This window comes from Bubalus kerabau, chromosome 9, assembly GCF_029407905.1.
Source record: "Bubalus kerabau isolate K-KA32 ecotype Philippines breed swamp buffalo chromosome 9, PCC_UOA_SB_1v2, whole genome shotgun sequence".
NCBI classification, from domain to species: Eukaryota; Metazoa; Chordata; class Mammalia; order Artiodactyla; family Bovidae; genus Bubalus; species Bubalus kerabau.
This window is the reverse complement of record NC_073632.1, coordinates 93,363,722-93,435,810: the sequence shown is the minus strand read 5'-3', so window position 1 is coordinate 93,435,810 and position 72,089 is coordinate 93,363,722. Positions and strand designations below refer to the sequence as shown.

The 72,089-nt window shown below is 40.2% G+C and overlaps 1 long non-coding RNA gene across 1 annotated transcript; it reads right to left on the bottom strand.

Moving 5' to 3' along the window:
- Window positions 1-22,549: 22,549 nt before the first annotated feature.
- LOC129620125 (uncharacterized) lies at window positions 22,550-60,212 on the bottom strand. Its single transcript, XR_008698396.1, has 3 exons — window positions 60,123-60,212; window positions 42,918-43,019; window positions 22,550-22,733 (listed from the first exon to the last, which is right to left on the bottom strand). It is a non-coding gene; the product is annotated as an uncharacterized LOC129620125 (long non-coding RNA).
- Between the last annotated feature and the right edge of the window lie 11,877 nt (window positions 60,213-72,089).

Genomic DNA, 72,089 nt, shown 5'->3' with positions numbered 1-72,089 from the left:
GACATCAATCTGCCCTCAGGTACAGAATATGTGCAGGCACTGAACAGGTAGAAATTTCACCTGTGTATCTGTGATATCTATGGCCACTAGCTATTGCTGACTACTATTGTCTTTCCTTCTTTCCACTCCTCCCTTGTTTCTTTTTCTATCCTTCCTCTTCTACTCCGCTTACTTCCCTCCTCTCTTTTCTCCCTCCCCTCCTTCCTTCTTTTCTTTCACAAGAGAAAATCCTCATCACCAGAAAAGATATTATATTAGAAAATAGAAAAAGGGCAAGGAACTAACAATGCACTTTACCAAAAAAGGAGTCCTTTGTGGTCACAAAATGACTCTGGGGAGAAAACCATCCTTTTTCTACAATGAAGAACTTCAAGAGTTTGTAAAGAAACAGTCAAAAGAAGCTAGTTCAAACCCCTCAAATGGAGAAAACTGAGAACCAGGGAGACGAAACTGGCTTGCTGAGGTCACACTACTAGACTAATGAAGACAACTTCTTGATCAACTTAGAGTTCCTTAAAGGTCTGCAAGAACATTTATTCAACTACAGAAAGACAGTTTCAAGAAAGATTCCATGTGCAATATTTGCAATAATCATCGTCATCATCGAGTTACACTTGAGTGCCTGGAATGAAAAGGAACTGTAACAAAATATAGATGGAGTGTTTCCCGTGGCTTCATGTGAAAAGACCAAAGGAATTGCCTTCGTATTTTGCATTAAAACACCAATAAGAACAAAAGAAAGCTTAATACTTCTCAGTGTGTTGAAAGGAGTGTGAGCTGTGGTGAGTAATTTTTCCCTTTCTCTCAAGAACAGGCCAGTGCAGTGCACACAACTTGGATTAAGAACTCGGAAAGATTCTGCTGAAAGACTGCAAACCTTGGAACACAGAACTGCCAAGGGAAGCTGTGAGATTTCTTTTTCTTGCAACTTTAAGGTGATGCCTTTCAGGGTTGGTTTACATGTAATATGACTGTGACCTTGCATTACCTTTCAAAGCTTCTGAGAGGATACAATGATAGAGTTTAGGGTCTAACATTAAAGCTTGCACACTTACAATGACGGTCTATTAAATTCCAGCAATTTGGAAAGAATTAAGCATTATCTAAGTATTAGATACAATGACACAAATTTGAATTGATAAACCAGGCTCAAGATTGTTTTGCTTTACATTCAGCGTCTCCAGGTGGAAGAAAGTTTCTGCTTGCTTTTCCCATTTGGAGAGGAGGAAAGATAGAGAGAAGCAGGATGGTTAGTTTAAAAAAAAGGTAAAGGTGTGTGCTCAGTCATGTCCTACTCTTTGCGGCCCCATGGACTGTAACCCACCAGGCTCCTCTGTCTATGGAATTTTCCAGGCAAGAATACTGGAGTGGGTTGCTATTTCATACTCCACAGGATCTTCCTGACACAAGGATCGAACATGCACATTTCCTACATTCTTATCTCTTGCATCTCTTGCATTTGCAGTTGGATTCTTTACCACTGTGCCACCCAGGAAGCCCTTACTTAGTAAGATCACCTCTAAATCCCAGATGGGGTGGTGTTCAAGGAGCCCTGGTCCCTCAACATACATACGTAGTACATCTGCATTTCTTCTTAAGACATAAGGACTGAAATCACACTCCTTTATTACAAAAATAAATTATGCAGGAAAACTAGATTCCCATTTACATACTCTATAAAACTGAATTTTATTCCTTAAGTTTTATCTTTTTAAAAATATAGTGTATTTAATAGTGTTTTGTTCCTAGGGATCACCAAAATCAGAATTTCTTGGGATGCTTCTTAAAAGGTAGATTCCTAGGCTCCACTCAAGGTGTAAGGATTAGAATCATGGGGGATACCACGCCCTAAATCTGCATTTTAAACAAATCCCCCAAGTAATTCTTATGCATTGCTCTAACTCTTCAGCATTACTTAAATCAATTCTGTAACCTTGGCCTGAAAATAACTACTTAATTGCTTCCAAAGGACAAGAACAGCAAAAAATGTATAGGCTGTAATTCTACAATAAAAACATATCATTATACAAATGACACAGTAAGAGGACCTTAAAAATATGTAGAAGCATTTTGTCTAAATTCCCATTCCCAGTGTATAAATTCTCTCTATGCTTCATTTTCACAGGTCACATTTATATTTATGATTCTGTATGCAATTTCACACCAAATTAAGAGTAATTATCTGCCTCCTTTCTCTGACTCAGTTCTTATGGGATTGACTTTGTATAGATTCAGTATTCTTCATACTCTTAGGCTCAAATCCACAAGGAAAGTCAACATAAAAGTAAGACCTTCATTGTAACCAAATGAACAACATGAACAACCAGAAAAAATCCAGAGTCTGAGAAAAGTAAGGCTTTGATAAGTGAAAGTGAAAGTCCTCAGTCGTGTCCGGCTCTCTCTAGGCCAGAATACTGGAGTGGGTAGCCTTTCCCTTCTCCAGGGAATCTTCCCAATGCAGGGATCGAACCCAGGTCTTGCACACTGCAGGCGGATTCTTTACCAGCTGAGCCACAAGTGAAGCCCAAGCTATGCAGGAATCGAACCAGGGTCCCCTGAGGTGCAGGCGGATTCTTTACCAACTGAGCTATCAGGGAAAGCTTTGATAAGGTCAGCAATAATTCAAACCCAACCCCATGTCCAAATTCCCCAAATTTCACTCAGAAAGGGGGCTTTCAAGCAATTGTCACTGCCTGGTAATTTCCAAATGTTAACTTAAATCGGATCCTCTCTTTAGCATTCAAACCTTTGCTTCTCTCTGCAATAGAACTTACAACCTGAACAGCCTTGATGACAGAAGTTTGCAAACAGAGGTGTTATGAATAGGCTTCAATTCCCAGCTGATGAACCTGACACGTGCAATTGACAGATGTTAGCTTGTGAAGGAGTTACGTGTGCTTAAAATACCGTTTCATTCATGGTGAGAAAGAAATAGCCATTTCAAATATGTACTAGCTGGTATGCGCCCTCTGGCCAAAAGCTCTTTATATAGAAATGCCATTTTGCACAGCACAGTGTCAAAAGCAGGCACAGTACGGCAGGAGGATTTAACCAGGGACCGTGAGCGATCCAATGAACAAATATCCTGTGTCCTATTAAGTGAAAACAAATTTAAAACCATGCTGGGAAGCCAGTCGCCTGTTTATAAGATCAGTCTTTCAATGTTATCTGCTAGAAATCGTATCATTGGATTCCCATGTGATCAAAGCCAAGTAGAATTAGTGTCAAAAAAGCCATATCCCTTACTAATTCACGTTAGTTACAGGGGACTCGAGAGGAGTCACCACCAGTGGGTCTGTGAAAAAGCAGAACAACTCAAGGAGATAGCAATAGGAAAATCATTTGTTCATTTGTTGCAGTAATACTATGTAGTTCTAATTAATTATAAAAATGCCACAGGCGACTAGTCACCATTGGGGTTTCGTCAAAGCAAAAATAAGTCAATAACTTAAGAAAGTGCATTAACACTACACTATTCAATTTATGCAAGTAAATGAAAGGGGAGGGAAGCCTATATATTATGTAAGATCTTTAAGTAAGCATAATGCGGAGAGTACTGTAATATATCTGTTATAGACTAGAGAAGGAGCCAGATACAAAGTCTGGTGCAATAATTTTTACTAGTAATCAGAGGAAGATCTCTGAGTATATCGTTTTAAAAAGCCAACCTCCATCATTGCACTTCCTTGGGGCACTGGTGGAAGGTAAATTGGCACAAGCCCTCAGGAAGACAGTGGAGCAGGATATATAAAGCCTTATAAATATGCATGCCCTCTGACCTCACAACTTAACTTCTGGGAATTTATTCTATGCAAATGATCAAAGATATTAAGTAAAGATGAACTATAGGGAAATTCACGGTGGCTCAGTTTGTAAGAGTAAAGGCTTAGAAGCAACGTGAGTGTGCTAGAAATGAAACACTGGTCAAACTATGGCACAACCATTTACTGGGTAATACACATTTTTAAAGACAATATCACATGGAAACTTTTATGATATATTATTTAATTATCATTTCTATCACTTAATGTTCTGGAGATATTGTTTAACAAAAGAGGAGTCTAACTAAATATTATAGTTGGTAGAATTCAAGTGTCTATGTGTCACTAAATTTTGTTGAATTTCTCAGCCTTAGGATTTGTCTTAAGAATGCACCTGTAATGAATGCTGGGTCTGAGTGTTTCAGGGAGCAAAAGTTGTACATGGACAGAGTCTTTACGTGTCCCCAAAGAATTGTGCACAAACTCTACTACGCTTGTGTTTGTGCTCAGTTGTGTCTGACTCTTGGTGACCCTATGGACTGGAGCCCACCAGGTTCCTCTGCCTACGGGATTTTCCAGGCAAGAATACAGGAGTGCATTGCCATTTCCTCCTCCAGGGGATTTTCCCGACCCAGGGATTGCAGCATCTCTGGAGTCTCCTGCATCTTAAGTGGACTTTTTACCATTGAGCCACCTGGGAAGTCCCACACACTCTACTATACAGGGGCATTAAATCCCACCCCCTTTCCCTCTGCAAGCACCCCCATTACAGGAAACACTAGAGCAGTGTCAGAAGTGAGACATGGCCCTGCTATTGCTACTATTATTTCTTTATATTTCTTCCTTGGTGACAAGGGCATATTAGATTAAATCAGTGATTTTCTAGCTTTCCATTTTAAATGCAATAATATGTGAAATTTATCAAGCTGTTTAAAATATTTCAGGGGACTTCTAGGAGTCTTGAGCAGTATAGTGGACCAAATACCTTCACTGACCCTTTTGCTGAAAACAACTAAAATTTTCTGAATAAAATACTAAAAGGTGTTAATGACGGAAAGGCCAAAACTCAGTGAAACCAGGAACCTAAAGAGGTGTGTCATATACTGAAGACAAGATTGTCTTTGAGGGCATTTACCAGCAAAATAAACTTGAACATCAGCTCATGATCTTATGAAACATACAGGGCAGGAAACAAAGAAAGCCAGAATCCCCCTAAAGTCTCTAATATGAGATCTCGCATAAAAGGAGGTATCTGAATGGCCTTTATCTTCAGTGTATGGAAGAACCAGAAATTACCTTCCTCTCATGAAACTGAAAGAAAATAAAACCACAAAATGGAGAGCACCAAGAGCATAGAGCTCAGAAAGGACAGTCATATTAGACCTGCAAAGCTTTTGGTCTCATAATTGTCATGTACAGAATAAAAATACTTATGTTTAGTACGTATACAAAGGACTTCCCTGATAGCTTTGAGAATGAAGAATCTTCCTGTAATGCAGGAGACTCACGTTCAATCTCTGCATTGGGAAGATTCCCTGGAGAAGGGAATGACTACCCACTCCAGTATTCTTCCCTGGAGAATTCCATGGACAGAGGAGCTAAAAGCCAGCAGGTTTGAAAACATGAGTAAAATGAAAACAAGACCAAAAAACACCGAACATTTGAAAAATAATGAAAACAGAACTTCCAGAAAATATATGAAGTGCTTTTGACATGAAAAACTCAGTTGTTAAAAGTTTTTATTTGTAGCTGAGAGAGAATTACTAATTTGAAACTAGATCTAAAAAATTATACAGAACACAGAGAGACAAAGAGATGGCAAGTATGAAAGACAAAAGAAGTAGTATAAAGTAACAGAGTGAGAAGTTCAAAATCATATCTTACTGGAAATCCAGTGGGAGAAAAGGAAATGGGACAGAAGCAACATTTGAAGAATTAACGGCTAAGAATTGTCTCAGTTTTATGCTATTTACAGTATGCTGCTGCTGCTGCTAAGTTGATTCAGTTGTGTCCAACTCTGTGCGACCCCATAGATGGCAGCCCACCAGGCTCCTCTTTCCCTGGTGTTCTCCAGGCAATACTGGAGTGGGTTGCCATTTCCTTCTCCAATGCATGCATGCATGCTAAGTCGCTTCAGTTGTGTCTAACTCTGTGCAACTCTATGGACAGCAGCCCTCCAGGCTCCTCTGTCCACAGGATTCTCCAGGCAAGAATACTGGAGTGGGTTGCCATTTCCGTCTCCCATTTACAGTATAATTACTGCTTTATTCTGTTTATTGGAGAAGGTGATGGCATCCCACTCCAGTACTCTTGCTGGGAAAATCCCATGGACGGAGGAGCCTGGTGGGCTGCAGTCCATGGGGTCGCGAAGGGTCGGATACGACTGAGCGACTTCCCTCTCACTTTACACTTTCATGCATTGGAAAAGGAAATAGCAACCCACTCCAGTGTTCTTGCCTGGAGAATCCCAGGGATGGGGGAACCTGGTGGGCTGCTGTCTATGGGGTCACATAGAGTCGGACACGACTGAAGTGACTTAGCAACAACGATACTATTTATAATGAACAGAACAGACAAACACAACTCATGGTAGCAAACTGTACAACAACAAAGAAAAAAGTAACATCTTAAAAGCAAAAGAGGTGGAGGAAATAACCTAGTAAAATTAATAATTTGAGCTTACTTCTCAAAATTAACAGCATAAAAGTCGACCTAGGTTGATATGTATTTTTCTACATATTGAAGATGTTTCATTGTTACTTTTATGTTTTATTTTTATTAAATATTAATTTATTTTTTATTAAGTGCTACTTTTATTTTTGCCTTTGGTGTTGTACAGTTTGCTACCATGAGTTGTGTTTATCTGTTCTGTTCAATATAAATAGTATAAAGCAGTAGTTATACTGTAAATAGCATAAAACTGAGACAATTCTTAACCATTAATTCTTCAAATGAGGCTAACAAAGTAATGCTCAAAATTCTCCAAGCCAGGCTTCAACAGAATGTGAACCATAAATTTCCAGAGGTTCAAGCTGGATTTAGAAAAGGCAGAGGAACCAGAGATCAAATTGCCAACATCCACTGGATCATAGAAAAAGCAAGAGAGTTCCAGAAAAACATCTATTTCTGCTTTATTGACTATGCCAAAGCCTTTGACTGTGTGGATCACAACCAACTGTGGAAAATTCTGAAAGAGATGGGAATGCCAGACCACCTGACCTGCCTCCTGAGAAATCTGTATGCAGGTCAAGAAGCAGCAGTTAGAACTGGACATGGAACAGCAGACTTGTTCCAAATCTGGAAAAGAGTACATGAAGGCTGTATATTGTCACCTTGCTTATTTAACTTATACACAGAGTACATCATGGGAAATGCCAGGCTGGATGAAGCACAAGCTGGAATCAAGATTTCCAGGAGAAATATCAATAACCTCAGATGTGCAGATTACATCATCCTTATGGCAGAAAGTGAAGAACTAAAGAGCCTCTTGATGAAAGTGAAAGAAGAGAGTGAAAAAGTTGGCTTAAAACTCAATATTCAGAAAACTAAGATCATGGTATCTGGTCCCATCACTTCATGGCAAATGGATGGGGAAACAATGGAAACAGTGAGAGATTTTATTTTTTTGGGCTCCAAGATCACTGCAGATGGTGACTGCAGCCATGAAATTAAAAGATGCTTGTTCCTTGGAAGAAAAGCTATGACCAATCTAGACAGCATATTAAAGAGCAGAGACATTACTCTGCCAACAAAGGTCCGTCTAGTCAAAGCTATGGTTTTTCCAGTGGTCATGTATGGATGTGAGAGTTGGACTATTAAGAAAGCTGAGCACTGAAGAATTGATGCTTTTGAACTGTGATGTTGGAGAAGACTCTTGAGAGTCCCTTGGACTTCAAGGAGATCCAACCAGTCAATTGTAAAGGAAATCAGTCCTGAATGTTCATTGGAAGGACTGATGCTGAAGCTTAAATTCCAATCCTTTGGCCACCTGATGCAAAGAGCTGACTCAGTGGAAAAGACCCTGATCCTGGGAAAGATTGAAGGTGGAAAGAGAAGGGGGTAACAGCAGATGAGATGGTTGCATGGCATCACTGACACAGTGGACATGAGTTTGAGTAGGCTCCAGGAGTTGGTGATGGATAGGGAAGCCTGGCATGCTGCAGTCCATGGGATCGCAAAGAATCGGACACGAATGAGCAACTGAACCAAACTGAGTGACAATATCTTTCAAAAACAAAGTAAAGATATTTTCAGATAAAACCTGGACTCAGCCACTTCTCAGCAGAGCCAACATTTCTTTTAGTGAGGTATGGAATTATATCTAAGACCAGGTGCCAGGGGTGATCACAGTAGGGAGTATCTTTGTGTCTTCTCAGTGACTAGAGGTAGAAAAACCTTCATATATAAACACACGCAGGCAAACATACACCTATGCGCACACATACATGTATTACATACATTATCCACATGTATGCATGTGGTGAGCGCTTGTGCATGCCTGCTCGCTTGTGTCCAGCCGTTTGTGACCCCATGGACTGTAGCCTGCCAGGCTCCTCTGTCCATGGAATCTCCAGGCAAGAATACTGGAGTGGGATGCCATATCCTTCTCCAGAGGATCTTCCCAACCCCACGAAAAAAACTCACATCTCATGCATTGGCAAACATATTCTTTACCATGGAAGCCATTCTTTTTCTGAGTATGTAGAATGAACATGCTTCCAAAGGTAAAACTTTTTTAAAAAAAGATATTCATAGAAATGTCACTACTTTCCAAATTTCATCCTCTCTGATTGCCACCTTGACTAATAGATTAAAAATTCTGTTGTAATGAAACATTGTTGATTTATCTTTCCTGTTTTTCTTTTTGAAATGAATAGCAGATATATGAAGTTTTTATTTCCTCTTCTTACACAACAGGCATTTTGCTTCTAAAAGTGTCAGGGGTTAAGAAAGAAATAATTACAAAAATCAGAAAATATTTAGGACAAATTTACAATAATAATACTGAATATCAGAACATATGAATGCAGATATAGTAATACTTAATGAATGCACTTCATGGGAAATAGATGGGGAAACAGTGGAAACAGTGTCAGACTTTATTTTTCTGGGCTCCAAAATCACTGCAGATGGTGACTGCAGCCATGAAATTAAAAGACGCTTACTCCTTGGAATGAAAATTATGACCAACCTAGATAGCATATTCAAAAGCAGAGACATTACTTTGCCAACAAATGTTCGTCTAGTCAAGGCTATGGTTTTTCCTGTGGTCATGTATGGATGTGAGAGTTGGACTGTGAAGAAGGCTGAGCACCGAAGAGTTGATGCTTTAGAACTGTGGTGTTGGAGAAGACTCTTGAGAGTCCCTTGGACTGCTAGGAGATCCAACCAGTCCATTCTGAAGGAGATCAGCCCTGGGATTTCTTTGGAAGGAATGATGCTAAAGCTGAAACTCCAGTGCTTTGGCCACCTCATGCAAAGAGTTGACTCATTGGAAAAGACTCTGATGCTGGGAGGGACTGGGGGCAGGAGGAGAAGGGGACGACAGAGGATGAGATAGCTGGATGGCATCACTGACTCGATGGACATTGAGTCTGGGTGAACTCTGGGAGTTGGTGATGGACAGGGAGGCCTGGCGTGCTGCGATTCATGGGGTTGCAAAGAGTCAGACACAACTGAGCAACTGAACTGAATGAATGCATTAAGCCTCCGTTTTGAGATGTCAGTGCAAGAGCATCAGAATAAAAGCAAACAAAATAGAAGGAAGAAAAGAGAACAGATGACGGGAATAAAAACCAACGACACAACAGAGAAAGCTGCGACAGACAAAAGTCACTCCTGAACAAAAACCAAAATTTATAAAACTGTTTAAGAAGCAAATAGGAAAAAAGAGAAAAAGATAATTACATTATGATTCAAAAGAAAGGATGAAATAAATTCAAATGCATCAAAAAATTAGAAATACAATGAGGTTATTTTTCAATAACTTTGTACTCATAGACACATTACTTTTAAAACTGCACCAAAAATCCACTTGAAAATAAATAGAAAGACCAAATAGTACAATTGAATATTTGGAATCACTAAATAAAAATATTTCTGGAAGAAAACACCAAGTGGTATTTATTACCTTAAGTTCTATCATTTTTTTTTCAGTTACACTGGAACTGAAGTCGCTCAGTCATGTGGGACACTTTGCGACCCCATGGACTGTAGCCTACCAGGCTCCCCAGTCCATAGAATCTTCTAGGCAAGAGTACTGAAGTGGGTTGCCATTTCCTTCTCCAGGGGATCTTCCTGGCCCAGATTATACAAAACTTATACCCAATTTACACCAAAGAGCAGAAAACCAGAACATTTACCAAACTCTCTTGTTGAACTAACATGATCTTGATGTCAATACCTGAGACAAGGACTGTGCAAAAAAGAAAATTATAATTAATTCTTTCTCATAATGGTATGTATTAGAAAATGTTAACTATCTACTTACTTTTGTTTCTTTTAGTAATGTAAATTCATATGGAACTGCATGTAACCTGGGCTCATGACTACCCAGCCTGAGAAAATATTTTTCTGCTTCCCTTACATCTATATGTAGTTGTGGAATTAACTTTGGGTGAATGAGATATGAGGAGGGCAATTTTCTGGTCATCTTTTTGAGAAATCTGTTCAGCAGCAACAGACTCACAGACAGAAAAAAAAACTTACATTTACCAAAGGCAGGGGGGTGATAAATTGGGAGTTTGGGATTAACATACTCACATTGCTATATATAAAATAAATAACAAGGACCTACTGTAGCACAGGGACCTATGTTCAATATCTTGTAGTAATCTATAATTGAAAAGAATCTGAAAAGAATATGTTATATATGTATGTATAACTGAACCACTTTGCAGTATACCTGAAACTAACATGACTTTATAAATCAACTACACCTCAATAAAAAAATAATAAATGTTTTTAAAAAAAAGACAAAAAGAAGGAATATTTTTCAGGACTCTGTCCCTCTTTTAAGTGTCTGAGAGGTGGTAGGATTTGGAAGCCAAGTACTAAGTCCACGAAGCTGTCAAGCATCTATGAACCACTTACCTATTCCAGACTATTACTAGGTGAGAAAAGTAAATGTCTATCTTATGCATGTTACTCTATTTTGGGTGTATTTGTTATAGCAGCTTAGTTTCTAGCCTAGTTAATACAAAATAGATGCAAAAATCTTAAATACATTAGCAAACTGAATCTAGCAAAGAATATAAAAGGTGGCCAAGTTTTGTTTATCTCAGGAATGCAAGGGTGGTTTAACATAAAACAATCTATTAATATATTTTATTGCTTTAGCAGCTCAATGAAGAAACTAACATACTAATCTCAGTAATTTCGTTAAAATAACTGGGTAGCATTCAAGTGCTTGACAAAATAAGGATAGAGAAGAAAAGCACATAGGGTCGCAAAGAGTCGGACATGAGTGAGCAACTAAGCACACACTCGATGGGATACATCAACATACTCCTTTTAAGTTAAGAACATCACAAATACTCCATGTTAACTTCTATTAAGGGTGGTACTAGAAGTAGAGGCAGCACAGTAGGATGAGAAAAGAAATAAAACAGAAAAGAAGGAATAAAATTATCATTATTAGCTGACAATAACATTGTACAGAAAAATACCAAAGAATTTGAGATAAAGTATTACAGCTATTAAGAACGCTTAGTGAATTTCCTGAATATTTTATGTTCCTTAAATTGTCTAGATACAAACACCAACTGCAGTTTTTTCTATACATCAGGGAATTGAATTTTAAAAGATACTATTTATAACAGTATCAAAGGTATATATTTCACCAAAATATATCCAGCTGCTTTTCTACTTTATGTAGAAGATGTTAAAATTTTACCAAAAACATTTAAAGACATTCCCTCATCCAGCTACTAAAAGATGTATCTTGTTCAGAGATAGAATGATTCAAAATCCGTATGAAGTTAATTCTTAACAAACTGATCCATCAATTCAATCAAAATTTTAATCCAATCCCTAATAAGGATTTTGTGTAATAAAGTAAACTGATTCTAAAGTGTATATGGAGGAATAAAGGGTCAAGAATAGTCAGTATTGTTCTTAAAAGAGAAAATGTGTGTGTGTGTGTATGCTTAGTCACTCAGTTGTGTCCGACTCTTTGCAACCCCATGGACTGTAGCTCACCAGGCTCCTCTGTCCAGGGGATTCTCCAGGCAAGAATACTGGAGTGGGTTGCCATGCCCTCCTCCAGGGGATCTTCCCAACTTAGAGATTGAACCCAAGTCTCCAGCATTGCAGGTGGATTGTTTACCATCTGAGCCACCAGGGAGGCCCAAAATGAGAAAATAGAGTGGGAAATTCAGTTCATATGAACTCAGAGATTATTACTAAATACATTAAGATTAGGTAGCCTGGGAACACACATCTGTAAGATCTCACTTATTTCAGACCTGGTGTTGCTGATCAGTGGGCAGAGGCAAATTTTTCAATTGAAAACAACAAGCATTTAAAAATGGAATTTGATCTTTACTCATACCATAAACACAAATTAATTTTAGCTGGACCACATACTTTAAGTGGAATGCAGAATTATAGAACTTTTAAAAGAAGACAATAGGAACTATCTTGACAACCTGGATTGGGGCAAAGGTTTTTCTTCGAGGCATAGGACATCTCTGGAGACACACAGGGAATCATTCAAAGGTTAACATTTTAGGGTTCTGTTCCTGCAATTAACTAAAAAGAAGAGACACCCCACAGAGGTCAAAAAGGATGCCCTGAATCTAATTTTGGCAAATTACAGTGTTTGGGAAGAGCATCAGTGATAAACCAGCTTCTCACACAAGATTCCTTCTTATATTCACAGTATAGTTGATCACCATGTCCTTCAATAGACAGATAGTTTTAGGAAGGCAAAGCAATGAAAAATACCACCGACATACATCAACAGAAAATGAAGTGCACTGAATTATCTTGCATAAGCAATAAAATAAATATTAAAGGTTACTACTGAGTCACAGAGGACATACCTTCCTATCAATATTAACAGATGTAGTGCATTAGCACCTGAAAGCTACACTTAACATTTTCATCTGTAAAATAGATAAAAAGAAGTAATTTCTAGAGCATATAAAAATGATATATAGCCAAAGACATCTGCCATGAACTATCTCCAAAATTATTTGGTTATAAGACAATGAATCATGGAAGCACCATTAAAAGCTGAGGCTAGAGGACATCAGAATTTTTCCTCTAGACCCATCCTCACTAGCTGGTGACCCCTACAGTCATGGTCATAAATATTTTAACTCCTGTATTCCTACCTATGAGCTGCCTGCTCATAGGAGATAGATAAAATCCAGTTATAAAGAATATTATTGGAACCATGGGCAAACTTGAATGGGGTTTGAGGATTAGAATGATGTAATGTAGCAACGTTTGGAGAAGGCAATGGCAGCCCACTCCAGTGCTTTTACCTAGAAAATCCCATGGACGGAGGAGCCTGGTAGGCTGCAGTCCATGGGGTCGCGAAGAGTCGGACACGACTGAGCGACTTCCTTTTCACTTTCATGCATTGGAGAAGGAAATGGCAAGCCACTCCAGTGTTCTTGCCTGGAGAATCCCAGGGACGGGGAAGCCTGGTGGGCTGCCGTCTATGGGGTCGCACAGAGTCGGACACGACTGAAGCGACTTTGCACAGCACAGCAATGTAGCAACATTAATTTTCTGAATTTTTTTTTTTTTTCTCTTAGAATCCCCTTGTTTGTCAGTCAGTCAGTTCAGTCACTCCATCGTGTCCGACTCTTTGAGACCCCATGGACTGCAGCACACCAGGCTTCCCTGTCCATTACCAACTCTCAGAGCTTGCTCAAGCTCATGTCCATCAAGTTGGTGATGCCATCCAACCATCTCATCCTCTGTCGTCCTCTTCTCGTGCCTTCAATCTTTCCAAGCAGAAAGGTTTTTTCCAAGGAGTTGGCTGTTCACATCAGGTGGCCAAAGTATTGGAGTTTCAGCTTCAGCATCAGTCCTTCCAATGTTTGTAGCAAACAAGTCCTTCCCTTATTTGTTGCAAATACATATTAAAATATTGGGGATGATGGCCACCTTTGCTGGCAACTTACTTATAAAATGGTTTAGGGAAAAAGCCTTTGTACATCCCAACCAGTAAAAGTATTACAATATGAAAACAAACAAACAAACAAAAAGAATCCTTTTGCTTCCCTCCTCCTCCCCTTGTCTCCCTTCCCTTTTTCATCCTTTCTTCCCCTCCCCCTCCTCTTCCTCCTTTACCTCTTCTGTCTGCTTCTTCCTTCTTATTTTGCAGAAACAAAAAATACTAACAATGGGAGACAATTGTAGAAGCCTTCTTTCCTTTATAAATAAGAGGGAGAGGAGTATAAACTTTGAATTTGGAACATATTTTAAACTGATTGTAATAAATGAAAAATATAACCCTAATGTGTTTCCAATTTCAGAGGCTTATTATATTTTCAGGAGTCTAGGACAATTTTTTCTCTATAGGCTGGAAAGAGAAGAAAGCCCTGTTTCCCCTATTCTAAATAATTTCAGGCACATAGCAGATCAATAAACTACAGCTGGCATAAAGCAATGATTATTTCATAAGGATGAGTCCTTGTGAAATAATCATAAATGTCTAGACTTGTAGCTGTGACTCCTTTTATAATGACAGCAGATTTGAAACATGAATTACTTTCTTTCCAACAAAAACAACTTGGTAAAAACAACTTGGTAATGCTGGAGAGGAGAGCACTGAAAAAGCAATTTTAATAACTGTCCTGAGAACACACTGGCCTCCACCTTCAAGTTTCTAATTTATGTACTCAATTCAAGTGAAAGAATGCAGATACCGTACTGTTTTCCAGCTACGCAAGTCTCAAACTCAGTTGGTTCGGTGCCATCACGGCAACTGAGTGCACCCCATCCTGTCAGTTAACGATTTCTGAAGACACAGGTCAAGGTCATCAGGCAGCAGTAAGGTTAAAGTGGCCTTTTGTAGTTGTGGTTGTTTAGTCGATAAATCATGTCTGACTCTTTTGCGACCCCATGGACTGTAGCCCATCCGGCTCCTCTGTCCACAGGATTTCCCAGGCAAGAATATTGGAGTGGGTTGCCAGTTCCTCGTCCAGGGCGTCTGCCTGACTCGGGGATCGAACGCTCATCTCCTGCATTGGCAGACAAATTCTTTACCACTGAGCCTGAACTAGAAAGTAGATCCCATGGACTGTAGACCGCCAGACTCCTCTGTCCAGGAAGGAATACTGAAGCAGATTGCCATTTCCTTTTCCAGGGGATCTTCCCTACCCAGGGATCTAACCCAGGTCTTCTACATTGCAGGCAGATTCTTTACCTTCTGAGCCTCCAGTCTCAGCCACTAGAAAGTCACCAAGGTTAATTAGAACATCATAGCTCTTTAAATTCACTCTAATCCTGACCATACATTATATGATGCTAAAAAAATGATGACAAAGACTCTGATAAAAATGCATTCCCATTCTAGATCCCCTTCCCTTGGGTGTTCTGTGGACTTCTGATTCCTGCTGCTCTGTTCTTCCATTCTCTTTCTGGGCCTTCAGGAATGAGGATGGAGTTTGGTGTGCTTGGTTGGTCTGATTTCTAAAGTGCCCTACGCAGGGCTCACAACCGCTCTTAATAGCCCTGGGACTGTCCGGGGCCCACTCTGGCCTCTCCCGCAGAGATTATGCAAGTTTTGGACAAGGGCTGTTGGGAAATGGATCTATGCCAACAGTTCTGCCCGCAGAGTTACAGCAGTCTCTCTGCTGAAACATCATTTGATCCCATTTTTGTGTGTGGACATTTTCATTTTACATGTCCTTGCTCATTTCTTCAGAGTTTTCCCTTTAACTGGGGTTGAAAAGGTGCTAAAATAATAGTAGTGTGACTGGCCACTGTTTCAGATGTTGAATTTGTGGATAGTCAGAATTTCAGATGCCAGGACCTCTATCCTCTGGTGATATACCATGTTATGTTACATGACAAAAGAGATTTTGCATGTATAATTAAGGTAAGAGCTTTAAAACAGGGAGATTATTGTAGATAATTGGATGAACCTAGTCTAATCCGTCGGAGAAGGCAATGGAACCCCACTCCAGTACTCTTGCCTGGAAAATCCCATGGACGTAGGAGCCTGGTAGGCTGCAGTCCATGCGGTCGCTAAGATTCGGACACAACTGAGTGACTTCACTTTCACTTTTCACTTTCATGCATTGGAGAAGGAAATGGCAAGCCACTCCAGTGTTCTTGCCTGGAGAATCCCAGGGACGGGGGAGCCTGGTAGGCTGCCGTCTCTGGGGTCGCACAGTCTCTGGGGTCACACACAGTCGGACACGACTGAAGCGACTTAGCAGCAGCAGTCTAATCCATTGAGCCCTTAAAAGCAGATAACTTTCTCTTTTGGCAAGCAAAGAAGGATGCATCAGAAGAGGAAGTGAAAGATAGTCAAAATATGTGCAGGACTGGATCTATTATTACTGTCTTTGAAGATGAAGGGAGCCATGAGCTGAGAGAGTGACTCTAGAAGCTGAGCAGAGCGTAGGGCTGACAGCCGGAAGGAAAGGGTTCCCACATGGAACTGATTTGTACCAAGAATGTGAATGAGTCTAAAAGGTGACTTCCAAAAAACAAACAAACAAAAAGCTGACTTTCCCCTCATTGGACCCCAGGGCCTCCAGATAGGAGCCCACAATGGCAAATACTTTGATTTGACTTTCATGAGACTTTGAGCAGAGGAACCAACTGAACCTACCATGACTCTCGTCTACAGATCTGTGAGATAATTTTGTATTGTTTCAAGCCATTTAGTTGATAGTAATTGGTTACAGCAGCAATAGAAATCCAATGTGAGTTATCATTTTTTCTTTTATAATTTTCCAACTCTTTTCTTCTTTTAAACAGGAAATTGTCTCTGTGTTCTAGGGATGGGGAGCCATGAGGTAGGGAGAGTGTCCAGAATCAGTCTGCATATTTTTTTCGGACCTTTGTTTAATGAAATCTAGGGCTGGAGGAAAAAGGATTCCTGAGGTTAGGTAGAATGTCTAGATGAAAAAAAACCAGAAGCAGGAAGGGGATAGTTTCGCCCAAACCTGAGTGATCCCTAGATTTGTGGGCAGAAAAGAAAGAATAGGAATCACCAGAAGGGTCCTCAGGAGTTGGTACCCAAGGAAGGACCCTGCCTGGAATGAGTGAGCATGGTGGCTGGACTAGATGAACGACCACCATGTGGAGTATTGTCTGAAAGCCCAAGAATGATATGAAGCCTGCACCACTGAGCGTGCTGCATTGCCTGTATGCTCACTTGTGTCTGACTCTGCAACCCCATGGACTGTAGCCCGCCGGACTCCTCTGTCCATGGGATTTTTCCAGGCAAAGATACTGGAAAGGAAAGGAAAATGAAGTCACTCAGTCGTGTCTAACTTTTTGCGACCCCATGCATTGTAGCCTACCTGGCTCCTCCATCCATGAAATTTTCCAAGCAAGAGTACTGGAATGGGTTGCCATTTCCTTCTCCAGAGGATCTTCCTGACCCAGGGATCGAACCCAGGTCTCCCGCATTGCGGGCAGCCGCTTTACCGTCTGAGCCACCAGGGAAGCTACTGGATACTGGAGTGGGTAGCTATTCCCTTCTCCAGGGGTTCTTTTCTTCCCAACTCAGGGATCGAACCCACATCTCTTGCATCTCCTGCATTAGCAGGTGGGTTCTTTACCATTGCGTGACCTAGGAAGCCCCACCATCGAGCCTACACTCCTTCTAATTGTATGTGCTTCTTCAGTCATCCTGGGGAGCCTGATGGAAGAAGTGTGAGGGCCCCAGAGCTAGGACATCTGTGGCCCACAGTCCCACCACCTCACTACAGCTATACCACAGTACCGCACTATTCTTCCTCTACCCAGGGCCCCAGCACATCTAGGGGCTTGCAGGCTGCACAGTCCACGTTCTCCCACCTGCTGGTCTCCGTCTTCACCCTCCCCCCACCATGGCCCTTCTCCTCAGCTCCCATTCTGCTGAGGGTGGTAATGCTCATGGCTCCACCCCTCCCAGACTTGCTCTGGGTTATCCGGGTTACTCAGCTCACTGCTTCAGGGATCACCGGCCAGCAAGGTGCGGGGGAGGTGTGCGGAGTGATGAGGAGTCCTCAGTTCACCCCCAGGAGCTATAAGGTTGCACACTGTACCAAACGGCACCACCTCCTGGATGTCTTCCACCTACAGAAATATCACCACCAAGTAGGTGACCACATACCTGACGGTCAGAACCAGGACACTTGCTAGTGAAGAAGTGGTGGAAAATACGGCCAGGACTTTAGCCACATAAATCCAGGAGATCCTAGCCGAATCGGGGGGTTTGGTCACCTAGCAAGAAGGCTCTTTTGTTTATTTTGCTCTTTTTAGTCTTTTGCTCTCTGGTGGGCTGTGACCCGGTCCTAGGGTGCATTGCAGGGATTTGTATGTATGGAAGGAGGGGCATGCTTTCTAATCGATATACTGTTCTGGGTTCAAGACTTCCCTTCCCTGCCTGACTGACCTTTTGCTCTTTGGACTCTGCTGGGCTGCCTCATTTTCCTTTCTTGTGGGCTGAGGTCATCCCTGGAAAGTTTCTGCCCCTCAGGCAGGTTGGCTCGTGTTGGAGTATGCCTGCATCCTTCAGGCTGACTGGGGAGGCCTAGACTAAAGGCTACACACAGCTAATGCTGTCAAGCTGTCGACTTTATGCTACTGAGTTATAATTACACAACTGGAAACTGTCTGAGCCAGAATTAGAGTCTGAGTCTTTTAAATTCCATTCCTGTGGGTTTTTTTTTTTTTTCCCCTTCAACATCACAAATTTCCTGATGGCCAGAGCCTAGCCTCCTCGGTGGCGATGCCTATAATTCTTGGCTGGTCCAGAACTAGGTTCCTCACTGGTCAGTTCATGCCTCACACATCCCAGGGGAACCTGATGACTGAGCTCATATGATTTTCCAAAAGTAATACTTCGTCTATCTAGAAAAATTAAGTTGACACCATAGAAATGACTGGGAACCAGAAGGACAGAAGGAAAATTTAACCTAAGCCAAAGTTCGTTAAATGAGAAACCTCAATTTAATAGCTACTAAATCTGAATGTTCACGTCATTGGTCACAGAGGAGGCAGCATTTCCTCAATGACAAGTGGAAAGGAAGAGTTTGGAACTTGGACCTTAAGTACCCTTTGTCTCCACAGCTGTATCTCCTTAGAGTCTTTTTTTTTTTTTAATTTAAACTTAGAGTCTTATTTGATTCTCACTGCAAGATCTGTGGATGTTCATGTCTGTGTACCCTTAGGAGGGAGTCCCACAGTTAGAATGTACTGCTATAAAATGATCAGGTATAATTTTGTAAGGTAAGGTCAGAAAATATTGCAGCTTCTCCCGCTCCTCTTTTTAGAGCTGGTTTATTAAGTTAAAAAAAGGAAGAAATGTGCCTTCAAACAAACACACTAAATTAAACCTTTCAAAACACTTGTCATTAAATGATGATTTGTTGAAACTTCAGACAGGTTAAACGTATGCCACAATTTGAGTGAAAAAATTAGCTTTCCAGGGTTGCAATTACAATTCTACTTAGTTGCCATGGTGATCACACAGCATATGGATTTTGTCAGATAAAGACATCAGGGGTGGTGAGAAGGGACAGTGTATTTTTTGAATCACCACATGCCAAGTGTCAACTCTTTTGCAGTTCTCTTGCAAAAAAAAAAAATTAAGGAAAAAAATGTATCTGGATTCAGAGGGTTGGAAAGAGGAACAAGGCTTTGAAAGAATTTTAAAAAAGGAGGGGGAGATTACTAGAAATGTTTGAAGAAAATCTGAATTTAAAATAACTTGAATATTAATGCCAAATTGTGTATTAAGGGCACCTTGGAGTTTGGACATTAGAGGCACCTACAGTCTAACAAAAACATTCCAGTAGCAAGTGACCAATCTGTTTCATTCCTCCCGCATCTTAACTGTATGTGTGTCTAGGGTTATTTTTGTTAATATCCACCTCCTGGGTCAATATGAAAACTACAAAGTAGAATAAGAATTTCCCTGGGCTGAAGACACAGGGCTCTAAGATGGGAAATGATCTGAAATGAATTCCTTCCTGTAACAAAAAGAAAAACAAAAAGACTAAATACCCTGTGAATGCAAATGAAACTTGGAATTCTCAATTTACAGTTATTTTCATTTATCATTCAGAGCATACACACCCATAACAATGACATCTGTTCTGCCAGCATGAAAGTGAAATTGAAAGATCATACCACATCTCTGCTTTGGTGTAATAGAGTCTCAGAGTAAGTGAGTCTGGGTCCAGAAGCCTACCTGGCTCTAAAGATATCAGCAGTGACCGCAATTCATTAGCCACCATAGCAACCATAAACTCCTGGCCTTATGGACTCATTTACTCTAGTGGAGGAAGAGGAACAAACAACACACGAATGATACACAAGGTATTTGCAGAGTATAGTGAGGGCTGGGGAATAGGGCAACTGTGGTTTTGTAATGCAAAGTCCATCCTGGAATAGGAGGGAAACGGGTGGCGTGTCAGCTGGTGTGTCCAGATTGAGTGTCCTGAGAAGACCACTCAAGGAGGTGAAGTATCAGCTGGAGGATGTGAGGGATGAGACACTGGCAGTCAAGCAAAGATCTGGGGAAAGATCAGAGCAAAACAACACAAAGACTGAGCAGTCAAGAGTTTGGCTAAAGCAGAATGAGGAGCAGAAGACGGTTTAAGAAGTTTCTGACTGGAAGATCATGAAGGTCTGGTGATTTGGGATATGGGCTTGGTTTTAGTCCATTTCCTTTATAGACATGACAGAATTCTATAAAATTGCTCCAGAATTTATGAAAATGTAAGTGTTAGATATCTGGGGAGGATTGCCTGTGAAAAGAAACACGTGGTGTTGGATGGAGTGCTTTCAGGATGTTTTGCGGAACTCCCAGCCAGTGTTGGGAGCGGACTTCATTGATGAAGGTATGCACTTCCCGCTTATCGGCCCTTTGCATCCCCCAAGATTAAGTGATTTGGAAATGCTACCCAAGCCTTGATGCTCATCAGAAACACTGGTGATTGCTGCTGTTGTTCAATCGCTCAGTTATGTCTGACTCTTTATGACCCCATGGACTGCAGCACGCCAGGCTTCCCTGTGCTTCACTATCTCCTGGAGTCTGCTCAAACTCATGGCCATTGAGTTGATGATGCCATCCAGCCATGTCATTCTCTGTCACCCCTTCTCCTCTTGCCCTCAATCTTTTCTAGCATCAGGTTCTTCACATCAGGTGGCCAAAGTATTGGGAGTTCCAGCCTCAGCATCAGCCCTTCCAATGAATATTCCAGGGTTAATTTCCTTTAGGATTGACTGGTCTGACCTCCTTGCAGTCCAAGGGACTCTCAAGAGTCTTATCCAGCACCATAGTTCAAAAGCATCAATTCTTCAGTGCTCAGCTTTCTTTATGGTCCAACTCTCACATCCATTCATGACTACTGGAAAAACCACAGTTTTGACTAGACAGACCTTTGTCAGCAAAGCAATGTCTCTGCTTCTTAATACTCTGTGGAAAATTCTTAAAGAGATGGGACTACCAGACCACCTTACCTGCCTATTGAGAAACCTGCATGCAGGTCAAGAAGCAACAGTTAGAACGGACATGGAATGACGGACTGGTTCAAAATTGGTACATCAAGGCTGTATATTGTCACCCTGCTTATTTAACTCATATGCAGAGTACATCATGCAAAATGCCCGGCTGGATGAAGCTCAAGCTGGTATCAAGATTGCCAGGAGAAATATCAATAATCTCAGATAACTGGTGGAGCCTGTTAAAAATTCAGGTTTCTGGCCCTTCTCCCAGGCTAGTTTAATCAAAATCCTACAGAAGGGGCCAGAGCACCTCTCTTTCTGTTAAATCCCCTGGGATGAGTCAGACCATCAGCCATACTGGGACACCAGGCACAGGACAGTGGAGCAGGTAGATTCTACCAATGCCAGCGAGACCTAGGAAATTGGGAGGGCACAGTATCTCTGACTTTCACAAATGGGGTTCGGGGGTGTCAGGAGGAGCTAAAGTCTCTGCTGTTGTTTATACAGCAGGCCTTCTCTGGTGAGAGCTTTATGAGGCTGGATTCCCCTTACAGTCTCAAATTGCCAGTCTGTTGATTCGTTTAGTGCTTCTCATCCTAAAATGGTGGTGATTTCTCAGAACTGCACACTTGTCTGGGTATGTTAATAGTGTGTCTGTGCCTTTAAATAGAAAGGCATTAGGGAATATTAGCCCAGGCTAATTATACACATCAGTTATAGCTAATAATTAAAATTTGCCTTAGGCTTTGTGGGAAGGTCGCTCTTAGGGACTAAGAGTTGATTCTCCCTCCCTCGTTGTTTTACATATTTACAAATTAATTTAAATGTGATAATCTGCAACACTGATAATCATAAATGCTTAACTAAATAGAAGTGCGTTAGCCTTGAGATAAGCTCCTTGTATGATAACTAAGACACAACCACTGATCCAAGAAATCTCCCTACAATACACTCCATTGCAATTGTGGAGTGGACTAACCACATGAGTGGGAAAAACAAAACCAAAAACAAAATCTTCCCCATCTCCATCTGCCTAGTTTCTTGGAAGTCAGTAGGGCTCAGAAAATGTCCACTGTATAGATATCTATTTGAAGTTGGACTCAGATCAACATCCAATTTAATACAGGTCAGTGAACAAGTGTTAAAAAGCAAGGTCTCTAGCCTGCGTTCAATCTATACTGGATTAAAAACAATGATTTAGAGGTGAAAGGCTCTGTGTACCCTGCCATGAGCCCAGGGCCACTCAGCACTTTGGCTATTCTTCAGTGCAGAAATCCATGGCACCATATTTTCCCGAGGTCATCTTCATCAGATAGGACGTTGCTCGGTCTCATCCTGCCAGAGAATTTATTATATCGATTGGGGGAATAAGGTTAATTGAAATGAACTTTGTGTTTTAAAGGTGGGTTTGGTGCCAGCCTTAACAATTAAAATGGAATTCTTCTCCTTTAAATGTCTTGGGCTCATTTGATTGCATGGACAGGCGCTGTTTAGAGCAGAGGCAGGCGTAATTTTATATCGTGCAATGCTCATTTACTTTTCTCCTGTTGCTATAACAACTCACTTTTGAACCAGACATGGTGATAGAAAGCCTTGGCTTCCCGATGAATTTCACATTGGTTTTGTTTAGATTTTCAATCAGTTCACTTGGAACTGCAGCTGCAAGTGCAGGAATAGATTTTACTCTTTCCTTTTTTAGAAACCTTGCTTAGGACCAAAGCTTTGTGTTTCTATCTTGTCTGGAGGGTTACACCCCATGCACAGTTTGTGATCTCCCTGGCATAAATCATGTTTCAGACTCAGATTGTGTGCTGTTCTCTCCCCTAAAGGTAACACCAGGGTTTTTCCTGCGCCTGACAGAGAACCACACCCATCAAACCATTCTGTTTTTTAGTCTTCTGTCCAAATGCTACCAGCAAGATCTAGATCTCTGCAGCAATTGGGAATCTGTAAACCTCAAAATTCATGATAAACCTCATGCAGCAAAACAACATGCATTTCTTAATGACTTGAAGGGAACAGCAAGTAGATTTGGAAAAGGTAGAAACAGACAGATATTTTCAGAGAAACACAAAAGAGTAATTGCACACCCAACAATATGCAAATTCTGATTCCATCCACTTCTCGTACCCCTCCAACCCTGCCTCCCACTGATAACAGACACTAAGAAGGACCTAAAACAGATGCCCATGCTTTTGGAGGGCAATAGAAGAATTAGAATTGAATTGAAAAATGGATTCAAATATTTGGGGTGAAATAAATGCTTTCTGGTCAACATCTACATCTTTCCTTTTAGGGAAGATAAACTACAGTGCTTCCCTTGTGGCTCAGCTGATAAAGAACCCACCTGCCAATGCAGGAGACTCAAAAGAGGCAGGTTTGACCCCTGGGTCAGGAAGATCCCCTGGAGAAGGAAATGGCAACCCGCTTCAGTACTCTTGCCTAGAAAATCCCATGAGTAGAGGAGCCTGGTGGGCTACAATCCATGGGGTCCCAAAGAGTTGGACATGACTGAGCACACATACACACAAAAAGTACAAAACAGTTTTCACAGCTTGATCAAATTTTTAAAAATTATAGAACTCTGGAGGCTAAGAAATGAGGTGAAAAACAATTCTAGAAACTATAACTCCCTTCACCGCCCCCATCTTTTAGCAAGATAAGTAGTGGCCATTAGCCAGTGCTGGCTCTTTGGACACGGTTCTCTCTTCTTGTCCATAGGTCTTAGGAAAAAGAGCCATGGGTGAACTACGAATTGTTAATCAGTAGCCTCTATTCCTTAAATATTAAGATAAATGGCTAGATGTTTACATGCTGAAAGCATTGAAAATGGCCAAAATACCATTTGAATGCCAATGAGACAATGTGACACATGCCGGTGCCAGGATTCTGGTCTTTTTCGGATGTGCTGTTTTTCTCTTGATTGCCCAGGTAATTCCATGACCCACAGTTATAAACATGGTGAGAAGCTATGCTTTGTGGCAGAATGTAGTCAAGACATTTGCTCCTTATGGCATTACCAAAAAAATGTGACCTATTTGGCGACATAATAATGATGACCTTTAGATAAGGAGGTTCGTTTTCAATTCTGGTGAAGCTATTAAAAGTAATCTTCAAGCACAGAATTAAAGGGGACAAACCTAATAATGAGTTGATTCTCTTTCCCTGTCTCTCCTCCATTCCCCCACCCCCTCTCCCAACTCCGGCCATCTCGCTCTCTCTTTATATATATATATAGAGAGAAACGTCAAATTGATGCAAGAGACTGGCAAACCACAGTGTGAATGTGAATTTCTGTTTTGCAAGAGTAATGTGGACCCTACGAAACAGCTCAGCCTCTTGGCCAGGCGGGCTCTCTGGAGAGTTTGCTGGATCATCAGCTATTCAGGAATGTAAATTTTGAGTCCTCCAAACTCTCAGACTTTCTAGTTAACTTTGTAAATCAAGTGTGGAAGAAGGAGAATCAATATTTGAACACCTCTAAATGTTAGGTGTGGATTTTGTTTAAATCACATCCTAAGCAGTTTTCTAATTATATGTGTGAAAAATGGGTCAAATCAACTGAATGCTTACCAGTCACTAGTCCTACTTTTCATTTCTGCCTTTGTAAACAAACCACTTAAAGTATTTTTTTATAATTGAGAGTTATGAGAGGGGAGATAAGATATACTTTTATAACATTAGCAGGAATGTTCATTCTCTCTCAAGAATTTCTTTATAATTTAGGACAAAAGCTTTGAAGAAGGTGTATTTTTCCTTTGTATGATATATTTATGATGCTACTTTCTCATAGTTAAAAATCACCTGGACACACTCACAGCTAAGAGTGACATAGTTCATGGAAGAAACACTATTCACGAATATGATTAATATTTCAAACAAGGAGGACACAGAAGGGTCTGGCATTGAGCTCTCTGAGATCTCCCTTAATTACCTAGATGAACAAGGCAAATGAAGCCTCTTCCTTCCCAGGACGTGGGTAAGATTTTGAATCACCTTGACAGCTGGAGAAGCTGTCACTGCCACTTACCTGTAGCATGGTGGGCCATGAGTGGTGGGGCCAGATCTTGCCCTTGACACCAGGCCAATGTGTCAAACTACCAGCAAGCCTGCCTTGTAAATAGCTTGGCTCAAAGATGAGCATATAAAGAACATTTTGAGAGGGAAAACAGCAAGAACAAACACAGGATATTTTAAAAGAACTACCTGGTTGAATGCACAAACCCTGGAAAGGACTTTGAATTAAAGTGCACCTCCTACTAAATATGACACACAATTGCAAGAAAAGTGCTGGAGAGAAATGAGACCACAACAGGGTGAAAACATCCATCTATTCACTCAATTCTTTAAAAAAAATATTCTTTGAGGGTTTAATCCACACCAGTCTCTGTGCTAATTGCTTGGGAAACAACAGTGAGTAAACTGCAGTCCTTGCCCTCAAGTAGCTGAAAGTCTAATGAGCCCAGATGTAAATAAAGTCATCACATGACACTAAATACTAAAATAGCACATTGGTGAAAAATTGAAAGCATTTCCCCTAAAGTCAGGAACAAGACAAGGGTGCCCACTTTCACCACTACTATTCAACATAGTTTTGGAAGTTTTGGCTACATCAATCAGAGCAGAAAAAGAAATAAAAGGAATCCAAACTGGAAAAGAAGGAGTAAAACTCTTACTATTTGCAGATGACATGATCCTCTACATAGAAAACCCTAAAGACTCCACCAGAAAATTACTAGAGCTAATCAATGAATATAGTAAAGTTGCAGGATATAAAATCAACACACAGAAATCCCTTACATTCCTATATACTAATAATGAGAAAATAGAAAGAGAAATTAAGGAAACAATTCCATTCACCATTGCAACAAAAAGAATAAAATACTTAGGAATATATCTACGTAAAGAAACAAAAGACCTATATATAGAAAACTATAAAACACTGGTGAAAGAAATCAAAGAGGACACTAATAGATAGAGAAATATACCATGTTCATGGATCAGAAGAATCAATATAGTGAAAATGAGTATACCACCCAAAGCCATCTATAGATTCAATGCAATCCCTATCAAGTTACCAACAGTATTTTTCACAGAGCTAGAACAAATAATTTCACAATTTGTATGGAAATACAAAAAAAAAAACCAAAAAACTCAAATAGCCAAAGCAATCTTGAGAAAGAAGAATGGAACTGGAAGAATCAACCTGCCTGACTTCAGGCTCTACTACAAAGCCACAGTTATCAAGACAGTATGGTACTGGCACAAAGACAGAAATATAGATCAATGGAAGAGAATAGAAAGCCCAGAGATAAGTCCATGCACCTATGGACACTTTATCTTTGACAAAGGAGGCAAGAATATACAATGGATTAAAGACAATCTCTTTACAAGTGGTGCTGTGAAAACTGGTCAACCACTTGTAAAAGAATGAAACTAGAACACTTTTTAACACCATACACAAAAATAAACTCAAAATGGATTAAAGATCTAAACATAAGACCAGAACTATAAAACTCCTAGAGGAGAACATAGGCAAAACACTCTCTGACATACATCACAGCAGGATCCTCTATGACCCACCTCCCAGAATATTGGAAATAAAAGCAAAAATAAACAAATGGGATCTAATTAAAATTAAAAGCTTATGCACAACAAAGGAAACACTAAGCAAGGTGAAAAGACAGCCTTCAGAATGGGAGAAAATAATAGCAAATGAAACAACTGACAAAGAATTAATCTCAAAAATATACAAGCAACTCCTGCAGCTTAATTCCAGAAAAATAAATGACCCAATCAAAAAATGGGCCAAAGAACTAAACAGACATTTCTCCAAAGAAGACATACAGATGGTTAACAAACACATGAAAAGATGCTCAACATCACTCATTATCAAATAAATGCAAATCAAAACCACAATGAGGTACCATTTCACGCCAGTCAGAATGGCTGCGATCCAAAAGTCTACAAGTAATAAATTCTGGACAGGGTGTGGAGAAAAGGGAACTCTCACCTCTTACACTGTTGATGGGAATGCAAACTAGTTCAGCCACTATGGAGAACAGTGTGAACATTCCTTAAAAAACTGGAAATAGAACTGCCATACGACCCAGCAATCCCACTGCTGGGCATACACACTGAGGAAACCAGAATTGAAAGAGACACATGTACCCCAATGTTCATCACAGCACTGTTTATAATAGCCAGAATATGGAAGCAACCTAGATGTCTATCAGCAGACGAATGGATAAGAAAGCTGTGGTACATATACACAATGGAGTATTACTCAGCCATTAAAAAGAATACATTTGAATCAGTTCTAATGAGGTAGATAAAACTGGAGCCTATTATATGGAGTGAAGTAAGCCAGAAAGAAAAATACCAATACAGTATACTAACGCATATATATGGAATTTAGAAAGATGGTAATGATAACCCTGTATGTGAGACAGCAAAAGAGATACAGATGTATATAACAGTCTTTTGGACTCTGTGGGAGAGGGCGAGGGTGGGATGATTTGGGAGAATGGCATTGAAACATGTATAATATCATATGTGAAATGAATTGCCAGTCCAGGCTTGATGCATGATACAGGATGCTCAGGGCTGGTGCACTGGGATGACCCAGAGGGATGGTATAGGGAGGGAGGTGGGAGGGGGGTTCAGGATGGGGAACACGTGTACACCCATGGTGGATTCATGTTGATGTATGGCAAAACCAATACAATATTGTAAAGTAATTAGCCTCCAATTAAAATAAATTAATTTATATTAAAAAAATAAAGTAGCACATTGGCAGAGAGCTGGGTAGGGCACTGCAAAGATGATGACCTGTGAACCACGTCTTTTTTTTTTTTTCATACAGAAAATATTTATTTTTCTCTGCCTGACTTATTTCACTTTGCATAATGCCTTCAAGTTCCATCCATTTTGTCACAAAAGATGGGACTTTATCTTTTTTATGGATGAATAATATTCCATTGTGTATACAGTTGACTCTTTTTTTTTTTTTTTTTTTTACTTTTAAACTTTACATAACTGTATTAGTTTTGCCAAATCTTGAACAACATAGGGATTATGGGCACAGACCCCCACACAGTTGTAAATCTGTATATTGTCCTCCCTTGGTATCTATGTGGGATTGGTTTCAGACTTGCCACAGATACCAAAATCTGTGGATGTCAAGTTGAACCACGTCTTGAATTTGTAATTTCCTAAATATTGATAAGGAATGGGAATGGAGATAGAAAAGGCTCAGAGTTGGGATTCTGTATGGGATTCTGTGTGTAAAAGGCCTTTCATATCAAAGTCAAGATTTGAGGTGCTAGTAGTAAGGAACCTACCTGCCAATGCAGGAGATGTAAAGGAAACGGATTCCAGCCCTGGGTTGGGAAGATCCCCTGGAGGAGGAAATGGCAACTCACTCCAGTATTCCTGCCTGGAGAATCCCATGGACATAGGAGCCTGGCAGGCTACAGTCCATGGGATCGCAAATAGTCAGACACAACTGAAGCGACTTGGCATGCACGCATCCAGTCCTGAAAGCTTATTCTCAGCACACTGATTTTGCATCACAATTTGCGAGTAGAGTTTTCCATGGCTCTACAGTAGAATAAAAAATTGCCAGAGCAAGATATTTAAGCTGAAATGCTTGTAAGTTTTTAGATGATATGGATAGTTTTAGTGCAGTTCAGAGAAGCATGTATTTCTTCTTTCCTTTCCTTTCTTCTTTCCTATATTTCTCTGAACTCAATTCCTCATCTGTAAAATGGTGGTCATCAGAGCACCTTCCTCTTGAGAAAGAAACAGGATAATGCCTTCAGAGGCTGAAGTGCTTAGCACAGTGGAAGGCATACCTTAGTCATTCAATAAATGTCAGCTCAGATTATGTTATCTGCAGGTTTACTTCAACTAGCTTGTGTGCGCGCACATAACTAGCTCCATATGAGTATGTATGGGGAAGGGGTTTGCCTATATGCCTGTGTGTCTGTATTTGTGAGCTGAGTGTGAGTACTGTGTTGTGTGTATGTGTGTATATGAATATCTGGCATTTGAATGTGTCCTTCTTAATGCCACCGAGTTATTTTCAAAAATTCTCCAGAAGTTCTTTTATTAGACTAGTTCAGATAGCCAAGCGATTTGAAGCACGAAATCTTTATGTACTGCAAGACCTTTTTTTTTTTTAATTGAAAGGAGCAAATTTTAAAAAAGGACTACCCCAGCAGTCCAGTGATTAAGACTCTGTACTTCCATTATAGGGGGCAGGTTTGATTCCTGGTGAGAGAGCTAGGATTCCACATGCAGCATGGCACCATGAAATAAAGGAAGAAAGAACAACCCTAAAAGAGAAAAATACTATATTCTAATGGCACTGAAGGGGCTTCCCTGGTGGCTCAGTGGTAAAGAATCCACCTGCTAAATGCAGGAAACACGGGTTCAATCCCTGGGTCGGAAAGATCCTCCAAAAAAGGAAATGGCAACCCATTCCAGTATTCTTGTCTGGAAAATCCCATGGACAGAGGAGCCTGGCAGGCTACAGTCCACTGGGTTGCAAAGTTGGACACGTCTTAGCAACTGAACAATAATGCCAACAATGGCACTGAAGAATAATTTGGTCTTTAAATTACATTCTTCTTTTTCAGTAGTCCTGATTGCTGAACTTGAATGTACATTCTTTCTATCATTAAAAAAAAAAAAACTGCTATAGCCATAAATACATAGTATATTTAAGGGAAATAATTTCAATCAACCACCCGCAAAGAAAAAAATGTTAACAGTCAAAGGGTCCTAAGAAAGAAAAATGACTTTCAATCCTTGATGAGGAAATTCTGTGATAACACTAAATTTTTTCTCACTATTTTCTGAAAGGTATTTCTGGAAGCTATAGTGAAATTCCACCACTGTTCAATTCATATATCAAAACATCTCTTACTTCTGTTTAAAATGTAGGGAATGCATGAGAAGCATCTTGTATGTTAATCCTATCTCCCTTGAGCATCTTATTCCTTTAAAAGGATTTATTTAACTCTAAATAAGCCAGCAGTTATATAGGTAGATTGAGTGTGCTATTTGAAATCCCCTCTCCAAAGTGGTGCTTCTGCCTGTTTGTGGTAAGGCCACTTTTTTACCACTTGCTCATTTTCTGCTAAAGCTGCATTGAATCATGGAGACAGAGGGACCTCTGGGGTCAGGGAGACCCAGGTTCAGACTGAAGCTTTGCTACTTAGTAGGTGGTGATCCTGGAGAGATGATTTTATTCACATTGTAAAATGTAAAATTATTACTTAGCTTTTAAGCTACTTTAGGGGGTTAAAAATGAACATATAAAACACGTATCACCTTACCTGGTATATCAGAGGCTCTGTAATCCTGGCCATTACTAACCCTCATCCATGTCAATAATTCATATGGTAGAAAGATTGCCTATTCAGAAGTTCACATAGCTTATAGATTGTATTTATAATCATAAGCAGTTTGTGAACAATTCTTTAGTTAGTTAAGGTAGTGTTATTTGCTCAATCATATCCGACTCTTGTGGCCCCATGGACTGTGGCCCACCAGGCTCCTCTGACCATGAGATTTTCCCGGCAAGAATACTGGAGTGGATAGCCATTCCCTTCGCCAGGGGATCTTCCCGACCCAGGAATCGAACCCAGGTCTCCTGCATTGCAGGCAGATTCTTTACCGTTTGAGTCACCAGGGAATTTACTGCTAGTGTAGTTCATAAGGTGCCCATCCAACAACCTTGGTTCCCTGGAATTCCTAATTATATTCCAAACAAGAAATCAGAAAGATTCCTTCCCAGAGCATCACATAGGTAGGACAAACAATAGCGACCTCAGTTATACCACTTGAATACTATAGGGCATGATGTAGAATAGAAATGAGACTTAAGGTTCACACAGACCTTTACTCAGCAGAAGAGTTAATAGAATCGGAAAACCACAGGCATCTTCAAAGTTTAAACAGCATAAAAACAAACACCAGCAAAGTTCATTCCAACCAACCTGCTATTTGCCTTATTCGGACAACACCCAGGGAGAAGCCCTCCCAGCCCTTACACTTGGACTCTCAGGAAGGTGCCAGGAGCTTTTGATCCTAATGCTGACATTTCTTTAGTGAAAGACTTTGGAAATGATTCTCCCAGGCAGGAAGGACAATCCGTGTGAGATTGGAACCAGCACACAGAAAGGCCAGTGTTTCACCACCAGACATTCTTTCTGTTTTTGGTTTATGCTTTGATCTAACAGCCGCAAAAGTTCGGTGAGCCCTTCTGAGCAGTACCTGGGGTGGTATTCGGACCGGCCAGCATGCTTTCTACAAATTACTGCTTAAAAAAACAGAGATCACAGATCAAAAGAAAAAAAATCACAGACCAAAGAATAAAATAAATACAACTACATAATAAACCAACCATAAGCTCAGTTCAGGGTAGATTAGAAGGGGAGAAAAAAAGAAATTTTGACTAAGACCTTTAGTTCAGGGCAGAGCACCAGGCATCCCCCAGTCGGCCTGGTGGCTGCAGGAGGCCCAGGATCTTGGGTTTTCTGAATGCTTAGTCCAAACAAACAAGAATGGTCTAATCTTCCCGTGGAGCCAGCATGCTCAGCAAGCAACAAAAGCAAACTGAGATGAAGACATTCTTCAGGCTACCTCTCTTAGGTCTATAATCTCCAAATCAAACACTTCTTTCTTATGTGTGCTTCCCTAGATAGCTGTAAAGACTGCGAATGGATCCCCAGGACTCCTTCCAAGGTCACTGTAGGACACTGAGCAAAGCTGCTCTCCTGGAGAATCTCAAACTTCGAAGCTGGCTACGTTAATGAACCTTCCCTGGTCTGCATCACCTAAACACCCCTGCTGATACCAAGATGTCTAATTTGTAAAAATCAGTCAGCTGCTTTCTTGATTGTGGGCAAAACTGGTACCTGCAACTCCCATTTGTGATGGGTTTGTCTCACAAAGGAGTGAGCATCTTCTCATCTGTGGCTGAAGCTGTTCTTAGGTTGGGGACAGGGCATTTTGTTCTCATCTTTTGGATCCATTTTTGCCTACAGCCTCAAACACTGTTCTTTCTTTGCAGCTTCTGCTCTTTGAGCAGGCAGGCTAGCATTACCCCCTGGGCTCTTCTCTGTTGATTTCCAGGCAGTCACATGAAAGAGGCCTCATCTTAAATAAGTCAAAACCCCTTACTCAGTGTAGTTGTCCTTGACGGGCCAGCCCAAAGCACAGGATTAAGCTAACTAGCCTTTTACTGTAAGTGAAAGTGAAAGTCGCTCAGTCGTATCCAGTTCTTTGTGACCCTATAGACCACCAGGCTCTTCTGTCCATAGGATTCTCTAGGCAAGAACACTGGAGTGGGTTGTCATTTCCTCCTCCAGGGGATCTTCCCGACCCAAGGATTGAACCCCGGTCTCCCACATTGCAAGCAGATTCTTTACCATCTGAGCAACCCAGGAGGCATATTTACATCTTTACTGCAAACTGTGTCTTAAGAGGGATGCCTCTTAGAGGCACAGAGAGCTGCCTTCTCTGTCTCTAGAACTGACCTGTTGTTTTGATGCAGAGCAGAATGAGAGTGCAAATCTGTAGGAATCATTTAAACAGTTGGAGAAACTTGGACAGCCTTTAAATGTGTCGAAGAAAACAAATTAGGTGCAAATATTTAAAGAGCATTTCTCGTTTCGAAGTGATTTGTCATTCTTAGGCATTCTGTGAATGATGATTTCCATTTTATAATGAAGAGCTTGAAGAGGCCAAGTAAATCTGCTCCCATGCTGGCAGTGTTGGGTTGGGAACATGCCCATTGCCATTGTGGGAAGGCTGGTAACTGCCACTTGGATCAGGCTACAGGCTCGGCATGACTCAGCCCTGAAGCTTCAGTTTCACTCTTGGGTTGGCTAGAGAATTTTTAACTGAGTCTTCCACTTCCTCTCATCATTAGCCTCCCCCTACTCTTAGCACAGGATTTCAGGGAAATTGGATATCCAATCCAAAGAAACAATCCTATGGCAGAGAATCAAAGCTGTAGATGACACAATTTAAGTCACTGGGATAAAAGTCGATCAATAATTTCCAGAGACTTTTTTTTTTGAGCCATTTAACATCAGAATGGTAGCTGAAAACTGGCCACCAGGAGAGTTTATATACAACATGAAGATCAACAAGTACTACAAATTAGAGCCCCTCTCCTACCCTCAAAGCCCATTATTCAACAGTGAGGCCACTGGCCAGGAATATATCAAGTGAGAGATGAAAGACCAAAGAGGGAGGTTCACCCTCTGGAGACACTCAGTGCAATCCCTGCGTGAAAAAGGAAAGCCAGAAAGTTTCTCTAAAACACAACAAAGATCTGACCAGGTTGGTCTACTTTTTACTCTTGGTATCCTTATACATTTTAGGTTTATTTATTTATTTTTACCTGAGTTACAAATGAATATATTCTCATTGCAAATAAATGAAATAATACTGCATTATTATACCAAAATCACTGCAGATGGTGATTGCAGCCATGAAATTAAAAGACACTTACTCCTTGGAAGGAAAGTTATGACCAACCTAGATAGCATATTCAAAAGCAGAGACATGACTTTGCCAACAAAGGTCCATCTAGTCAAGGCTATGGTTTTTCCAGTGGTCATGTATGGATGTTAGAGTTGGACTGTGAAGAAAGCTGAGCGCCGAAGAATTGATGCTTTTGAACTGTGGTGCTGGAGAAGACTCTTGAGAGTCCCTTGGACTGCAAGGAGATCCAACCAGTCCATTCTAAAGGAGATCAGTCCTGGGTGTTCATTGGAAGGACCGATGCTGAGGCTGAAACTCCAGTACTTTGGCCACCTGATGCAAAGAGTTGACTTATTGGAAAAGACCCTGATGCTGGGAGGGACTGGGGGCAGGAGAGGGGGACAACAGAGGATGAGATGCCTGGATGGCATCACCGACTCGATGGACATGAGTTTGAGTGAACTCTGGGAGTTGGTGATGGACAGGAAGGCCTGGTGTGCTGCGATTCATGGGGTCGCAAAGAGTTGGACATGACTGAGCGACTGAACTGAATTAAACTGAAGTGAATTATACCAAAATAATAATATATAGACTAAAAAAAATGATCCCTTTTATTTACCCATTTTCTTTGAAACTTTCTCTTAACTCATCAGTTTTATGGGCATTTTCACTCTTCTTTCTATGCATAGACACACATATAATGAATAAAAATACATATTTCCAAGGGCTTCCTTGGTGGCTCACCTGGTAAAGAATCCGCCTGCAATGCAGGAGACCTGGATTCAATCCCTGGGTTGGGAAGATCCCCTGGAGAAGGGAACGGCTACCCACTCCAGTATCATCAAACATTTTAGGCTTATTTATTTATTTTTACACAAGTTACAAATGAATATATTCTCAGATATTCTCATTGCAAACAAATGAAATCATTTTAGCTATTATTATTATGGTTAAAAATAACCATGTTATTATAATTATTTATAATAATATATAGACTGAAAAAAAGCCCTTTTATTTACCCATTTTCTCTTTAACTTTCTCTTAACTCATCAGTTTTATAGGCACTTTCACTCTTCTTTCTATGCACAGACACACATAGATGAATATAAATGTATATTTTCACACATGCATGTGTTCATATGTACTCTTCTGCATTTTATATTTTTATAAAATCTAATCAGGTTAAGACACTCAAAGATCCTATTCAAATCTAGATCACTAGACTTCTTACCATTAACTGAAGCTCATTCTCATCAGAGCAGAGATGATTTCCCCTCACATTTACCCTACTACCATTAATGCTTCAGGATGTACCTGAGAAATTTATAATTTATGTTAAATACAAATTGGCATCTTTTAGGTTGCACCATAAAATACTTACTACAATGTCGCTGATAAACCTCCTCATCTTTCTAAATGTAAACTAGAAACAAATAGCTTGAAGAAAATACAGTGATCGAGATGATAGACTTCATATGTAAAAATCAATTATTTTGAAATATGTGGGGCTTATTTTATATAAATAGCACATAAAATTAATTTTGTTTATTGATGTTTCAGGAAAACAACTGTATATTTGAAATGCCGATTATACTGTTGAAAATATAATTAATTAACTGAATTAAAGTAGGATATTATCTCATATGATATCATTCATGGAAAGTACTTTAAAAACTGTAATGTGTTATACGAATAGTACCTATTGATGTCATGCATAAGAAGAGAAATTTGTTCTTCTTTGCATGAATTTATTATTAAATGGGCTATATATCAAGCGTGCATTCTTTATGCTTTGACACATGCTTCATATGATTTTACTCCATGTAAATGTTTATTCCTAACTCACTGAGCAATTGTTATGCATTATGCATAAGCCTTTAACTTTCAATATTCAGATAATGCAGAATTTCTATATATAATTTAAATTCCCTGTATATAAATGACTATCAGTATATTTCAGTTAAATACTGCTAATTCTCAAGTTATTCAGGATGGCAAGGAATCGCCTTGGCAAGAACAACCCAGAATGACTAATAATTCTCTGGACATAAATACTTTGCAGGACGTGTCACCTCTTTCTGTTATGAATCTAAATAATCAAGCATTATGTTAACACTGATTATTTCCTTAGTAGCCATGTGAGGTCCCCTGGCAGGCACATGTCTTCATTTCCTTTCAGGCTCTTCTGTGTTTGGCCATAATACAACCCACTAAACACTATTAAATGAATAGCTGTAAAGGTAATGAAAACAATAACCAAACCATTAAATTCTTGAAGTCCATTCAAACATGTAGGTGCGCTTGACATTTCTTTTATTCAAACGCTGCTTCCTAATGTCCTAATGACCACTGAACATTTGTTACACATCAGCACGTCGCTAAGGGCATCCACATTTAATGTCAAAATAGCCACTTCTTAATCTTCAAGCAGTGTAGCAGGTGTAGCTGAAAATCTCGTAGCCTTAGGAGACTGAGACAAGCATTGATTTGATAGACTGAAGTTTCTGCCTTTTTCTTTTTTTAAATAAGCTCACTCTTTTGGTAGCAAGCACTTAGGGGATTCCCAAAATATTTGCAAACATTTCTGTCAGATAGCATCACCGTCACCATATGATTTAAACAAGCATGTATTCATCACACTTAAACCAGATGTCATCTGTGTAGATGAGAAATGAATCACTTGCTTCTGACAGCTTGTTTATTTCTGGCAACACTTTCCAGCAAGGATTGTCTAAATGCACAACACACTTTCCTTCTATCTAGACATGAGAATGAAAGTCCAAGTGCTGGAGGAAAAGGTATTTCTTCAAGATGATGTTTCTGAAAATCAGACCCCCTTTTCCCTCAGATATAGGGGTGTGTGGCAAGAAAAGGGAGGCAGTCTTAGAGGTCCAAGCTCTCTATGTGGTTTAAGAACAATAATTCTGTTACTGCTACCACCTCCAAATCCAACCTGGACCACTATTTCCATTAACTAAACAGTAGCTCCTATTAGCTACACTGTGCTAGGAAAGATGCTAAGCATTTTGGCCACATGATCTCATTTAATCCTCACAATAATCTTAGATACAGGCATCTTCTCTCCATGGTATGGCTGAGAAAACCAAGGTACAGACAGGTGCTGAATAAACTGCCCACGGATTCCCAGGGATTAAGTACGAGGCAAATCAGTGATTCACAGCAGGCCTTTTGACTCCAAAGTCTATGCTAGACTAACAGGTATTTTAGGTTCTGAGGTGATAAACTTAAGTTTTCTGAATCTCCTCCTGCTTATTTGTGGGATTAGGGAGTTAGGCAGCAGAACAACTAAGGGTCTTTCAGGTATAGATTTCTAAAAAATGTAAGCGCTTCCCAATATCTATAAAACAATTTCTACCATGTTCTGATAATTTGCTAACATATATATCCTCTATCTTCCATGTTATAAATGGGCAGGAAGTTATCTTCTCAGTATATAAAGTACATCCTGATGGTGTTCCAATGTGTTTACAGCTCTTAAGGAAGAAAATAAATTTCAGAGGCCTTAAGAATAAAAGGCGCTTGTAAATTTCATTTTGGGGGGGCAGGTTAGGCCAAATGATTAGAGAAAGATTGTATGTGTGTGTGTGTGTGTGTGTGTGTGTGTGTGGCAAAGAGAATTATCATTAGGGTCACTATACAGTTCCCGAGGTGACTAAATGGCTTGAAAGAACGACTCTTCTAATAATGAGGATAAAGCAGAAAGAGGGAGATGGTGAGCAAACGATCGCTGAGCACTGCCACTGTGCAATATTAAGGTCCTTTCGATAAATCCTATAGATCAGACCAGTTCCCAGGTTGGAAGGTCACGATTCAGATGGCCAGAGGAACTGCTGTGTCAACTGTAAATGATATCTCTCCTTGCTACAGGGCCAAGAGGAGGTGGCCTTTAAAGAAAAATATCAACTATTACTAATGCCCTCTGTGCTTATATCAGCCGCTTCTCTCTTTTTGACAGTAAGGATGTGAAGATGAGAGAATCTAATCTGTACAAAGTTGACTGGTGAATGAGAAGACCTTCCAAGGGCTGCACCAGAAATAGGGGAGATGTGGGTCTTTTGGGGGCTATTGCAATCAAATTCATGTCCATCCTGCTATTGTGTCATGCATGCTAGAGCACCTCCTTTTTCAGTCAACCAAGAATATGCCCCCCTCTCCACTTTGGGGGGAAATCTGCTTATGGGGATGAATTGCTCATAATCAGAAAAATTTTCTAAATGTAAAAGTTAATATTATATGGTGCCTATGGACAGAGACTGGGGGAAGTAGCATTTATTTATTTTTTTTTAGGGTGTTGAGGTTATAAGACAATTTGTCTTTACATTTTATATTTCCATTGATACAGCTATAATATTGTTTAAACCATATATGCAGAAATTGGGAGGGCTAATTTGGTATAAAATAAATTGATTTGCAACAGCATAACTTCCATACATTTTTCTCCATATGCAAAAAAGTCCCTATTTTATGTGTTCTCTGGGATCCTCCGTGGGAAGGATCTGAATTTCTGACAGTCTTAAACGTGACAGCAGCCTTTTAGCATGGAGACGAGTACAGTAATTTGGCAGCAAACTCAAGACTCATGCTCACCAGACTGGTAGATCGGAAGTAAATCACAGATGTCACACACATGCTCTCTTAGAAGGGAGAGAATTGATAAGGTGCCAAAGCCCATCACACCCACACCGTTCTCGTTCCAATTGATAGAATCTCTCACCCTTGAAATTCTGACAAGTACTATTAGAGAAAGAGACTCTAACTCATCTCTCTTCCTGACTCTTTATCCATCTTTCCAAACAGTTTCTATCTGAGCTCAGTCTCAGGCTCATTTAATTATGACATCTGAATCGATACTCCATACAAGACCCAGCCTATACTAGCTTACTTGGCAGCTTCCAATGTCCAAGACAGCCTTTCTGAAAATGTTCATCTCATTTTGAAAAGAAGGTATCCAGCTTAACGTTAGGTATCTTTAGTTATTTTTAATTTTTGAAACTAGTTGTTACTTACAGGTCTAACAAGATTGAACACATATTTTCAAAAAAATTATATTGCATAATCTGAGTTCATTTTTTTCTGTCTCTGAAATGCTAAGCAACAGACTACAAAAATGGAAATGAAGTCAATAGCAATTTAAATAAATTACAAGCTGGTAACAACCTGCTTTGGTGATGTTTTAAATGAAACATATTAACTGTAAAAATATCGGGATGCTTTAGAATATCTCAGATACCCCATTTTGATACTGTTGTAGATTTGTCAATATATGTATATAAAAGGAACATAACATGAGGGAGGTTTAGAAAAATAAAAAACATTGCATAAAAAATGATGTGCTAAATTTGGAGCCCGATTTGGTGAAGTAAACATGATCAGTTAACATGAATCAATGTTCTTTCAACACCGAATGCATATCTGAAGAGGATTTCTAGTTGAAAAGCTCTCTTAATATATAATATATAGTTACGGTTATACACAAAGAACATCTACAATGTCCTTAAATCAAAATACTTCGCGTCTCATCCCTGTGGATGAGATCTGTGAGTCTAGTATAAATTACCTAGATTCTCAGTTTCCTTGTCCATCAAATGTTTGTACAGGAGAGCCCAGAGGAATAAATACATCTTGAAGTTTGAAGATTCTGTGATTATTAGGCCATCTTAACTGTGTATGCTTAGGCCTTTAAAATACTCATTAAGGAATTTTTAGTCACTTGCAACTAAGTATAGGCCTCTATGTTTCAATACTAGGCTTATATGGGTCTAGAGTTATATAGGTCTATATGTAATAGGTCTCTACATAAGTCTATATGCTTTTTTTTTTTCCCCTTTGACTGTACTGCGGGATCTTAGTTCCTGATCAGGAATTGAACCCACAATCCTTGCATTGTAAGTATGGAGCCTTAACCACTGGACCACCAGGGAAGTCCCTATAAGTCCATATGCTTTCAGGCCTGTATGTGTCTATACAGTATAGATTCCTAAGAGTCTAAAAGTTATAGCCAGTATATGTCCGCAAAGCGTAGGCCCATGCGTCTATAAGGTATAAAGCTCTGCGTTTATAAGATACAGGCCTCTGCGTGCATGCATGCTAAGTTGCTTTAGTCGTATCCAACTTTTACTTTTTGAGATCCAATGGACTGTTGTCTGCCAGGCTCCTCTGTCCATGGGATTCTCCAGGCAAAGACACTGGAGTGAGTTGCCATGCCCTCCTCCAGGGGATCTTCCTGACCCAGGGATACTCATCTCTTATTTCTCCTGCATTGGCAGGTGGGTTTTTAACCACTAGTGCCATCTGGGAAGCCCTATATAGGCCTCTATATGTCTACAACCTACAAAACTCTGTGTCTAGAAGATATGAGCCAATGCATGTCTATAAGGCTTAGGCTTTGAGAAATATAAACAAGATACAAGTCTCAAATGTCTTGAAAATATCTACATGGGATCAAATAATTAGTTCCATTACCTTGATAATATTCCTTCTAGTTTTTTTAAAAAATCTGTGATTTTATCACAAGGAACAAAAGAGACACACAGACCCACATGCTCACATGTGTACTCATGCACACCTACATAAAATGACCCGTTGGAAGTCTTCAGAGAGAAGTCCGTATAAAATACAGACTTAAATCATCAGTAAGCTTCTCATGAGGAATTTTAAAAAGTGATTATAGGAAATCTTTTTAATAATACTTTGGAAGCTAACACATCAAAGTCAATTGTTTGGTGACTATTTTTAATGTTACTACAGAAAAGAAAAAAGACAAAGAACTGCTCCATTTTTCTCCTGAGAGTACTTAGCTTTACTGCCACTAGCGGGACTTAAATTCATTAAGCCTGGCATTGTCCTAAAGGAGAAATAGCCATTATGATCTGTTGCCTTTGGGAATGATGGGTGATTGATGAGAGCTCACACATTCACATGAAAGAACTCAGGCCTAATACAACTTAACAGATGCCCCAAACAATAATATTAATAGTTTACATTTATTATTGTCACTATCTTTTCAAGCTACTTGACTAGATCACTGTTGTATATTATGTACTAAAATGTTTTTTAAAGGATCTGGTTACCTAGGTTCTAGCAGTTAACGAATACTGCTATTTTTATACCATTTTACTGTTAATAGCAGTGCCTCTAAATACTGCAAGCACTTATGAATAACCAAGAATACAATTACATCTCATTTGCCATACATATACATGGTAATTTTTTATGAATCCTGAAAATATACTTCAAAACACCTCCTGAAATACCCTAAATAATTTTGCCTTATAGGAGTGAGCTGAAAAAGGTGGCAGAATTCTACTTTCCTGCTTTTAAACTAATTTTTCACTCTTTACAGAGCATTCAACTTTTACATTTTCAAAGAAGGGAAGGACTAGAGTTATCAAGGTCTGGCTTCTTAAACCTTGACTTAGGCTTGACTTTACTTTGACTCCAAACATCTTCTAGGACCAAAAATGTATTGTTAGAAATCCTTCCATAATCTGGTTAGAAATATTCTATTGAGAGCCCTGTACAGAAGGATATCTAAGTTAGACATGTCAGCAGTGGATGTCATTCAAGACAAATTGCTGTGGATTGGAATGGTTTTCTGATTTCAGAATCTATGAAGAAAACGTAATCTCAGTTCTCTGACCGCTCTTCATCACTATCCCATGTAGATGCAAAGGGGACCAGAGTTAATGCAAGGAGCCAGTGTAATTCAGCATAAAGAGCCCTTATTTAAGGTGATTATTGAAATTGTTGTCCAAACATAGACATTTATTTATTTCTGGAAAAAAAGTTCACTGACTATGTAGCTAAAACAGCCTGCATAAATTACAACTGTTTTGGGCAAATTGTGGGCTTTGGCTGGACAAATATTTGCCCATCATTCTGGGTCTTTGGGTCTCAGCTTTCTTATTTTATTGTATTGAAAAATATGTTACATCTCAATTTCTTTTAATCCTACAGGATGGCCAAATCAATAACCCTCAATAGTTGAGAACGAGAAAAATGTTTATATCCTAAAACGTTGGTGGTGGTGGTTCAGTTGCTAAGTCACGTCTGACTCTTGCGACCCCATGGTCTGTAGCTGGCCAGGCTCCTCTATTGATGGGATTCCCCAGGCAAGAATAATGGAGTGGGTTGCCACTTCTCCAGTGGGTTGCCACTTCTCCAGGGAGTCTTCTTGATGCAGGGATCAAACCCGATCTCTTGCATTACAGGTAGATTCTTTACCAACTTAGCTACCAGGGAAGTCCCAGTCCTAAAATACTACACTGTGTTTAAGTAACTATTCTCCAATTAGTCTATAAATTCACTACAACACATAACCTGTTAGGGGTTTAAGGGAACTGGAAAATCATCAGTTCTTACTGAGAATATCTGTTTTCTATTGACTGCAAACTTACTTTGTGCCAATAGTGAAATCGCACTGCCAAAAATGTACCGTCTTAGGTTTCAGTAGCAAAAGTCCAGCCTTGAGAGCGTTGGGGAAAGAGGTGTTCACCAATGTATCTATTACTGGCCAGTCTATACCTGGAATAGTATATCCAGGGTGAGCTGGAGCAATTCCAGGCACAAATGTTGAGGGCAGCAGTGGCCTGGAAATGACCTTATTTCTAGAGAAATGGCAATAAATGGGATACTTAGACTAGAAAAAGAAGACATTACACCTAACTTTACAAATCTAGATCTGGAAAAGAGATTTTTGAGTTGCAAAGACTAAGACAATAGCCAACAGACTAAAGTTTGGGGACAAAGTCAGGATCAATGTATCCAATTTCTTTCTCATATTCTACTGTCCATGGGATTTCCCAGGCAAGAATACTGGAGTGGGTTGCCATTTCCTCCTCCAGGGGATCATTCCAGCCCAGGGATTGAACCTGAGTCTCCTGTGTCTCCTCCATTGGCAGGAGGATTCATTACCGCTAGTGCCACCTGGGAAGCCCTCTTATACTCTAACATGTTCACAAACAGAATAGATGCCTCCTCTGAGGGAGAGAGCACCTGGTCACTTAAACTGTTCAAACAGCCGCTGAATTCTTCCATGGAGGAGTGAGGTGTTTCCAGATTCTGTTCTGCAGCATCTGAGGAGGGTCCACAGAAGTGCTGGGGTGGGGAGAAGGATAGAATTAGGATGGTCAGTCCATTCAGTAGCTTCAGAGTGCCAGCCTCCAGCCCTGACTAACCACAGCAATACTGTTTCTGTTTGCTGTTGAATTGTTTTGGTGTCTGGTCTTTTGTTTGCTTAATGTAAGGGCTCTGCTTAGTATTTCCTTTGGATGAAAAGATGTGGGAAAATGTTCTAGTAATTTATCTGTTTTAAACCATTGACTCCAAGGCTTCCTTACAACTCTAAGGTTATAAGAATCTGTGATTTTAAATTCAAGACAGCTGTCCACTGTAAACACCCTCATCATCATTCAGATTTTCAGATAGTCCAGTTCTCAGATTAACTCTTAGTTTGTAACTTCTCAAAGACAGACTGGACAAAAGGATGCAACTAGAGATGTTTGATCTTCAAATATTATGTTCTATGTGTAAAAAGAGGAGTAAGCCAAAGGGTGTAAGACACCCATGCATTTGATGAAGAACATGAGTCAGTAACTTTGAAGCCGTATTTGTTGATGATAAAATACAACATACGGATGGAGAGAATAACATGGAAGCTTAAATTACCGTGTGTAAAATAGATAGCAGTGGGAATTTGCTGTATGACTCAGGGAACTCAAACCAGGGCTCCGTGACAACCTAGAGGGGTGGGATGGGCAGGGAGATGGGAGAGAGATTCAAGAGGGAGAGGACATATGTACCCCTATGGCTGATTCATGTTGATGTCTGGCAGAAACCAACACAATTCTGTAAAGTAATTATCCTTCAATTTAAAAATAAACTTAAAATTTAAAAAATATACAATTTAGATAAGCAAGATGTGGTGGTGCTCAGTCACTCGGTTGTGTCCGACTCTTGTGACCCCATGGACTGTAGCCAGCCAGGCTCCTCTGTCCACGGGATTCTCCAGGCACAGATACTGGAGAGGGGTGCAATGTCTTCCTCCAGAGGATCTTCCTGACCCAGAGTTTGAACCCACATCCTCTGCATCTCCTGTGTTGGCAGGTGGACTCTTTACCACTAGCGCCACCTGGGAAGTCCAACCAAGATGTGGTTGCATTTATTTTTTAACTCATCTCCAGAAACCCACTTCTCAGGTAAATCTAAAAATAAAGACTAAATTAAATGACTAAGATGAAATTTGACTAAAAGGCTTCATTTTTCTTGCATAACATTTTAAAATTTCATTAATTTTTTTCAAGAAACTTGATGGGTTGAACACCCTTCTTTATCTCCCGATATCTCACCCTCATATGATACTGTTTACATATGATACTGTTGTGATTTAACTGATTCTTAGCAAGTGTTTTAAAATACCAAAGAATTCATATTCTGAGACTCAAACTGAAAATTGGAAGTGAATGTGAATTAACAGTCAGGACTATTGAATACCTTTAAACTAATAGGAAGAATCATTTGGATATAAACATCTATCCCAGTTGCCCTAGGATGATTATAATTTAAAAAAATAAAACTAAAATAAGTGGTGGAGAAATCAAAACACTCTGGTGGGATTGTAAAATGGTGCACCCATTGTGGAGAACAATTTGTTATTTCCTCAAAAAACTTAAACATAGAATCACTACTGCTGCTGCTGCTAAGTTGCTTCAGTCGTGTCTGACTCTGTGCGACCCCATAGACGGCAGCCCACCAGGCCCTACTGTCCCTGGGATTCTCCAGGCAAGAACACTGGAGTGGGTTGCCATTTCCTCCTCCAATGCATGAGAGTGAAAAGTGAAAGTGAAGTTGCTCAGTCGTGTCCAACTCTTAGCGACCCCATGGATTGCAGCCTACCAGGCTTCTCCGTCCATGGGATTTTCCAGGCAAGAGTACTGGAGTGGGGTGCCATTGCCTCTAGTTATATATATGGGCTTCCCAGTGGCTCAGAAGGTAAAACATCCACCCACAATACAGGAAACACAGGAGACACTGGTTCGATCCCTGGGTGGGGAAGATTCCCTGAAGAAAATGGCAACTCATTCCAGTATTCTTGCCTGAAAAATCCCATGGACAGAAGAACCTGGCTGGCTACAGTCCAAAGGGTCGCAAAGAGTTGGACAGGACTGAGTGACCAAGCACAGATATACATACACAAAAGAATTAAAAGGACAGGGACTCAGAAAATACATGGACATGCATGTTCATAGCAGCATTATTCACAATAACTAAAGGTTATAAGCAACATAAATGTCCAACAATGGATGAATAGATAGAGAAATTATGGTTTATGCCTACAATGGAATATTATTCAGCCACAGAAGGAATGAGGTGGTGATATATGCTATAACCTGAATGAACCTTGAAAATACTATACTAAGTAAAAGAAACCAGACATAAAATGTCACATGTTCTTTGATTCCATTTACATGAAATATTCAGAACAGATAAACTCAGAGAAACAGAAAGCAGAATAGTGCTTACCAGGGCCTGGAAGGTGGGGGTAGGGAAGTAGGCAGTAACTGTTTAATGGATGGAGGTTTCCTTTTGGGGTGATGAAAATGTTTTGAAACAAGATAAAGGTGGCACTGAGTTTCAAAATTGTTCACTTCAAAGTGGTTGGTTTTATATTATGTGAATTGTACCTTAATTAAAAAACATATGAAACTGAAAGTTGCTTAGTTGTGTCTGACTCTTTGCGACTCCCTGGACTGTACGGTGCGTGGAATTCTCCAGGCCAGAATACTGGAGTAGGTAGCCTTTCCCTCCTTCAGGGGATCTTCCCAACCCAGGAATCGAACTGGGGTCTCCTACATTGCAGGCAGATTCTTTACTAGCTGAGCTACTAGGGGAAAACATATAGACCAAATTAATTTTATGAATTCCTTTTGGGATAAAATACAAATGTCCTTAATTCCCAAGAACACACTAAACAAACAAAAAGTTGACCTCATCTTTCACACTCAGTGACAGTTTCTGTTGCCTGGTTTTTAGATTATATTGTCCAGAAAGATTGCTATGGCCCATTCATATCCATCCACCCATCACTCAGCCACACAGTTATTCAGCACCCACCCCTGACAGCCTGTGGCAAAAGGCAAACTACCTGCCTTCAAGGAGCTTCCAGTCTAGTGGGGAAGACCAGGCACAGCCATACACCTTTGTATGTGATATTTTACTAGCGATCTAAAGTGTCTCAGCACTTCAGAGACCAGTGAGGGATGGAGAAGTATGAGAACGCTCCATGGAGGTGGCAGAATAACAGTCCAATCTCTAAAGACAGGTGGGACTTCTTTAGCATTTTACATACTTTCAGGGCTTCCCTGGTGGCTTAGATGGCAAAGAATCCACCTGCAATGTAGGAGATGGATTCAATCCCTGGGTTGGGAAGATCCCCTGAAGGAGGGCATGGCAACCCATTTCAGCATTCTTGCTTGGAGAATCCCTATGGACAGAGGAGCCTGATGGGCTACAGTCCATAGGGTGGCAAAGAATCGGACATGACTGAGTGACTAAGCACAGAGCACAAAGCTTTTATCCCACTCCATTAAGACTGTTAACATGTCTCTCTGCCCTTACAGACTACATCACACTTGAGGTTAATAACCATATCCTTGTATCCCAGATGCCAGAAAATAGGCATCTTTCTCAGTTCTTGGAGTAAAATCTCTCTTGCAATCATTCCTACCACACAGAAATTAGGGATAAATTGCTATAAGAAAATGCAACAAAACTTTAGGTCAAAATGTGTGTTTAAATGGACCACCAGGTTATCTCACTGCCTTAGAATGGCTTTTTCTAAGCAAATGCTGTTCTGAGGCTAGGGACCAAAAGGCTGAGTGAGAGGAGCACGGGCAGGTTTGCATGAAACCAATCTAGTATAAGCTTTGGGTCCATTACTAGCACAGACCTCTTTCAAGGTCCTATCGATAACCTTATACTCTGAATTTCATACATATTTTCTCAAAAAGGATCTCCCAAGTTGTACAAGCTTCAAGCTCTAAAACGTCTAGGTTTACCTCTGAATAAAATAAACTCATGTGGTTTGATTCTGAGAAAATCAAGGTCTTTTGTAAGGAGTAAAGCCTGCACTGCTTAAGAAGATGGGGTGTGGAATTGCATTGCCTAGGTTAAAAGTCGGATCTATGCCACTTAAGAGACACACGACCTTGGGTCTGATACTTAACCAGTTTAAGCCATTTCCTCAGTTACAAGAAGAGCACCACTCACTTCATGAGAGTATGTTCTTCATTCAGCTTTATTTACTGAACACAAACTAGGGGCCAGGCCCTGGAGAGTGAATCAACAAAGGACATGTCCATAGTAGCAGGAGAAAATATTGGTTGTAGAGTGTACATTTATTCAGATTTCCAGATGACGGTGTGAAATGTAGAATCTGTATGTTAATTAGTTAGATTTGTGCATTACTGGGCTTCCAAGGTAGTGAAGTCTGCCAATGCAGGAGAGGCAAGAGATGCGGGTTCAGTCCCTGGGTCAGGAAGATCCCCTGGAAGAGGAAATGGCAACCCACTCCAGTATTCTTGCCTGGAGAATCCTATGGACAGAAGAGCCTGGCAGGCTACAGTCCATAGGGTCACAAAGAGATAGACATGACTAAGCAACTGAGCACATACAAGCATTACTAGGAGGAAATCTGAATATCTTTTAGACCTGGCAGTGGGAGCATATTCCAGGTGAAATTCAAGAAGAGGGTCTTGATACATGAGGCAGTTTTTCAGCATTTAATTTGTAGAAAACATGTGGCTCCTCCCAGGTTTTTCGTGACGGCCCAGAATGTGTGTTGCTGGAAGCCAGATATTTTTCCTGGAAGCTCAATGCCTGCAGAATCCACTCGCTCTGATGGTTCAGCGGAGCCAGAGTTTGGCAAGTTGTAAGGCCCGATAGACAAGCATTTGTTTCCATGAACTTTTAATTAAGGTTGTATCTGGAGCTTTGAATTGAATTTTTATATGGCAGAGAGGCAACTTCTTGTGTGCTAACAGCTTCACTGCTGTGCAGTAGGAGCATGGGGACCTGCATGTGCCAGCAAAGCTACCTTTGAATGTATATAATATCTTCAAATTATATGAGAAAGAAGCCAAGTTCAATGGCAAGAGGAGCTCTGGAGCTCTGCAGAATTAAGAGATAGGTCATATTTGTGAATGATGCACAGTATCCCTATCCATCACAATGAAAATGTTTTTCTCAGTTCTGTTCAAAATCTTTGTTGGATACCTACATTTTTTTTTCTTTCTTTTTTGAATCTGAGATTTAATCCAGGACAAAGACTGTCCACAGAAACATAAAATAACTTCAGGCTAAAAGTTCTAGCATGAAGTTTTTCACATTGGCAGCCCATTTATACAAATTAATTTGATGGCATAACTAATATTTCATTCCTCTAGACATGAGCACAGTCCAACTGAGTCTGTCTTCCATTCTTCTCTTTTTATTAATAGAATAAAAAGAGTTTTCTTTGCTTTATTTCAGATTTAACAAACCACTGATGGAGAAAAAAGGGAAAGTGAATCTTCTTCCCTTTCAAACCCTGAGTAACCTTGGCAGCAACATAAGCCTCTATCAAAGGCAAACAAGACTGTAAATAACAATTATTTCCCATTCACAAAATCTGCCTTTGACAGCCCAAGAAATAACAAATTATAAGTGAATAGCCCCCAAGAGGATTTAAAGCACTTTAATCATCCTGAACCTGTTTTGATGTTGTTTCTTTAGAGTGGAATTATTAACTCCTTTGAGGAACTACAACCAAGTTTGTAATTTCCGGATGTTCTAACTAAGCAGAGTGAAAGGCAGAAAAATCCACTGGCAAGACTTTTTTTGAAAAGTTAAAACAATTGAGATATTTTAAGGGTATAAATTCAGGGAATATACTCTACTTCCTTTATAGTTTCACTCTAAAAATGTACTAAAGAAACTTATAATATACATTGCCTTTTCTGAGGAAACCTATCTACTAGGGAGTCAGAATACATTCATTCTTTTGATTCATTTGCTTCATTGATTCTTTTCTAATGAATTCTTATCACGTTGGCATAGGAATAGGAATACAGTTGGTATGTGCTGGGTTTTGTCGCTCAGTCGTGACCCACTCTGCAACCCCATGGACTGTAGCCCATCAGGTTCCTCTGTCCATGGGGATCCTCCAGGCAAGAATACTGGAGTAGGTGGCCATGTCCTCCTCCAAGGGATCTTCCCAACCCAGGGATCGAACCCAAGTCTCCCACACTGCAGGCAGATTCTTTATTGTCTGAATCACCAGGGTAGCCCAGTTGGTATAGGTATCCCTATTGGGTTCATACTTGGTGAATGCACCTAAATCTACATGCACAGATTTCCCTGGCAGTCCAGGGGTTAAGAGTCTGCCTTCCAATGCAGGGGACATGGGTTTGATAGTTGGTGGAGGAACTAAGATCCCACATGCCATGGGGCAATCAATTCCATGCCACAACTACTGAGCTTGTGCCATAATGAAGATGAGCACATCCAAAAAATATAAATAAATAAACCTACATACATGTGAGGCAAGGAATTAAGGTTGAACAGAAAGAACTCTCATCATGCCAGGAAGTAGTTGTGTGATTGGGTGTGGCCTTCTGAGCTGCAGTTGTTCTCACTTTAAGAGGCTCTTCCCAGTTATAAAATTCTCTGCTCATGCCCTAGTAACACGGTGCTCATACAACTGGAACTATCGCAGCCACTTTCAGGCAGGTGCTGTTCAAGGATGCGAAAATAAGACCCGGACATAATGATGAATCAAGGATTTCATCAGAGGAGTGGTTCACACAATGCACAATCAAAGAGTACCAGTTGTGAAGACTCTTGAACTGCATAACTGGATTTCTATTCTGTTTTGATACAATAACAGAGTCCCTAAATGGAATTATACTTAAGACTAAGAAGAGGCAGCTGGTGGTAATGTATGTATAATTCTATCAAAAAATTCAGCTGGAGCCATAATGCAAAAATGAGATGGGTCAGGTGATTAGATTTGTATACATATCTACTATTTCCAGAAAATGACAATATCTGACATTAGTTAAGAAACAATGTCCATAATGTCTTTCTATGAACATATTTCTATATTCCAAATGTTCATAGTATGACCTTGATATTATTTTGTCATATGTACTTTATCCCAGACACGGAATGTAAGCTACTCTGTATATTTCAGAACTGTTTTTGCTTTTCAAATCCTGTAGCTCACTTTACAGATTTACAGGCTAAAAATGCTTTGTTACAGTGCTACAGTTCTTCTGACAGAAAAACAGGCGTTCTACCTGTTCAAAAACCAGAGCTGCTTCTGCCTAAGGCATTGAGGAGGAATTCGATGAGTTAATAATTAGGGACACTTCATTCTGATCCTTCAACAAAGGCAATTATTTCAGTTTTAATATCGGGGTCACATTTTTATGTTACACTTGATTCAGAGAGATAGCTGTAAAATATGTAACATTCAGAAGGCCTTTGGTTTTCTCTTAAATTATTCCAAAATGCTAGACTAGCACTTTAGATTTGGGGATTTGGGACTGAGACATAATTAGAAGAAAGCCCGGCATTGACAACAGTGATCCAATGCCTTCTTTTTCCCCCAAGAGAAAATTATAAAGGATATGCTAAGTCTCCATTAGTGAAATCATAATGTGACAGTCATTACCCTTTAAAATTTAAACAATAGTTACCACAGTAAGTTAAAATTCTACTAGACAGTGTAACTCCTGCTTGTTAGGTTGAAGGCATGATCTTTCCATCTTGCAGATCAAACACAGTTGTATACTGGCATTTTTGCATGATTCAATCTGCTAGTTAGCTTTAGGTAAACTTTTTTACATTTCATATAAATTTTACAACTTTATATAACTGCAGCATTCTAATTTCTAATTAAATGGTTATTTTATCTAATACATTATAGACTTTCCCCTGGAGGACATGGTTTACCACCAAACTTTTCAATAGTTAAGTTAATGTGGATGTGAATAGTTTTTACCTGCAAATACGTTAGTAATTATGGTTTGGTTTGTTTCTTAAGGCTAGAGCAAAACTTGACAATTTTAATATTACCTGGGTAGTTTCCGAGATTTCTATCAATGCTAAGACAGTCACCTATCCGGTAAAGCCCAACAACAGAGTCACTTTTATTATTGGATCAACAAAAGTCATCAAAACCTACTGTAATACCTAAAGTTCTTGATATTTATTTCAATGTATGAAACAAGGAGTGAACATTCACTGGTTACACATTGTAAGAACTTGTATCCTTAACAGTATTCATTATATATATAAAACACTATTCATAGTTCACTTCAAATGCCAGACTTAAGTAATGGGAATACTCCTTGAGCAAAACATAAATAAATCACTGCAGTGGAATTCAATTAGATTAAATCTGCCGTTCTTTGGTACAGAAGCAGAGGAGCAGCAATGCCTGAAAGCACAATCATGTAGCCCCTGACTTGGAACAAGTCCACCAGGCTCTGCCCTTGGAAACTAAGACAGAGCAGGGCACACTTTGTGAATGAGTTTGCACTGCAGCAGAAAGAAGCAAAGAAAAACTTGGCTTTCTTCCCTCAGCACTTCCACAAAGACATAAATTGTGCATTGAAGGATGCAGACAGGAGAAACCTCTCCAAGTTGAGCTCCAGGGAAAGGTCTGCTTTGTATTCCTTGGAAACTCACAAAGACACTAGTGTGGAATTTAAGGACTGTCAAATTTTCCTTCAACCGGGAATATGCCAAGGGACCTAGACATCCCTAATCACGTGTGAGTCAGAGAAGAAAAAAAAACAACTGGGCTGGAGAGTCAATGGAAAGGAACTGGATAGTTTCCCACGTCCAGGATAGCCAAACTGTGCTTCTGATCTACTGAGGAGCAGATGGAAGGAGAAGGGAGGAGATGACTTTGAGCTGCAGATCTCATCCTGGCATTCAGGTGAGTTTCAACTTTTCACTAGAATTCTTAATAGAAAGAAAACTATTTATGAATTTTATGTTGTGAAAAAAACAAAACTTAACTAAAAGTACCAGCTGCTGCTGCTGCTAAGTCACTTCAGTCATGTCCGACTCTGTGCAACCCATAAACGGCAGCCCACCAGGCTCCCCCATCCCTGGGATTCTCTAGGCAAAAAAACCCGTGGTTCTTTTAATTTTAGGTAAAGTGTCTACATGGATTTTTTTCTTGAAAATTTCCTTCTCTCTTTATGGTGGAGAAAAGCACACATTTTCCTTTTTCATTAAAATGTGCATATCTGGACAATACTATCTGTGGTCTGCTTGGTGGTGGCACTTGATAATTGATTAAATGACTGATAACAATTATATCTTTAACTTGGTAATGAAAGTTCTCTGCACTTTGAACGTCAAATGCAGTCAAATCTGCTTATAAGATGGGTTAAGGTAGAGAATGAAACTCAAGAATAAGTAAAGACAAATTCCCTGTCCATCAACAATGCAGTTGAAAAGGGACAAAAATTGGATTATGGGAACTGGAGGGTGGTGCATTTGGCTGCAAAATTAAATAAGTTCAACTGTATATGAGCAAAGGTGTTTTGTCGCTTGTGGTCTCCATGTAGTGGAGAGTATCTATACCTAGAAGCATCTCATTAGTGCAGAGGCACCCAGAATGAAATTCTCAGAGATAACTGTACAAGTGCTGTATCACTGGTTGTAAAACAAAAATATTATACATGACTTTTTAATATCTCCTCAGAGGGACATAATCAGGAAAATGTATTTGCTTTCCAAGAAAACATATCAAATAAGTAAATGATTCAATATGTAAGAAAAATTTTTCATTAATATTCTTCATAAAATTGTTTCATAAAAAAGCTTACATATGAAAATAATTTTTCACTGAAATAGATTTACTCTTTGATGTTAATAGACTTAGCTGTTCAAATTAATTTTAAATTTTGTGAAAAACAATATAAAATGTTGGCTTTGTTATGATCTATGAAATTACTTTTTAATATTTCTTTGTACCCTTGAGCAATTTAAAATCTATGAAGTAATACATTTTTCCATAGGATACAATCACCATGGTGATTCTGAAACCTTAATTTTTATATTAAACAAAAGCATTAGGTTTTGGAGTTTATCGGGGCAAAAAAATGAAATACACAATTGCCTTGAAATATTATCTACAAGTAATAAAATATTTATGCATGACTTAACTGTTTTTATATAAAAACGTAGATTTTTAATCCATTATAGTTGAGGTGTAAATGGTGTAAATTAACTCAGGTAAATACTTGTGCTAAGTGCTCTCAGGTGAATTGCAATCAAAATTAAGATCTACAATTTAACAAGATAAAGTCACCTCTAACTTACTCTTTGTTAATTTCAAACAAGTGGAATTAAATATCATTATTAAAATTAGGCTGTATGGAGTTAAAACCTTCCATCTGCAATGCTTGTCCATTGCTATTTAAAGTTATAAAATTTACCTGTAAGCCTTCTATTAAATAATTTTAGGATTTCATAAAATTGTCTCCATGTCTGGGAAAACTCCTAGCTAACCCCTCAAATGCAAACATACCTGAAATGAAGATGGTATCAAATATCTCATGATTAGGTTGCTGTTTTCAATCTGATATTTTGACAACATGAACTTGATCACTTTCAGAAAGCCCTTTCTAAATTTAAATGCAGAATACAGGCCACTTCACTCATTAAATGGAATTCAATACAATTGAAATGGAAAACAGGTGATAAAACCATGACTTTTTGTATTGAATAAAAATAATTCAATGAAAATAAAAAGAATAAAACATAGACCACATCCACTCCTTCAAAGTACAGTGTAAGTTACATTGGTGTAAAGTATCTTATGATCCATTCTGAGATGTCTCTCTGGCAGCTTAACACTGTCCCAAGCTGGTGTTAAGCTGTTTTATCCGTGAAGCTTCCAAAAGGTTTACCGATAAAAATATAATCGTGTTTTCTTTCAAGTTGTTTTATGATAAAAGTGGATTCAAGTTGTAATTTTTTCTAGCAAATGAGGATAATTCACTGCAATATAAAGCCCAATTTTCATCATGATTATAGGTCATTCCTTGGCACGTAAATGACCAAAATGTATTGTACTTAAAACTGAGTGCTCAAAAACATATGTGTAGATGGACAAATAAGCCATGGGGTATGTTATGACCCATTCTGGGGAATTAAGATATTATCCATGTAATTATTTAATTCAAATAATGAGAGTGTTTACCTATAACATATGCTGTGTTAGCTTAATGAAGGAAGATTATCATGCTGAATAGAACTATATTTATGTTATATATTTTAGCTGGTTTTAACAATAAAAAATAAGCAGAATTGGAAATTACCATAGGTCATACCCAAATCCCATTAAAATAAATAATTTCAAATGTCTTTAAAACTCTGCTTGATGCAACAGGAAGAGAACTGAACTGGGAGCCAATAGATAGGGCTGAACTTGGACAAGACATTTCACCTTCCTAATGTTTCATTCTCATTATACTGTAAATAAAACATGGAGTAAATTTCTCTAACTCTACTGGATGCTCTAAGGTCCTTTTCAGCCCCAACACTGCATGATCCTTTTGATCTGTCCCTGCGAGCCTTTATCTTCATATTTCATTTCCATTTATTTTTCCTGACTGGACTTCTGATAGCCAAATGGCCCCATATGGCTGACATGGCCAAAATGAGAGAAAAAGAAAAAAGTTTAAAAACTGGAGAAAGTGAAAGTCATTCAGTCGTGTCCGACTCTTTGTGACCCCATAGACTGTGTCCATGGAATTCTCCAGGCCAGTGGGTAGATCTTCCCAACCCAGGGATTGAACCCAGGTCTCTCGCATTGCAGGCAGATTCTTTACCAGCTGAGCCACAAGGGAAGCCCAAGAACACTGGAATGGGTAGCCTATCCCTTCTCCAGGGGATCTTCCCGACCTAGGAATCGAACTGGGATCTCCAGCCCCAAAACTAGAGAAGTTATAGCCAAATAAAACCTTTGATAGAGTAAAAATTTACAGTGAACTCCCAAGCTGTACAAAGATTTTTAAATATGTAATTATTTTTTTAATGTACTACATTTAAAAAATGAGGACAAAGTGATTATTGACAAATAAAGTACCCTTGAATAAATTTGGAGCTCTTGACACCTTAGGGCCATTGACATTGACTGTAGGATGCTTTGAATATGCCAGGTTACTCAGTGAAGATAAAAGCCCATAAAAAGAAGAACGCTATATGAAGAAGGGAGAAAGAAATTAAAAATTAAAACATAAAATTGGTCAAGTCATAAAAATATAATTAAAAAAGTCCTCTGAGGCATTCTATCACGATTAACATAAAGAGTTGTAACATTTTCAATTAAAAAGGGAGATAATTCATTATAAGATGAAATGTAGGCCTCTCCAAGTATTATTTCATATAAGTCCTTTCAGAGATCACCAAAAAGGCTTAAACAATATTACCATGAAAGACTATTTTGGAATATCTTAATGATCTGTTTAAAATGTTGAATAAAATTGATAGCTATTACTGTTAACACATCAGTTCTACCCAGGCAAGGAAATATAGTAGCCATTTACCATAAGCAATTACTTTGAGGGATTCTGTGATTATCCTGAGATTTCAAATAAAAGCAGACTGTTTTATTTGCACTAAAAAGCAAACTGTTAATATTTTACACTTCTTCAATAGAAAGGTGGCAATTTTGAGAAATTCTAAATCCCCAAGAATCAATTTGACACTTTTTGGGCTGATTAACTTCAGGATGCCTTGGACACAGTAAGTCCTCAATAAAAATGGAATGAAGTTACTAAAGCCCTATTCTCCTTATGTTAGTTCCCACCAAAAACTATTCCCAGCTTCATCATTGTACCTGAGCAGTGGTTGTCAAAGAGAGTTTTCTGGGTTGTTATTATTATGTAAATATGTCCAACAGGGGTTAAATGATGTGACATGCGTCCCTTACACGGCAGGAATTATCTGAAATATTAACATGCTGACATATATTACAAGTCTCCAAGGGGGATACATGGTATGTAGCCACCTCAGATAGATTTGTTCTGTATCTCTTGAAACATCTCACTGGACCACTGTTTTGCTAAAATCACTTTGAAAATGAGGTTGTGTATGGTTGACACCCTTGGCCAACCATCCAAATTCCCCTTCATTCTAGGCTCACTCCCTCCAGATGCTCCTAACACAATGTGTCCAATAGTAAATGATGTCTAATGTTTTCTTTGTTTATCAAACATACAATCTTGCTGAACCTGTACCAATTTCCTTGTAGGGGACACAATACGGAAGATGCATTTTTTTCCCCTCTCCCTCTTATTTCATTGTTGTTTGTTTGTTCTTTCTTTGTGGTAGACACATTTAACATGCTTTCCTTGTTTGCATTTCTGTATATATAATTTGCTCACTAGTGAGCCCGAAGCAACAACCTGTGTAACGTACGGAAGTCGTTAGAGCCGCTTTAGTAGGAATGAAAGAAAAAAAGCTAGGAAGGGGAAGAGGAAGAAAAGAAAGAATAACACTCAGCTTCTGATGACCAAAATCAAGTCCTGAGTCAACAGTCATGAAGGTCAGAATTGATAAAGGGAAGAGTTGTTTACAGTCCCATTCACTCTCATTTGGCCTGTTGAGAGCCAATCCTGGCTACTAGATCTAGGACTTTATTATATACCAGAGGTGGAGAGAACTCAGTGTAATGGAAAGAAGGTAGAACACTACTGCAGGGCCATGGAAGAGAAAGTTGCGGAGGTAAGGGAAGCAGAGAAAGATGTCTTGATTTTCTTTCTTTATTTCAAAATCCCAGCAGGTAGATGTGTTAGATTGCATGAGAGTGTGCTGAGTGTACAGAGGCTTTATCTTGCTTCCTATATGGGTTTTGGGGGACAGGCAATTTTGCAGGATGCCCGGAACAACCTGGGAGGTCCAAATGGTTGGATACAATGAGGGAATCCAAGTAACCTGGGTACATTTGGGAAGATATTCCAAAGTTCCCCTGCACTCCATCAGAAAAGTGGCAAAGGCAGCTAATGGCGCTGGCTAACGTATCTCCAGCTCAAACCATCCCTGCACCCTGGCTATTGAGTGATCAGACCAGTTAGGGGTCAACCGTGAGTCAGCTAGACCTCAAGAGGATATGCCAAGCCCCCAAAGGCAAAACCCACAGTTCACAGCAGCAGCCTGTCTGCCCACATGTGAGGAGTACAATACCAAGAGAAAACGCCTCAAGCCCCCCACGCACCCAACCATGCTAAGGGTGATGGTTGGGGTAGAAAGAGCAGGTATTACCTGGGCCAGAATCTATAGGACGTTGAATTTCACCTACTTATCCATGACTGTTTAAATGAGAAGAGGTTGAGACATGTTTAACTGGCGAGTCTGAAATGCCCCCTACCTGGTATGGTAACAGTTCAAAATGATCAGATCAGTCTTAGAAAAATAAACTAGGGTTTTCTCAGCATAGCTGCTGCTGCTGCTGCTGCTGCTAAGTCACTTCAGTTGTGTCTGACTCTGTGCGACCCCATAATTATGTGCAAATTTTCAGCACCTTTCATTATCCTAAGACACTTGTTTTCTATACCATGTTTCATATTCTATTTTGTATTGTTATCTATCTTTTTTAAAGCTAGGATGTCCTGTGTCTGCTTTTGATAATATAGCTTCATGAGGACAAGGACACATTATATTTCTATATTTTACTATATATTATAAGCACAGTACTCACACATACAGCAACAATATTAATTATAGTGCTTTTTCATAATTCTGCCCAATTCTATACATATTGATCATATTTGGATTATATAATAAATTTTCTATTACAGAATGTACCTAGCATAATTAAACATTTCATGTTGAAGAGGTATAGTATCTCTTAGCTTATAGTGCCAGAAGAGAATTTTCAATCAACATAGAAATGAGTGTTGTGCAATTATCACTCACATAATCATACAGTTACTTTTACCCAACAGTGGAAATCCATTATGGTCATTATATGTTACAGATAGCTGGCATTTTTAAATAAGAAAAATAATGACATCTTGGACATATTTATTGGCAGAAACTCTAGTACATCTTATTTCAAAGTGGAAGATGTTCATAAAAGACATATAATATAAATCATGAAGCCAAGTTAAAATAGACTTTGTCTGAAGCAAGAGATTTGCAGGTTCTCTTTATAGTGAAAAGAAACCTCAGCCACTTCTCCAGATTTGACCTTTCTGGGTGGCTTACCTGAATAAAATGAGAAGAATTTAAAAATAACAAAAGAAGCTCTCATACCAAAATGGGGTTATACACTGGAAATAAAGTGTCTTTATATTACTGTTGCCTGATTAAGGGGTAGAGTTAAATATAATGTATTTGTTCACTCTTGTATTTTTCCCCCCAGCACAGGAGTGTGTAAATAAGAAGCTCAGGCCTTTTCAAACCTGTACCACCATATTTCATTTATGGCATCCAATAAGGTCAAAAGGCAAAGAATAAAAACTCCCAGCATGGGCTAACTTTGTCAATTTAAAATGTGGTTCACTATTCAGCCTGTTGTTAAGCAAGCTGTTCAAATAATGTCTTGGTTCACATGTCTGTGGGTCTCTGCGAGGCTTCAAAGTCTGGGGAATGGCCTATGCAAGTCTGAAATCTAACCTTCCTCACCCTTCCATCTTTCTGTCTCCTGTTTTCTGATCTTTTTAATCCAGAACCTTTAATAGAAAAATTCTGTTGCCAGACTGAAAACAGCATGGGGTCAACATCCCATACAGGTTATTTAAAGCAACATCTACAGTCTTTTAAATGTTTCAAGAGCAATTTAGTTCACCTCTGGGTACCCTTCTTCAAACACGTTCTATTAAACATACATAAACACAAGTCAAACATATTTATGATGAGATTATCAAAAGCCAAAAACCAGATAAACTTAAATGCTTAAATAAAATACTCTTTAAGCAACATATATATCTCAGTTCAGTTAATTAATATAAAAGCAAGACATTTTAAATAAACAATGTGAAGGAGTAGATAACAGAATATAGTGGAACCAAAGCTACTGTCTTCAAGGAACAACTACTTCTAACAATAGGGTCACAAAGAGTCAGACACAACAACTCAACAACAGCAACAACAACTTCTAACAAAACCAATAACCTGAACCAATAGCTAATAAGAAAATCAAGTACATGTTAGACACAGAAAGCCCTAATTTCCCATATTAAATGCAATAGACAATGTAGTCCAGCATTTTCCTTGCTATCTCAAAGTGGAAGTCCACTATCATAAAACTAGAATAAAACCATCTGAAGTTGTGTATATTCTGCTATGAAATCTGATTTACAAATCAAAGGGCTTTTGTTCTTTCCCCTGTTTCTCATTTCCCTTCTGGATTCTTCCTCAGCCATTCTTTTAAAGGAAAAATCTTGGCAGTAACAACATATCTAGAAAAACAACACCCTCAGTAACTAACTTAGAGAAGGACATCTGTAAAATAACGTGTCTGTGTCACAATCACGAGAAGAGGTAGGGACATATCAATTTCAGTAACTTAATAAAAATGCTTTCTGAAAGTAGGATTTAATCACCACATCGTGCAGAGTACCCGTGGACCATCCAAAACACTACAGAGGAAAGAACTCTTCTACTGCAGGATACCAGATTAAGGAGGTTCTTGGCAACAATTAACCTGAAAGACTATAATAACACAACACAACACAAGCAAAAACTTGAGCAAAATGCCTCTACGTGGAGTTTTATATTTGATCAAAATTTGAATGGAAGGCAGTCAAAAAATAGTCAATAAAGGCAGAAAGAAGTAAAAACAAAAAAAAAAGAAAAGAAAACAACACAAAAATAATTTATGAAAGCCATGTTTTCATCCACACTCAGTCAACTCTTGGGCCCTTCTCCAGACTGGAAAACAATGTATGCTATGACGCAACTCCAAAGTAAGATCTCAGGGAAAAACTTTAATCTAAAAAAGATTGAACACATACCAGCACTTTAAATATAAAGCATGTCCAAAGCCCCCCTCACGTGTTCAGGTTTGCTATTTGGTTCTCTCAGGCAATTCACATGCAGCTTTGAAGCAACACCACGCAGCACAATAAAACGAACACTTACCAGACAAATCACCACTCCCTGAAGCAACGAAGAGAAAACATCACTTACCTAGGAAAAGAAGAAAGGAGTAGAGATTAAGATGTTATCACCTAAAGACAATTATAGCGGTTCTTAGATTGTCCCATCCTCTTTACTGCCTGGATTTTCTCAGTGAACATTATTAGGCTTTTCAAACTAAGTTTTAATTTATTTATGACGTAAAGGGATTTTGTATGAGAAGTGACTTCAACAAGACGGTACCATCTTGCAAAATCTCCTGTGAGCTCATTTTGCCCCAAGTCACTGACATATATCCACAGGCAAGCACAAAGGGGAAGATGCTAACAAGATTCTGAAAGGAATGAAAACACATCCTTCAGGTGTTTCTACAAAGAGCAAAGGATTGTCAGGGAACTGGGCATCAAGCGTGCTTTGCCATGAACTTGTAACAGGATATGGAAGGGAATGCTTCCCTCCCTGAGTTAGTCGCTCAGTCGTGTCCAACTCTTTGCGACCCCATGACTGTAGCCCACCAGGCTCCTCTGTCCATGTAGAGTCTTCAGGCAAGGATATTGGAGTGGGTTGCCATTTCCTTCTCCAATGCATGAAAGTGAAAAGTGAAAGTGAAGACGCTCAGTCGTGTCCGACTCTTAGTGACCCCATGGACTGAAGCCTACCAGGGTCCTCCATCCATGGGACTCTCCAGGCAAGAATACTGGAGTGGGTTGCCATGCCCTCCTCCAAAGAGATCTTCCCCACCCAGGGATCAAACCCAGGCCTCCCACATTTCAGGCGGATTCTTTACTGTCTGAGCCACCAAGAGAGGCTACGCCCTTAACCAGACCTGGACCATCCCCAGCCTGCATACCTAGATTTAACCAATGGTTTGAGAGTATGTTCAAAGTTTTCTAGGAAGAAGCAATAATGATAGCTTATTGGCTCCCAAAGCTCAGTGATCATGAAACATAGGTTTTTATGATTTTAGGTTAACTCTGATTCAAAACACTTTTATTGTCAAGTTATTCAAAGTGCAGAACATTTATGATTTGTATGAACTTTCTAATTTCAGTGCTAATTGGTTATCAAGTGAAAAAATGTTGACAAGCCTAAGAGATGCCAGGGGTTGCTGGCTGTCACTAGAACCAAGAAGAACCCCAGAACAGATGCTTCATTTACCCCCACCCCCAGCCCAAAGACCCAAACCTACTGACAACTTTAATTCAGATTTCCAGCCTCCGGAACTGTGAGACAATAAATTTCCATTGTTCAAGGCATGCAGTTTGTGCTAGCAGTCCTAAGAAATTAATACAGATTTGTGGAATGGAAAGGAAAAAATATCTGTAAGGATCATTACGAAGATATTCTATAGTCCATCTGGATAGGAATGTATATGAGTTTGGATCCTCTGAGAATCAAATGCCAAGACAGGATTAAACATGCAAAGATTTGTGAGAGAAAATGCCTGAGAGGAAGGGTCTGGGGAGAAAGTCTAGGGAGGCTGGGAGACCATGACCACTGTCTGACCCCAAGGGGAGGAGCAAGTGAGGGGCAGTTGGGTGGGAGGTGCTTAGACTGCAGCCTCAGAAAGATCTGGCAAAGTCACTGAGGCTCCTTTAGCCTCTCCCAGGAAGGGAGGGATCCTTGGCATCCCCATGTTCTGCACCAGGTCACTGGAAAGGAGCATGACGTCTGACCTCGTGCCTTCTGTCAATCAGGAGTTCTCATGGCCTCTAGGCAATCAGATAGTTGGGGAAAAGAGACAAGGGTGACCTGCCTCGAGATGAGTTCAGTTTCTACATATGCAGAGTGTTAGGCACCAACTGTATGCTCAGGGGATGGAAAGGGGGCTCAGGGGTGCAAGTGAGAGGATGAGATTGAATTTCTGAAAAAATGGCTATAGTTTCAGGAGAGCAGATGAGATGATGAAGGGCCAGGGAAAAGAAGAGACCCCCGTGTAAGCCATAAACTTAACCAATAGGAAAGAGGCATCCATATTAACAAGGTTTTTAGAGGAGAGTAAGAGATGTATGGAGCTTCCCAGGTGGCGCTAGTGGTAAAGAACCCACCTGCTAATGCAGGAGACATAAGAGACGTGGGTTTGATCCTTGGGTTGGGAAGATCCCCTGGAGGAGGGCATGGCAACCCAGTCCAGTATTCTTGCCTGGAGAAGCTCATGGACAGAGGAGCCTAGTGGGCTACAGTCCATTGGTTCGCAAAGAGTTGGACATGACTGAGCACACATGTACACACACAAGAGATACGTGAGGCCTCGTAGGGCAGGGCTGCCCCGTCCAGGGAGCCCAGGGAAAGGTTTTTTAGGAGGAGCGGTTGTGGAGTCTGATATGCAGAGTGATCAAGGAGAATGACTAGAGAGGGAAGCAGTGAGTTTCCATGATTAGGGGAACTTTCAAGAAGGTGATGGAGGTGAAAGTCTGAGTTGTGTGAGGTCAGGTCATGGACCAGCAAATACAGATGTTATATTTACTCCTTTCCTGGTAGTGAGCAGAAGAAGGACAGGAGTTAAGGGGAAAAAACCCAGCTGATATTCTGAGGGACAATATTTGGTATTTGAGTATTATCTGAACACTTCCTATCAGATACAATGATGTTCTAACACAGGAGTCCCCAACCTCACCTCTGGGATCTAATGCCTGAGGATCTGATGTAATAATAATAGAAATAAAGTGTACAATAAGTGTAATGTGCGTGAATCACTCCCCTCCCCCATCCGTGGAAAAACTGTCTTCCAGGAAATCAGTTCTTGGTGGCAAAAGATTAGGGACCACTATTCTAAAAGATACAGTGTTTCTCAGCTCCTGAACTGCCAATAAAGCCCTTAGGTATCTGTTCTGGGATTCATGGTCTCCAGAAATAAAATACAATAGAAAAGAGGCACTGGGAATACAACAAGCATCATATATATATTTTTAAGTGATGCAGTTTACATGGCAATGTCTCTCTCTTACACTAGACAAGTTTTTTATCTCCAACCCATTGTCCTCTGCCAGAGAGAAAGATAAATCCACCGTCTCTTCCTTCTTTGGCTTAATTAGGGATTCGTTCAGCAAGTCCCTTAACACACCATGGTTACAAGCCCGCAGCTGCTGCTGCAGCCTTCCCACAGGGAGCTCTTAGCCAACAACAGACAGATCAATACCTGCCCGTTTGGAAGACATGGTGTTCCTGCTGCTTTCACACTGACCTCCTCAGATGCTCACACCCGGAGGGGCTTTCTTGCACTCCAATCTGCACCCCCTCCAGACCTTTATTAATCACAAACAAGTTACTGAGAAGTTAAGCAAAGCATTTAGTCACCAGATGTCTTGATGTCTAAAGACCAAGTCAAATGGGACATTCTATCACAGCTTGTTTATATTTCCTTTTACTTTGCATTTTTTCAGGGAATATGATTGTCAGAGATGAACTGAGGCCTAGGAAATATTCATTCTTCCCAAATCAGAGAATGTGTGAAAGCTAGAGGTGGTCCCTTCCTTGTCATTCTCCTTGTCCCTGTACCACTTCAAATGGGATTTAATACTATCTACTGGCTTTTGAACTGTGGTGTTGGAGAAGACTCTTGAGAGTCCCTTGGACTGCAAGGAGATCCAACCAGTCCATTCTGAAGGAGATCAGCCCTGGGATTTCTTTGGAGGGAATGATGCTGAAGCTGAAACTCCAGTACTTTGGCCACCTCATGCGAAGAGTTGACTCATTGGAAAAGACTCTGATGCTGGGAGGGATTGGGGGCAGGAGGAGAAGGGGACGACAGAGGATGAGATGGCTGGATGGCATCACTGACTTGATGGACGTGAGTCTCAGTGAACTCCGGGAGTTGGTGATGGACAGGGAGGCCTGGTGTGCTGTGATTCATGGGGTCACAAAGAGTCGGACACGACTGAGCGACTGAACTGAACTGAACTGGTAAAGGTGCCCATTTAAAAAATGCACACACACACACATACACACAATCAGTCGGAAACACTTCGAATTCCAAAGTACCCTGTTTTGGTCATCACATTTTAGAAAAAGACATTTTATTTTGGTAGGTTTCTTTTTTTTAAATACCATGTCATTGGGTTGCCTTTGTCATCCCTTTTTTGGGGTTCATAACTGATAATTTTGTATAAAGCAGACAGACACAGTACATCTACAATAACTAGACTCTGTTTCAGTGTGAGTTATTAAACCGCTTGGGCTATAAACTGAAACGTGAGATGATAAAGGCCTGGATGATATTAAAGCACTACTTATTGTCGCAAATGCAGGCATGTTTGGAATTCCAATGCCAGTGAGAGTTTCAGCTACATAGTGCCAAGCCCTCCGGAGGGGAAATCTGCCAAAGCCCCTTTAACCACATGCCTGTAGGAATTTGTGCACTTAATTAAATGCACATACTAAGTAGTTAAACAGCAGAGTCACTGTTTATTCACATACATATCACTGAATCACCAGATGGCATGTAATAGAGACCTAAACTCCCTGATGGTGTGTTACACATCACACAAAGCACACTAAACACAGGTGGGGCCTGTCTCTACTATTTGTATCTGTATAAAATATACAGATAAATCTAAGGAAGAGAAAAATAACACACAACATAGTAAATTGGAGAAAAAAGACTTTAAGATGTCTTAATTACTAAGCATTCAGGAAAGACACTGCCAACTTTGAGCATTTGTTTTCAGAAGTCCTCTGAACATGGTCTGGCATAATTTAATTAATCGTACCCTTTCTAATCATAATGTCACCTTTGATCACAAGACACAGCAAATATGACATCTGTGGAAAAGTAGAATATATGATATTGGTTGATATTGCATAAATATTTCCTGGTAGACTTCAGTTTCTAGAATTTTACCAAGATCAAAGTCCCTTCATTATAAAACAGTGGCTTGAGCCAAAGAAGATCCTCTGTGGCCAACTTTTCTTTTGCAACCGGACTGAATACAGTCCAGGGTGTCTGTGGTGAACAGACCTTAGGTGGCTTCCACTCCTGGAGTCCTGCCCTCGCGTAAGGGCCTTTTACTGAGTGTGGGTGGGGCCTGTTGACTTCTCCAGCCTCATCTCTTGACACTGATCCTTGCCTCCCACAAAGCTACACAGCACCCTGCCAGTGCTTCCCCCACAGAGAACCTCTGTAGCTCCTAAACTGTGCCAAGTTACCCAACCTCTGGGCTCTGCACAAGCTACTCGCTCTGCCTGTTCCCCACCTGCTCTCTGCCTGGCTAATTTCTACTCTTTCTTTAGAACTCCACTCAGATATCACTTCCTTTGGGAACCCTTCCAGATTCCCATAAAACTGAGTTAGTTCTTTCCTAGGTGATCCCATCACATCATATTTTAATTCCTTTATGAACATGTCTTAGTCCAGACACTTTTGGTAATAATCAGTGGAGTCCCATTTTAAATAAAGCAAGCTAAATTTTATTAGAAAAATGTGCTGGGGTATCTCATGAAACCCAAAAGCATATTTGAAAAACTTATGCCTCAAGAAAGGTGAGAATGAATTCAATGACTGGGAAGCCATCAGAAAATGGGGCTACTGATGGCCCAGTCTTCCTCTTTTCTTCTTTTCAGAGTGTGGCAATATCCTGCCACTCTTTTTTCTGTTAGGCAGCTCCATGCCAGATAAAATACCTCTTCTCTCATGGCCCTGCATGCATGCATGCTCAGTCATTTCAGTCGTGTCTGACTCTTTGCAACCCTATGGACTGTAGCCTGCCCCAGGCTCCTCTGTCCATGGGATTTCTCCAGGCAAGAATACTGGAGTGGTTTGCTATGCCCTCCTCCAAGGTATCTTCCTGACCCAAGGATTGAAACTGAGTCTTCTGTGGCTCCTGCATTGTTGGTGGATTCTTTACCACTGAGCCACCAGGGAAGACCCTTGTGGCCCTAGATTTTATTTGTCCAGTTCAAGCAATCCACCCTGATACACTAGCATTTCTCAACCCCAATCCTGAAAGACAAGAAAGAGATTCTACCTGGCCAGCTAAAATTGAACATCCATCCTTGGGATGATTATGATGGTTAAAGGACACAGAGCTGTTGAGGTCCACTCCTGTGCTTAGGGGCGCTGTTCTCAGACAAGGGGAGTCACGTTATTGATTATCACACTGCGTGCAATTGTCTGGTTACTAGTCAGTCTCTTCTACTACTCGATAAGCTCTATGAGGGCAGAGTTTGTATCTAAATTTCTATTGAGTGCCTACTTTCTGATACATCAGTCAGTACAAAGGAAGTGCTCAATAAATAGCAATTGAATAAGTGAAAAGCATTGTATGCTTTCCCTTTGATTAATCATGTTGTCAGTAAAAACAAAAATTATTTAATTTAGTCATAAAAGTATTGACTAAAAAATGCTTCTTTCCCATATTCTTCAAAACAACTAGAGAGAAAACTGATGGACTGTAGCTTTGCTTAGCACAGATTAGTGATGGGTATAACTGATTCACTCCTCCTCACACACTTCCTAAAATAGACTCATCTTCTTTAAGCCAGTATTTCCTAGAAGTTGAACACAAGGCATGGGCTCATTGAAGACTCAATCACCTCTTGAATTACAAAGAATTTTTACTTCGCTTGAAGCTCTACTATTATTCATAAATGACTCAAATTAACCAGCCATGAATTTTCCCACTGAAAAATTCCCATCTGTTAAAGTGTCTTAGGGAATGTGAAGTCTTAGTCCCTAGGAGGGCTGTGTATGCGTGTGCGTGCATATACACATTCTAAATCTTGGTTTAAATATCAAGATCTATTTAAGTACCCGAGAGAAGTCCTAGGCAATATCCAACCTAAAAATAAAGACACAACAATATAAAATCTTCCTAAATCTATGATGTGATTTCATATTCTTCTATAGACATTTGACCCATATAATCCTGCAATCAGGATAGTTTAGCTCTCTGGTTATTAATAATATCACATGATGCCTGTCTGGAGGAACTTCCTAAGGCCCCTGCAGACTTTGGTCTGAACCACTTGTTCAGTTCAGTTCAGTTCAGTCGCTCAGTCTTGTCCGGCTCTTTGCAACCCCATGAATCACAGCACGCCAGGCCTCCCTGACCATCACCAACTCCCAGAGTTCACCCAAACTCATGTCCATCGAATCAGTGATGCCATCCAGCCATCTAATCCTCTGTCATCCCCTTCTCCTCCTGCTCCCAATCCCTTCCAGTGTCAGGGTCTTTTCCAATGAGTCAACTCTTTGCATGAGGTGGCCAAAGTATTGGAGTTTCAGCTTTAGCATCAGTCCTTCCAATGAACACACAGGACTGATCTCCTTTAGAATGGACTGGTTGGATCTCCTTGAAGTCCAAGGGACTCTCAAGAGTCTTCTCCAGCACCACAGTTCAAAAGCATCAATTCTTCGGCACTCAGCTTTCTTCACAGTCCAACCCTCACATCCATACACGACCACTGGGAAAACCATAGCCTTGACTAGATGGACCTTTGTTGGCAAAGTAATGTCTCTGCTTTTTAATATGCTATCTAGGTTGGTCATAACTTTCCTTCCAAGGAGTAAGTTTCTTTTAATTTCATGGCTGCAATCACCATCTGCAGTGATTTGGAGCCTCAATAAAATAAAGTCTGACACTGTTTACACTGTTTCCCCATCTATTTCCCATGAAGTGATGGGACCAGATGCCATGATCTTAGGTTTCTGAATGTTGAGCTTAAGGCAAACTTTTTCACTCTCCTCTTTCACTTTCATCAAGAGGGTCTTTAGTTCCTCTTAACTTTCTGCCATAAGGGTGGTGTCATCTGCATATCTGAGGTTATTGATATTTCTCCTGGCAATCTTGATTCCAGCTTGTGCTTCTTCCAGCCCAGCGTTTCTCATGATGTACTCTGCATGTAAGTTAAATAAGCAGGGTCACAATATATAGCCTTACTGCTACTACTGCTAAGTCACTTCAGTTGTGTCCGACTCTATGCAACCCCATAGACGGCAGCCCCATAGACGGCAGCCCACCAGGCTCCCCCATCCCTGGGATTCTTCAGGCAAGAACACTGGAGTGGGTTGCCATTTCCTTCTCCAATGCATGAAAGTGAAAAATGAAAGTGAAGTCGCTCAGTTGTGTCTGACTCTTAGCGACCCCATGGACTGCAGCCTACTAGGCTCCTCCGTCCATGGGATTTTCCAGGCAAGAGTACTGGAGTGGGTGCCACCTTGACATACTCCTTTTCCTATTTGAAACACTTGACTGGGGTGCAATTTTTTCTTCTATTGAGTCCTGCCTCTTTATTGCTAAATAATGATCAACTCTTTCTGCTTCCAAGTCTAAGGAAATAGCATCTCCCTAAACCTTTTCTTTTTTACAAAATATTTACTTTTAATTGAAGGATAACTGCTTTACAATATTGTGTTGGTTTCTGCCATACATCAACATGCATCAGCCATAAGTATACACATGTCCCCTCCCTCTCGAACCTCCCTCTCACCTCTCATCCCATCCCACCCCTCTAGGTTATCACAGAGCCCCGGTTTGAGTTCGCTGCATCATACAGCAAATTCCCGCTAGCTCTCTATTTAATATATGGTAGTGTATATGTTTCCATGCTGCTCTCTTCATTCATCCCACCTTCTCCCTCCCCGTGCTGTGTGGATTTTTAGAACATCCTCAGCAGGGCTGCTTATTTCAGTGACTTGGACCAGGAAACCTGCAGACAGCCCCATTTTAACAATACCTCTCAATCACTAAGATTCTTCTCCTGGAATGTGGCTGACTGAATTTCAAAATAAAAGACACCTGGGGGGTTATTTGAAGGCTTTAAATATTATTACCTGCAATAACTCTTAAATATTGTTTCTTTGTCTGATAGGGGTAAATGGCAGAGACACAGGTGGGTTGATAATATAACCTGCTGGTTGTTGAGGGTCAGCTGTTGAGTTTCCAGGATCATGACTAGTAACTCTATTCTCCAGTCTGTATTCACGTCCCTGGTAAGTAGGATTTAATTTTTGTTAACTCCATATCTGTCTCTTTTTCTCTCCTCAACCCAGCATCACATACGTACAAATCTACACAGTTTCTGTCAATACCCATGCCACCTGCTCTGAAGACTCAAAGGAAAAGTACTTTTCCAAAGCCCCAGGAATATATTAACCTAAATGAATACATTCCTTCCAGGGACTTCCCTGGTGGTCCAGTGGTTAAGACTCTGCTCTTACATTGCAGGGGGTGCAGGTTTTATCCCTGGTGGGAAATTAAGATCCCACATGCCATGCAGTGAGGCCAAAAAACAAAGAGAAACAAAGCAAAACAAAAATTCTTCCAAAATTATTTGGGCATGAAAGCTGATTGTGCTGAATGAAAGACAGAGCAGTAAATCAGAGGGCAATGCATTGCTTTCCTCCTAGGCAGGTTGGCACTTTCCTGTCTTTGCTAAAAAGTTATCTCATTTCCCTAATTTAACTTTTGCTGTAATGGTCATGGTCAGACTAAGGGAGGATAAGCTGGGTAACATTATGACACAAGGGCCTTTCAAACTCTGCCCCAAATACCTGCAGGAAAGATTTCTCTTCTACTGTACAGAGAAACTACTAGTAACTATGAGTTTAATCTGCCTATACTCTTTCTCTGAGCATTGGTGGAACTGACTTTCCTAGCTCCCGATTTGAGTTGGACTATTGTTCGGCCACGGAGAAGGCAATGGCACCCCACTCAAGTACTCTTGCCTGGAAAATCCCATGGACGGAGGAGCCTGGTAGGCTGCAGTCCATAGGGTCGCAAAGAGTCGGACACGACTGAGCGACTTCACTTTCACTTTTCACTTTCATGCATTGGAGAAGGAAATGGCAACCCACTCCAGTGTTCTTGCCTGGAGAATCCCAGGGACGGGGGAGCCTGGTGGGCTGCCGTCTATGGGGTCGCACAGAGTCGGACATGACTGAAGCGACTTAGCAGCAGCAGCAGCATTGGTCGGCCAAGCCAATACAACACCAGTAACTGTGTCTGTAGCAAGCGTCTGCAGCAAGTGTCTGCAGAGGTGTAGAGAAAGAAACCTGGGAAAGATCCTCACAGACTTTTCAGATTTTTAATTTTATAGACTTTTTATTGGTTCCCCATACCTTCTATTAATAAATTCCTCAACTCTGAGGGAAGACCTGTTTGGCCCTGGGATTGTCAATGTGATCTCATTCTGGGATACAGTTTTCTAGGCTATGACTCTCTCATAGAATTAGGTAGGCATATGAGTGACTTGCTTCCCTCTGGTTTACAAAGGACAATCACATAAGACCCAGGAACTGTTTGCCAAAGTCACCTAGTTGGCAGTGCAGGCCATTCTAGAACCTTCTCTTGTGGTTTGAGAGTCAGTATCCCTTCCCCTTTAAAACTAAATTTCATGAAAAGAAAATGGCTTTACGTGAAGAAAAAAAAAAACTTTCTTAAAAAAAAAAAACTTATTCATGAAAATGAAAATATTTAAAAATTCTGCCTTAAGAGACATAGTACCAAGAGAATAATTCAGGTGAGAATAGGTATGAATTATATTTCATAAGATACAACCTTACCTATGAAATATGTTGGTTTAATTTTTCCTTCTCTACTGCTTCATATTACTAACAGTAGCCATAAGGTCAAAGGTAAAGCTGCCTGTTAGTCACTTTTGTGTGTGTATGTGTGTGTGTTAGTCACTTTTAAAATAATCCATGAGGGTTGACTTGTGACTTGGGAAACCATGTAGTACCACACTCACTAAAGGAGTGATTTGGCAAATACGTTGTATGTATTCCTAATAAGCTAACTGCTCCAGTTCCCCTCTCTTCCTGCTGTTGCTGCTGCTGCGTTGCTTCAGTCGTGTCTGACTCTGTGCGACCCCATAGACGGCAGCCCACCAAGCTCCTGCATCCCTGGGATTCTCCAGGCAAGAACACTGGAGTGGGTTGTCGTTTCCTTCTCCAATGCATGAAAGTGAAAAGTGAAAGGGAAGTCACTCAGTCGTGTCTGACTCTTTGCGACACCATGGACTGCAGCCTAGCTGGCTCCCCAGTCCATGGGATTTTCTAGGCAAGAGTACTGGAGTGGGGTGCCATCGCCTTCTCCGCCCTCTCTCCCTAACTGGGTGCAAAGCTACCTATGGTCATAGAACTACTCCTGTGGGCTCTTGAGAAGCTTCAGTCGAGTAGCTTGGCTTTAGGCAGGTGTACTGGGCATCCTGTTCTGTCCGTCTTCTTTATTTCCCCACCTGCCATGGGGCCTGCCCCAGGTACCCCTCCCCGTAATGAGTGTTTCCAGTCATGGACTCCTGGCCTTTTTATTAAGGAATCAGAACTCAGTGTGACTTGGCCTCTCTAGGACTAGCACCTTGAACCAGAAAAGATTGAAGAGGAGGCTCACCAGGAGCTGAGTTTACATACATGCATATATATATACAAGGGCTTCCCAGGTGGCACAGCAGTAAAAGAATCTGTTTGCCAATGTAGGAGAGGCAAGAGACCTGGGTTTGATCCCTGGGTCTGGAAGAGCCCCTGGAAATGGCAACCCACTCCAGTATTCTTGCCTGAAAAATCCCATGGACAGAGAACCCTGACAGGTTACAGTCCATGGGGTCACAAAAAGTTGCACACAAACACACATGTCCACACATATACATATATACATAGTCTCTGGCAAACAAATCCTACATGTGCTTTTATAGCAGACAAGAAAAGAGTTCCCCTGCTGTACCACTGGGGTCTGCTTTTGACTTCCCTAATCAGTATAGGTTACAAAGGTTTTGAATGAAGGGTTCTTCCTTCCCTCCCCCACCTCCACCAATATGTTTAAATGCAATAATGTTTACAATGGGGAAATATGTTTCTCACCCACTCAGAGTGTTGGGGGGGGGCATGCTTCATTATTGGGTGTATTTCAGGAGGAAGAAGTAAATCAGAGACATATATTAGGAAGCACCCAGGGGCACACCCATGGCAATGACCTTTAAAGGGCAGTAGTAAGTTACTTGACAGCATAACCAGCAAGTGAATGATCTTGCTATGAAAGGTCACCTGAAACTAGAACAATATTTCCTATTTCAGCACATAATCCG